This window comes from Humulus lupulus, chromosome 6 (assembly GCF_963169125.1).
Source record: "Humulus lupulus chromosome 6, drHumLupu1.1, whole genome shotgun sequence".
NCBI classification, from domain to species: Eukaryota; Viridiplantae; Streptophyta; class Magnoliopsida; order Rosales; family Cannabaceae; genus Humulus; species Humulus lupulus.
Window position 1 is genome coordinate 172,496,333 of NC_084798.1, and position 72,089 is coordinate 172,568,421.

At 41.7% G+C, this 72,089-nt stretch overlaps 3 protein-coding genes across 10 annotated transcripts; 1 reads left to right on the forward strand and 2 right to left on the reverse strand.

Annotated features, from left to right (window-relative positions):
- The first annotated feature begins 15,976 nt into the window (after positions 1–15,976).
- On the forward strand, positions 15,977–19,070 carry LOC133782720 (uncharacterized). Its single transcript, XM_062222081.1, has 3 exons — positions 15,977–16,135; positions 17,515–17,673; positions 18,604–19,070. Exons 2-3 carry the CDS (start codon positions 17,522–17,524, stop codon positions 18,752–18,754), a joined length of 303 nt encoding a protein of 100 aa, XP_062078065.1. The 5' UTR covers positions 15,977–16,135; positions 17,515–17,521; the 3' UTR covers positions 18,755–19,070.
- A 1,286-nt stretch (positions 19,071–20,356) lies between these two features.
- Positions 20,357–22,038, reverse strand: LOC133782721 (uncharacterized). 8 transcript variants are annotated; one of them, XM_062222084.1, is made up of 3 exons: positions 21,838–22,038; positions 21,596–21,704; positions 20,357–20,925 (listed from the first exon to the last, which is right to left on the reverse strand). In XM_062222084.1, exon 3 carries the CDS (start codon positions 20,919–20,921, stop codon positions 20,526–20,528), a length of 396 nt encoding a protein of 131 aa, XP_062078068.1. In that variant the 5' UTR covers positions 20,922–20,925; positions 21,596–21,704; positions 21,838–22,038; the 3' UTR covers positions 20,357–20,525. The 8 variants fall into 8 exon arrangements, with proteins under 8 accessions (XP_062078068.1, XP_062078066.1, XP_062078067.1 ...); XM_062222082.1 differs by having other exon boundaries at positions 20,357–20,931; positions 21,838–22,027; XM_062222083.1 differs by having other exon boundaries at positions 20,357–20,947; positions 21,838–22,027.
- Positions 22,039–28,536: 6,498 nt separating this feature from the next.
- On the reverse strand, positions 28,537–29,409 carry LOC133785673 (uncharacterized). Its single transcript, XM_062224892.1, has 2 exons — positions 29,041–29,409; positions 28,537–28,962 (listed from the first exon to the last, which is right to left on the reverse strand). Exons 1-2 carry the CDS (start codon positions 29,407–29,409, stop codon positions 28,537–28,539), a joined length of 795 nt encoding a protein of 264 aa, XP_062080876.1.
- Positions 29,410–72,089: the final 42,680 nt, after the last annotated feature.

Genomic DNA, 72,089 nt, shown 5'->3' on the forward strand with positions numbered 1-72,089 from the left:
CACGACCCATTGTTCATAGATGCTCAAATCACCAACAAGTTGGTGTCCCGCGTGTTGGTGGATGACGGGAGCTCCGTCAACCTCTTGTTCAAACTCGATTTCACCTCCATTGGCTTGACTGAAGCGGATCTGGCATCGTGCCCTACCCAGATTTACGGCTTCAACGGAGATGCACTTCTCCCCATGGGAAAGATCCAGCTGCCCGTTACGCTGGGAAGTGAATTGCAGCACTCGTTCAAGTTCTGCACCTTTGTAGTGGTGGACTGTCCCACCGCTTACAACATCATCTTTGGATGGCCCGCATTAGTCGAGTTCGGAGCCATCACCTCCATCCGTCATCTTTGCATGAAGTTCCCATGCGACAACGGAGGGGTAGGGACTGTCCGGGGAGACCAGAAGAGCGCCCGGAAGTGCTACCATGTGTCGGCCAATATATATGGTCCGGGAAGAACCTGTTGAAGACCTCGTCGACCCGATTCCTCCCCTACCTGCTGAGAGGGTGGTCTGGGAAGAGGATGACCTGGACCCGAGGATAGGGGATGACCGCGTCCTAGAGCCAATGGACGAGATAGAGGAGGTATGTATCAGTGACACCGATCCAACCCGGATCATCCAAGTCGGAAAGAGTCTGCCGGCGGATGTTCGGGCCGCCATCATCGCCCAAGTTAAGGAAAACTAGGATATCCTGGCCTGGTCCCACTCAGACATGACGGGGATCGACCGCAACATCATCTACCACGCGTTAAGTATCAACCCAAACGCGACCCCGGTCTGCCAGAAACGCAGGCCTTTGGGGACGGAGAGGGTCGAGGCCCTCAAGTTGGAAGTTGAGAAGCTTTCTTCTATCAACTTCATACGCGAGGCTGTGTACCCCGTGTGGCTGGCCAATCCCGTCTTGGTGCCGAAACCAAACGGGACATGGAGAACGTGCATCGACTTCATGATCTCAACAAAGCCTGTCCGAAGGACTGTTTCCCGCTGCCCCGGATCGACCAAATGGTGGATGCTATGTCCGGGTACGAGATCTTGAGCTTCATGGATGCTTACTCTGGCTACAATCAGATCTCTATGTATGTGGCAGATCAGGAGCACACCAGTTTCCAGACCGATAAGGGGATATACTGCTACATAGTCATGCCCTTCGGACTGAAAAATGCCGGGGTCACCTATCAAAGGCTTGTCAATCGGATGTTTCGGGCTCAGCTGGGGCGAAACATGGAATTCTACATTGATGACATGCTGGTCAAGTCCAAGACTTCCGAAGAGCATGCGGACGACCTGGCTGAAGCCTTCGCAGTCATTCGGAAGTACGGGATGAAGCTGAATCCCAAAAAGTGCACTTTTGGCGTGGCCTCTGGGAAATTCCTGGGCTTCATAGTGAGTTTCCGGGGAATAGAGGCCAATCCAGATAAGATCAAGGCACTGATTGATATGGCTTCCCCCCGGAAGCATAAGGACGTACAAAGCCTGACAGGGCAGATAGCCGCTTTGAGCCGTTTCGTTTCCAAAGCCACAGACAAGTGCATCCCGTTCTTCAACGTCCTTCGGGGAAGCCAGCGTTTTGAATGGTCAGTTGAGTGCGAAGAAGATTTTTGTAAACTGAAAGAACACCTAGCCCAAGCTCCGATCCTAGCGAAACCGATGGATGGGGAGCCTCTGTACCACTATCTGGCAGTGACAGAGCACGCGATCAGCGCAGCATTGATACGGGAAGAGGAGAGGACGCAGCTCCTGGTGTATTATGTAAGTAAGAGATTGTTGGACGCCGAGTCTCGGTATCCATTGATCGAGAAGCTGACCTTTTGCCTACTGATGGCATCCCGGAAGCTCTGACCTTATTTCCAGGCCCACGCCATAAAGGTCCTGACCAACCACCCGCTGCGGCAAGTGTTACAGAAGCCCGAGTCATCGGGAAGACTCCTGAAGTGGGCCATGGAGCTACATCAGTTCGATATATCCTACATCCCTAGAGTGTCCATCAAGGGGCAAGCCCTAGCCGATTTCATCGTTGAGTGTTCCGGGATGTCTCAGGAAGACAATGATCCCGAGGTCCCCACGGCGCCCGTCTGGAAGGTCTTCGTGGACGGGGCCTCGAATGAGAATGGGGCCGGGGCCAGGATCATCCTGGTGTCACCACAAGGACACTAGTTATCAAACACCCTTCGTTTCCAGTTCAAGGCATCAAATAACGAAGCAGAGCATGAAGCTATCCTAGTCGGGCTGCGTTTGGCCCGGGAGGTAGGGGCAGCGAACCTGGAAATCTACAGCGATTCCCAGCTGTTTGTTAGGCAAATCTCAGGGGAATATCAAACTAAAGGAGAGAGAATGGTGGCTTATGTGACCCAGACGAGAGAGATGCTACAGGCGTTCAGGAAGCACTCCATCCGCCAGATCCCCCGAGAGCAAAATGTCTTCGCGGACACATTAGCAAAGCTGGCCACCGACGCCGAAGCAGAACTGGCTGGGCTAGTCCCCGTCAACTACCTCCCCATCCCAAGCATCAGGGCCCCCGCAGTCCACACCGTCGATCACTCCACGTCATGGATGGGATCGCTTATCCGCTACCTGACATCCGGGGAGGTTACAGCCGACAGGGCCACAGCCAGGAAGCTCCAATATCAAGTCCACTGGTACGTCATGATGGACGGGAAACTCTATCGCCGGGGGTTGTCCATGCCCTACCTCAGGTGTGTGTCCGGGACTGAACTAAGCGCCATCATGCATGGAGTGCACGAGGGCTTTTACGGAGATCACACAGCCGGGCCCAGTCTATCCAAGAAGATCCTGCGCCAAGGATACTTCTGGCCGACCATGAAGAAAGATTGTGTCGACTACGTCCGCAAGTGCGAACAGTGCCAAAGGTACGCGAAATTCCCGCAGGCCCCTCGACAAATAACCTTGATGACTAGCCCCTGGCCCTTCGCGGTGTGGGGGGTCAATCTTGTAGGATCGCTCCCAACCGGGAAGGGAGGGGTGAAGTATGCCATCATGGCCGTGGACTACTACACAAAGTGGGTTGAGGCGGAGCCCATGAACACCATCACTTCCAAGAAGGCATTGGATTTCATCATCAACAACATAGTGTGTCGTTACGGCCTCCCCTATAAAATTGTATCTGACAACGGGAAGCAGTTCGACAGTGCCCACTTCACGAATTTTTGCGAAAGACACGGTATCGTCAAGAGCTTCTCTGCGGTCGCCAGGCCCCAAGCCAACAGACAGGCAGAAGCCGTGAACAAAATCCTAAAGGGGACGCTGAAGAAAAAACTCCAGGCCTGCAAGAGAAAATGGCCCGAGGAACTGCCCCGCATACTATGGGCTTACCGGACGACCGAGAGGACATCAACCGGCCACACTCCTTACTCTATGGTCTATGGATGTGAAGCCGTCATCCCCATCGAAATGACCATCCCGTCTCACCGACGAGACACGTATGATCCCGCCCAAAACCATGCCTTACTCCAAGAATCACTAGATCTCATCAAGGAGATCCAGGAGGAATCGCAGGTACAGCTGAAGATGTACCATGGCAAGATCGCGCGACACTTCAACTCGAAAGTCAAGAGCCGAAAGTTCGGAGCCGGCGACTTGGTCTTGCGAAGAGTCTTCCCTGCTACTCAAGATCCGGGAGTGGGGGTTCTGGGCCCGAACTGGGAGGGGCCGTATGAGATCCAACACGAAGTGTGCCCCGGGACATACCGCTTAAAGCGGCTCGATGGCTCGGAAGTCCCGTGAGCCTGGAATGCGGAGCATCTCCGTAAATACTATCAGTAGTCAGGAGAGCGTGTTCCAATTTAGTATTTTCATTGTAAACAATGTACGCCTCAGGGCGACCCTTTTTTTATATATAATAAAAATGGCGTGTACAAAACGTCATAAAAAAATATGATAAAACAATGAGAATCTTTCCCAAGTGACCCCAGACCAGTCTCCGCTCACTTGCGGGGGGTATCCCGGGTATAAGCGAATACCCGACGGGGCGCAAGCTCAGGCTAGTCCTAGTTCGAACCAACGAGGTCCGGTTGATACGAACCCTGTGGGACCGAGCCCAAGGCCAGTCCCACCCCGGACGAACGATGTCCGGGGGTATAAAATTGAAGAGGACCGAGCCCAAGGCCGGTCCCACCCCGGACGAGCGATGTCCGGGGGTATAAAATTGAAGAGGACCGAGCCCAAGGCCGGTCCCACCCCGGACGAACGATGGTCGGGGGTATAAATTAAAGAGGACCGAGCCCAAGGCCGGTCCCACCCCGAACGAACGATGGCCGGGGGTATAAATTAAAGAGGACCGAGCCCAAGGCCGGTCCCACCCCAGACAAACGATGTCTGGGGGTATAAATTAAAGAGGACCGAGCCCAAGGCCGGTCCCACCCCGAACAAGCGATGTCCGGGGGTATAAAATTGAAGAGGACCGAGCCCAAGGCCGGTCCCACCCAGGACGAACAATGTCTGGGGGTATAAATTAAAGAGGACCAAGCCCAAGGTCGGTCCCACCCCGAACGAATGATGTCTGGGGGTATAAATTAAAGAGGACCGAGCCCAAGGCCGGTCCCACCCCGAACGAACAATGTCCGGGGGTATAAATTAAAGAGGACCGAGCCCAAGGCCGGTCCCACCCCAGAAGAACGATGTCTGGGGGAATAAATAAAAGAGGACCGAGCCCAAGGCCGGTCCCACCCCGAACGAAAGATGTCCGAGGGTATAAAATTGAAGAGGACCGAGCCCAAGGCCGGTCCCACCCCAGACGAACGATGTCCGAGCGTATAAATTAAAGAGGACCGAGCCCAAGGCCGGTCCCACCCCGGACGAACGATGTCTGGGGGTATAAATTAAAGAGGACCGAGCCCAATGCGGGTCCTACCCCGGACGAACAATGTCCGGGGGTATAAAATTAAAGAGGACCGAGCCCAAGGCCGGTCCTACCCCGAACGAACGATGTTCGGGAGAGAGAAGCATCCGGTATGCCCCAGGGCAAAGCCGTGGCCTACAACTGAGGAAGAACAAGGTTCCAAAATAAATTCAGCCCCGTTGGCCCTGGTCATTAGAGCCGGGATTAAAACTTGGCAGTTAGGTCTGAAAACTCGGCAAGCTAGTCAGTTGGTCTAGTCCAGGCCGTTGGAACCGGGATCAAACCCTCAGAATCAATTAGGCGCAGCAATAAAATGAAATTTCTACCTGGAGTAACGAAAAGAAATACATATATGAAAACCGGAGAAAATAACAGTGTTTTGAACGTGTACGCGTTCGAACAAGTCAAAATTATAAAGAAAAAGACAAGGCCAAGATCTGGGCCTAGATTTCATCCGCCCGGAGCTCTGCGTCCTCCTTCTCCTTGGCCTCAAACTCGGCCCGCTTTGACTCCGGATCGGGGAAGACCAGGAGGTTCATACTCTTGTCCTTGCACCAGGCCATGCAAATGACCTCCTCGAAGGTGACCTCCAACATGCCCTCCGCCTCCTCCTTCTCGCGGCGGGACGCTTCGTGCGCCGCCTTCTCCCCGAGGAGACAATCGCCCAGTTCGCAGACCTGGGCCTTCAAAGTCTGGATCTCCTCCTTGTCCCTGACTGACTGAGCTGCGGCCGCCTCCAAGAGTGTTGCCCTCTCGTCGGTCTCTTTTCCCTTCTGGGACAGAGCCTCTTCCAGTCCAGCCTTGACGCGGTCGAACCCTTCACGATCCGCCCATAATTGAACAAATTTGTTTATTTACTCAAAATGAAAATGAGTCTAATATAGATATGCAATTTTCTTATTTTATTGATATTCCATTAAAATTGCATATTTCTAATTTTCTTGTAGGTGTGATGTTATCAATTATTATTTATGGCATTTGCACCAAAGTCATAACTCACCCTACTAATGAAATTTTACACCATCGATTGGGTGTAGGTTAAAAGAAAAAAAAATTATAGTCGAGCTAAAGACTATAAACTAAAGCGCTTTGTGGGAGGCAACCCATACTTTAATGTTTCATTTTATATTTCACTTTTTGTTGTGTGTTTTTTGTTTCATGTTTTTCAAAAAGCTTGAAGGAAACTTCTTGCCCAAAAAGAAAAGAAGAGAAGAAAACAAAGGAGCCAAATCAATGAAGCATTCCTCAAAGGGAGTAGTTCTTAATCTTTTCTATTTTATTAAACATTGAGGACAATGTTTCATTTAAGTTTGGGGGTAGTGTGCATGTATTTTTCTTTGTGTTTATGTGTTTTTCTTTGTGTTTATGCATGTTTTTCATTTGTTGTAAAATTCAAAAAAAAATATATTAGTATTTTCTTTTTGTTTTTATGTGATTTTCATTTGTTATATAATGTTAAAAAAAAAAAAATTCTTTGTTTTGTTTGAAAAAAAAATATATTGGTGATTTTCATTTTCTAATTATAAATTGAAATTGTTATTAGTTCTTAGAAAAATATAAATAATTATTAAGCTTTACTTTTAATTTCTAAGTTAGTTTTGTTTAAATATATATATTATTCATAATACGTCACTTTTCTATTCTATTCGAATTTGTGATATTTTGATAAAGTTTATTTAAACATTAAATTATTTAAATCTCTAAAAAAAAAAATTGAAAAATCTTAGAATTTGCTTGATTATCTCTTGAGATTTAATTTATTTTTGTTTGCATAAACTTGTTTAAATGTTCACATGATGATTTGATATTTTTTGTGTTTATATGTTAAATATATATTTTGGAAAACAATTTTAACTTTTCAAATTAATTACATAAGCTTTACTTTTATTTGTGATTTTCTTTGAACTATTTCCATTATGTAATTTTTGAGTTAAACATTTGACATCACCAATTAAAAAAAAAAAAAAAAGTGTGTTTTTAATTTTTCTTTTGCTCGAGGACTAGCAAAGTATTAAGTTTGGGGGTGTGATAACTCTACAAAATAGAGTTATTTTACCACTTTTTATGTGCTACTTGTTGCTTAATTCTTGAGTTTTTAAGTAATTTATTAAGTTTTTGAGTAATTTTGAATTTATTGGTTTATTTTAATTTTATAGATTTTTATGTGTTTTTATAGTTATTTTGTTGTAAATTGTTGTAGTTAATCAATTGAATTATTGTTGTTTAATTTGAGGTAAAAATGTGTTTTATTGAAACTAAATGTTAAATTAAATTGAGTTTTAATTAATATTTTCAATGAATTAATATGATTTATTTTATAAGTGAAAATATTTTATCATGACTTAATTTATATTTATTTTATAGGAATGATGTGATTTTTTAGCTCTTGAAAGCAAGAAAAATGATAGTTTTGAAAAGAAATAAAAGATAAGGAAAAGTTGGCATTTAGCTTCAATTGGGCCCAAGCCCAATTTCTCCTTCCCAGCAAGCAACTCCACGTATCAGCCATGGTTCCTCTTCAATTCAGCATCACCCAAGTCACATATCACACTTCAGTCCACGCCTGCCTCAGCTGAAGCCTTCACCTCAAGCACCAAGCCACCTTCAGCAATTAAACCATCAATGCCCAGCATTTCCCAGGCCCAACGCCTGGCACCATACCCACCAGCCGCCTGAACACAAGCCAAAGCAGCCCCTTCATTTATCTTGAGCCCATAAATTGTCCAAAAGCACATTTGTCCCCTATGACAAAAATACCACTTTTTACCTCACTTTCTACACATTTTACCCCAAAACATCATAATTACACCCTATAATTTATCCCTATTTACCATATTATAATTAATTAAATTAATTTAATCAATTTAATTAATTTAAATTGATTATTTTAATATCTCATTTTGGCTATAAATAGGGAGTTTTGAAGACCATTTAGGGTGTCCAATTTAAGGGGGAGGTTACTATACCATAATTTCTACACATTCAAAACCTCTCAATTCTCTTCTTCTTCTTCTTCTTTTTGGTTATTTTCTATGTATTTTTAGAGGAAATTTTGGGGGTTTCTCCTCCAAATTTTCCTATTTATGTTTGTAATTTTTAGTTTGTATTTGTTATTCTAGTTATGTGTTTCTAATCTTTTTAAGATTATTAAGGTGATGATGAAACATTATGTAACTAGATAGTATCTATTTTGTATGTTGATTTCCCATTTTGTGCAACAAAGTTTATGGAATTTTCTTCTTCAAATATCTTCTTTCATCTTAAATATTATGTATTTTGGATTGTTAGCATATATTTACACTTTGTTCTTCATTAGTGCTAAAACATAATATTCTTTGTGTAAGATGTGTCATTAAATTGTACACATCCATGCTTAGAACAAAAATATTATGTTTTGCCTTATAAATAATGTTCATTGATTTATTTGTTATTTCATTAGATTGATTTATACTAAATGCTTTGAAATTATAATTTTGAAAAGTGAAGAAAAATCCTATCATTTTATAAATAATTTGTGCTTAAAATTATAAATTTATTTAGAAAATGATAGTTTGATTTATTTTAACTATCACTAAAACTTGGGAATCAATATACTTATAAATATTATTGAACTTATATTTTGTGGATTCTAATCCTTAATAATCTTATTTTACCATCTTCATTTCTAATATTAATTTATTTTGATGTATTGTCTTAAATTTCTTTATTATTATCTTTTATTTTATTTTTATTGTTACAAATTCTCATCAATCTTTGGAACTAGGTTAGAATTTATTAATTTTGGTTTAAAATGGTTTTCTTTTCAATTTTAGACAACTCCTTTGGGTTCGACATCCTTGCTTACACGATCGCTATTCTATATGAACGATTCGTGCGCTTGCGATTTATAAATTTTTAAACATACCCATTTTGGGTCCATCAATGGCGGATCGTCAGGGCCCTGTATGTTTCGTCCCTCCAGCCTCGACCGTTTTCCCAGGTCCGGTTGATTAGCCGGGATTGCTTGTCCCGTGCAGCGGACTCCCCCTCCTCGAGAAGAGTGGGACGTACGGGGAGAACAGGCAGGGCGGGAACCTCCTTCGCAGCGAGTCGACTCTCGCCGTGCGACTCGTCAGCCAAGCCAGCTCACCTCACTCGGGGCCTCTTCCTGGGGTTGGCCCCCTCAGCGCCGGCTTCCAGGCCCCTTTTTCAAAAACTTTGGCTAGCCGCTGCACCCACCTCCAAGTCTATCACCGGGTGTTGGGCGGGGCTGGATACGGCAGCCGACTCCATGGCTTGAATAGGGACCGCGGCAAGGGCTCCCCCACCGGGACGAAGCTCTGTCTCGGACGCGTCCTTGTTGAGGCTGGATTCCGGGCCCTTCGCCTCTTTGGCTTTCCTGGCCACCCTGTCCTTGAGGAGCTGCCTTATTTCGCTGGTGGGAGTAGACATGTCGGAGTCTCCTGCAAAAGCACAGAAAAGGGAATTAGTATGGTAATCCAGATAAAAAAGAAAGAAAAATAAATATCCAAGCTAATAATGACCCGGGACGAACCCTCATCTATGCCCTAGGCGCGACTCAACTCCTCTAAAGCAAAGGAATGGACTCGATCCCCCATGTCGTCCGGGTTCAGGAAGTTCCCATACTGAAGGAACCCGGATAAAAACATAAGGACCTCCGAGCCTATGGGGACGGGAGTCGAAGGTCTCGCCTCCCCGTCAGCCCCGAACGCGGGGCCTCGGAGTACTAGCCTATCCCTAGCTAAGTCCCCAACTTGGGGAGCATAAGTCAAGATTAAAGGGGTGTTACCTCGCCTCGACACACTAGCCCCGGGAGTCCCCGTATTCGATAGGGCATCCTCGAAGAGCTCCTCCAGCTCCCCCGAAGAGGCTGCCTCCGTTTGGACTTGGTCTTTCTTTCGCTGGGCCACGTCAGCTCGCGCCACCTTCTCCACCTGTGCAATGTGGTCCAAGGCCAGTTGTTCCCGGACGGTGGCGTTCTTCTCGCAGGTGATGCCCCGAAGGTTCGGGATGACGATGGTTTGGGTGGCCGTGAGCATCCCGACCACTCGGAGGTTGTCCGTGGTAACGTAGCTGCCTACGTCCAGGTCATCCACGCTCAGCCCGGAGTAAAACTTCCTCCTTTCCATGATAAACTTGGTGAGGGGAGTTTAAGCGAAAAGTCCTGCCACCCGGAAGAGCATGATAAGAAGCGGAGAAAAAGAGAATGAAAACAAAGAGAGAATGGATCGGGGAAGCACTTACCCACTCGCTGGAAGTCCAGCAGCAGTGCAGGGTTCTTCTCCACAAGGAACCCGGATGTCATAAACCAATCATGACAGACGTCCGGGGGATGCTTCCAGGAGCTGGTGAGAGCGGGGTAGCTACCTCGCGGCTTCAATCTGTAGAAGTCGTCCAAGGTCTTATCCTTGACGTTGACCTGCGGCTCCATCTTGTAGAAGTACGAGATTTTCGCAGGAGTCGGCTCCGCGATCTCCTGCGCGATGCAGAACACTCGCCACCCCGCGAGTAGCCGGTACGCTTGCGGCAGGAGCTGGAACGGTGCGATTCCCACGTACGTCAGGAACCACACGAAATAGTCGTGAAGCGGGAGCGTGGCTCCCGCGCTGATGTGGTCGGCGCTCCAGGCCCCGAATCCCTCCATGGACGTGTGCGCCCGCTCTTCAATCCTGGGCATGCGGTTGTGAAAAAGTCAGGGAGTGGATTCGATGCCCAGACACTGCTCCAGGAGGTACATCATCTGGTAGTTCCGGAATAGGTTGGGCACCACGTCCATTTCCCACCTGTTGCCCTTGGGTGTCCGGGACCCAGGAATGACGACAGGGGCCCTATTGACTTCTTCCTCAGAGTGGAGTGTGACGCCCATTGTCATAGTTGATGATCTGGGAACAAAGAAAGAGAGCCAAGCAGTCAATACCTAAACCCAAGAAAGTCAGTTAAGGTACGGGGGGGTCTCCTAAGGACTGCTTGGAGCCCCATCGGATCGGGTCCGGGATCACCAAGGAACCACGAGACCTTGATCGGGAACAAAAAAAAAAGGGGCTACTAAGGCTCCGCCATCTATCCGGGAAGCATCCAAACACGGAGCAATCCGAGCCAGGCGGCCTTCCTAACAACTCCTAAACGTAATCAGATTCTAGCAGCCTAAACATGCGAATTAAAAGAACAGCCCAAGTTCGCGTATTCATCAAGAAGATCATAAGGACTTACTGTGAGTTGTTGGTCGTAGAAGATGGTGGTTGTCCGACGATAAGAACGACAGAACTTCGCTTTTGAAGTGGTGAAGCCGGTTCAACAGCTCGTCGATAGGACACTCCCAGGGCGTGCTCTCAGGTGGACGGACGGACGCTGGGGGTGTTGTAAATAGACGACGACGTAGAGTTAACAGATGGCGGTGGATGTCGTCGGCGATATCGGACATGCAAAGCTTGGGAAAAGCTGATCAATTCTTAAGATGGCTCGAGAGTGTAAAAATGTCAAATGAGCGTCTGCGGGGTATTTTTAAAGGCCCAAATCCTGGCCCCTGATCCAACAGACAGGAGTCTCCCCATCGGACGGTCCAGAATTGTGCAAGGGTATTTATGAGCCCTCTCAGGCTGGGTCCTCGCCATCTCAGATCTAACGGCCCAGGAGAGGCGAATGCCAAAGGTTGCCCCATCCTACGGTCCACCTCAACCCAAATGTATTAATGATGGCCCCCCGTGCGGATGGGACGCTTCGTGATCTGTGCTGATACACTAGCCTAGGCCTAGCGACCCTTGAGGTGGCTAGGTGACCTTTCAAGGTCGGGACCCATCCATGCTGCAATCACCTAGTGGCACGTGTTCCCCTGCCACGAAGCAGGAATTAGGTAAACGTACCCAGACACTGGTAAATGGTCCGAGCCATTACACTGCCAGCGTCACTGCCCTGAGTCCCGAACCCACGAGTTCAGGCAGGAACTGGGAAGACGACCGTGGAGCGCCCAGGAGCAAGGCAAGCCTCCGCCTGGCGGCCCCAGGCGAAGGCTTGGGGGGTAAATGTTGTCCCCATTTCCTGACATGGGCCCGGGACGGTGGTCCAGGCCCATGCCCGGCCCAAGCCGCTTGGGCCAGGAATATCCAAGGAGGGCGGCCCTAGTGCGATTCTTGTTTTGGAAGGCGTCCGGGATGGTGATCCAGGACAGTTGTCCGGGAGACGTACAGAGCTCGGATCCCCACTGAAGTACATGTAAAATGGTCCCGGATCTTGGTAAACGGTTCGGGCCTGTGGTAAACGAAGAGGGACAAAGGTAAACGAACCCGGATCAGGTCCTCCCTATTTGCAGGGAAAAGCATCCGTGACCCTGAAGCTGCCCCACGACGCGTGGGGATTGTCCCCACTTTTCACCTGCAGAAAAGGCCACCTCGGGATTGCACGCCGCTGTTTCAGACCTGCACTGCCAAGTACTCTGACTGGTCTTGTCCCCTGAATCTACCTCTTAACTCGAAGTGCCCAGTCCAAAAGCACCATTTTGTCGAGCGAAATATAGTTCTTGGGCCACCCTATTGGGCCTTAATTAGTCTTGAATTTATGTATGTTTTATCTTTTACATTGGGCTTCTACCCGAGAAGCCAAAAGTATCCATATCTCTGATGGGCCCGGGTCATACCCGGCCCAGACCCAGTGTTCCCATGAGCCTATAAATACAGGCAATAGAACACTGGGAAAGGGATCTCTCTTCGACTGATATACATTTACTCTGTCAAAACATAGAGAGAACTCCATTGTAAAAGACTTTCCAAGCTCAAATACAACTGACTCGTGGACTAAGGCTTATTAACGCCCCAACCACGTAAAAACCCTGTGTTAATCTTCTACTCTCCATATCGTTATTCTTAGCTAATATCCATTAGTGTGGTTTCCAAAAATCTCGGTAAACAGATACCAATTTATTTTAATTAATAAATCTGCCATGATTTCTCTTTTCTTCTCAAAATTACATAACTCTGTGAAACTATCCAAAATTGACCTGGTCAACTTTGATAATTCTAATTGATATTTAAATCAATTAATTGAGACTATCTAGATGATTTTATCCAAGGTACAATGGGGACCATGGGCCTATGAAATCAAGCTCCAATAAGTTATCATAAATATAACAAATAAATTTACTAACTTATTAATTCCTCGTGACTCCACTATAGACTCGGAATTGTACTCTTGAATTCATAGAACGCTCAATAACAGATATAGATACGCTATTAATTATCTATTGTTACAACCATAATTGTTACTCAATCCTCTATAGACGGTCTACAATGAGATAGGACTAGAATACCGTTTTACCCCTCATTGTATTTTATCCTTAAAACACTTAGTTCCTTGTAAATGATATTTCAGTAAACTAATATTAATTACTGAAATGAGATCTCTATCATTTAACACATTGAACCAAACTAAAAAGAAACCATCATTTCACTTATCCATCAGAAGCTATAGATGTTCATATCTATGATTAACACTCTTACTCAATTATACTACCGAGTTCCCAAGATGTAAGTATGGGCTAGTCCGTAGGGTAAGCTGGTAACGAACAAGTCAAAGAACTCAAATAATACAATCAGTTAGAATATTAACCACTCAGAATTGATATTGAATTGACCTATAGTCAACTATATGATATGACTAGAATAGATAATAACGATATGTTTACTTATCTTATCAACTGTCAATATCGGTCCTGTCCGATGTAACAAATACATCCGATCTTTTCTACTTTGCTAATGTTCTGGAAAGAGCATAATACTGTAATGTGTAAGTAGATTATATCGTAGATTGGCAAGTCAATGTAAATCCTGTGCACTGACTAATCGTAGGACTAACTTATTTTGAACATATAATCATATTTATATTCCACTGTGATTACGTCACTATAAATAAGATTAGCTATATGCTCGGGATTTAATAGAAGTTTATATTAAACAAATGATCATGAAAATAAAACATGTGAGCAAAGTGATTGACCAAGTCAAAAAATGATTTCTATTCTTTTATTGATAATAAAATGAGATTACAAAGAATTTGAGTTTTAATTAGGGCATAAAACCCCAACATTAAGTTGATTTTAGGTTAGTTTTAGATAGTAATTTAAGATGTTATTTGAATGTTTTCACTTTAATTTGTGCATATTTATGCTTATTTTCTTCTTGTTTCAGGTTTTAATGATCAAGTACATGATATGGGGTGAAATGAGAATAAACACGTAAAATAAGATGAATATGATGAATTTAGCATTTAATATGGAGTTTTAAGATTTTATGGATGGAAAATACTAAGTTCAAGATGCTTAACACGAGTCATTTATGATCGGTAATGCAAGTCTTAAACTTCAAGATGAATTTCCACCATGATCCCGTCACTTTATGGAAATAGAAGTTGTAGATCTCATTCTCATCTTTATAAAATATGTTGAAACATCGCATTTGGAGTTTGGATGAAAACGTTATGCATATTTTACTGAACAAAGTTGAATTAGGAAAAAAACGAGCTCAGAACTCCGTAACTAAAGCTTCAGGTAACACGTCGTTGCATAAGCTGTGATATGTCGCCACTTCCCTACCAAAAAACTTATTTTTTGAGAAATCGTGTGACATATCGCCTAGAAGGGCTGCGACATGTCGCCATATGCTCGTTTTTTTTTACGGATTTTGATATTTTGTACGTGTTTTTACTTCAAATTTGAAAATAAGTGATATTTTGGATGTCCAAAAGGCTAAGGAGGCTATAAATAGATGATTAACCAATTAGAAGGGGAACACAAAGGAGAAACACATTGGAAGCATCTTGGAAGCTCTAGGATTGGATTCGTCTTTGAGTTTTTCCTTTTTCTTCTTCTTTCTTTATGCATTTTTTATTTTATTCAATGATTGTTTTATGATTATGAACAAAATGTATTTTCTAGGGTTTTGACTTGAACCTCTATTATTAGTTATGATGATTTTATGGTTTCTTCTTCTTCTTTATATTGAATTATTTAATTTATGTTGAATGCTTGTGAGTGCTTGATCATTATTTACTTTATTTATGATTTGATTCAAGGTCTGGGAAGTGAGAATTGAATACGCTATAATTAAATAATCATAAATTACATATTGGATGAGAAACCTGTATGGTTTGTGTAGCTTTTAGGGTTTTTATTCTTAATAGAATGATCATAGAGATGTAGAAAATTCACAGATAAATTGAGACCTTATATCTTGAGAAAGAATATGATTCACTTTAGCAAATTATCAAATTGGATGAATCATATTAATATATTAATAGAGTGAATAGTTGATGAAATTAAATGACCTAGGTCTTTAATCCATTGAATTTCATATTTGTGTATTTATTTGCAATTTATTTTGTTCCTTTATTTTGTTTTGTTATTTCAACAATCTCGTGATTTGATTTGCAAATAGAATTGAAATTAAGAAAGTTGGTAATTAATAAATAATCCTTGTGGGAATGATAATTTATTTATCAATTATTTACGATTGTGTGCACTTGCATGCATAATTTTCACAACATAATGCATTATTTTCGGGTCAAGCCTAAAAACTTATGTTCACACCTCAAATGTAACCCTAAACTACTCACCATAAATAAGAGGAGATGAGATCTGAATAAAGAAGGCAACTCGTAGTGCCGTTAGACAGAGAAACTCCATTCTAGGTACAAAATAATCCTTATGTAATCAAAGTGAAAGAAGACGGTAGAACAACCGGCAACGCAAGTTTGTTAGAAACTATGGTTCTTCAAACTTAAATATCAATAAAAATAAAAATGACTAAGTAGATATATGTGGTCTCTTTTTAAACAAACCACTATAAACATGATATTATGTATTTTCTCATATCTTTACTCTTTCAATATAGCTTTTAGGATGGCGAAAAACCATCTCAACATAAATAATTGATTAAACTAACCAAAATTGTTCTAAACAACCGATCAAACTTAAATGCCCAATTATAATTAAATTAGAATGGATCATAAAATTTGAAAATAAAATTGCATCGGGTGATTAGTGGAAAATCCAATTATCATCATCCAATCCAACCTTTATTTATAAAATTAATTTTTTAAAATTTTGATTGGTTATTTCATATTCCTAGTGTGCACCTTCGTACGCCCAATAGTTTAAACATAAACCCTATTGAATACTTCTCTCTCTCCCTCGATATCTCTCTAACCCAACCACCTGTGAGTTCCTCACCGCCAAGCACCGACAATCGCTGCACCTTCTCGCACAGTCGCCGCTACCTATCCCCTCGTCTGCAGATTCAGGTTTTTCTCATTCTTTTATCACTGTTTAACTATTCTTTCAGCAATTGTATTTATATTTATGGAGTTCATGGGGGAAAAAAATTCAGTTTTTAATTTCCTTGAAAGTACAGATTATGTTAATCCTTATGTTTTGGGTTCGCATGGTTTCCTTCGTTGAAGACTTAGTCTATTGTCCTTTAGTAAAATGATGGTGATTTTATTGGTTTAAGACGAACTCTGTATTTACTTAATGATTATATATGAATGCATTATTATATATAATATATGCTGGTATTGAGCTATCTCATATTTCTCTTACTGTTTTGGCGCTGAGAATATATGGGAAATAAGATAAATGTTTCACTTTAGCTATGAAGAATTTTGTTTTCTGGGTTTCACGTATGTTAATATTAGGTCTGAATAATGCCACTTGAGGCTAATTCAATATGTGGGAGGGGGGAGTAGGAGGATTCCTGATCCCCATTGTACAAAATTTTCACATCATCTTGGTCCTAGATGGAGTATTGAATCTACCTTAAGAGTGTTATGTTAGATTAAATATTAATCTAGATGCATAACAATCTTAATGCAGAATAAATAGATTGTTTCATAAAATTAATAGGATCGAATATTGTACCTCCAGCCATTACTATTTATAATTTTGATTTATAAACTTTAAATATTAATCTAAATGCTTAACAATCTTACTGCGGAATAAATAGATTGTTACATAAAATTAATAGGATCGAATATTGTACTTTCAGCCATTGCTATTTATAATCTCGATTTATAAACTTTAAATATTAATTTAGATGTATAACAATCTTAATGCGGAATAAACAGAATGTTAAATAAAATTAATAGGATCGAGTATTGTACCTCCAGTCATTGTTATTTATAATCTCGATCTATAAACTTTAGAACTAGAAAAGAAAAGACAAATTAGAACAAGAACACGGGCTTCCAAGTTTGGGGAAGCACACTATATTTATAGGGTGAGACCTACTAGAGTCTCTACCGCACTTACAGAGGTTGAGATATTTTCTCAACTTAATTGAGATATTAAATTCAAATTGGGTTTAACAGGTAAATGTTGACCATTAATTTTGATATATTAAATGAATAAAAAATTAATTAGTTATAACAAATTGATTTTTAATATATATATGGATATAAAATATTCTAACATGTTATGCCTTTATTAGCATGAATTACTATGGCCCTTTATCTCCTGCTTTCTATTTGTCACAGCAAGGTTTTCTCTGTGATTTGAGTAATTGATCGTGGGATTTTGTGTTTCCAGTCGTATAATAAATTTTGATTTGAGACTGTGATGTGAGTGCTTTTGTGCTCTTACGGGCTTTGTTTCCTGATTGTGTGATTGATGGTTTCTATTACAGAATCAGTATGAAGGTGCGTTCATCGGTGAAGAAAATGTGCGAATTTTGTAGAACAGTCAAACGTCGGGGACGTGTCTATGTGCTTTGCACAGCCAATCCTAAGCACAAGCAACGACAAGGCGTTTCGACCTTTGCTTACCAAGGTCCGTTGCCTCCTATGTATGTCTACTTTTTCATTTGACCCTTCTTTTTTTTTTCTACTTAAACTTTTTGTGGGTTCTGCATCAATTTTGATGTTGTTATTTGGGTTAACATTAGTTTCTCCTTTATTGGAATTGGTTGATTTTTGAACGTATTGCTGTTAAGGAACTAATTCCTTATGTATGTATAATATTTGTATACACTCATATAAAGGTTGCAGTAATTAATAGTTTTAATCTTCTTGGTGCACATCAATTTTATTGTATTTGAAATTAATTTCGATTCAAATAATGTTCTGGTTACATATTGATATGTTTTTTATGTATATACTATTGTCTGATTTGGCCTGCTTTGGTCAATCTTGTTGTTTTTAGAGTATATTTTGTATCTGGGTTAGTGTGCTTTTGTCTCAGCGTTCCAATTCATACCAATTTTATTACTTATTGCATTAGCCATTATAGATTAGAATCTATTAATGTTATAATGAATAATCAATTGTGAAGGATTATATGAACAGGATATATTCTTTTTGAAACAAAGGCCTATGAAAGCTAATTAGAATTTGAGTGGAATTTCTTTCATATTTAGTAATAGGTTAGTCTTAATGATTTAATTACACGAGTTCTACTTGAAGTTGCTCCTTGTAATATTGAGTTTTGAATATTGAATATGGAATGGGCTGCTTAGAGATTTGACATCAATAGTCTCTAGTCATAGTACCACTACCATTATTAGTTTAGCACGGCACATGTGCCAGGGTGCTGCTTCTATCCTCGAATGATTAGAAGAAAAATAATGACAAGTTGTAGTCCTCTGAACTGGAGATTTTACCAATTACAAGTATATTCAACCTTTTTCTTTTCTTAAAGTCTTAAGTAAATAATGTTATCGCATTAGAATCCCATGTTTGCAGATGTATAAGATGATTATTATTTGCAATGATTTCAGGTCCTTAGGAACAAGTTACAAGCAGGAAATGAGCTTCGGTCAAGGCTTGCAGGCAGGTCTGGCATCTCTGGTACAGAAGAAACCTGAGCCCTCGATGACCCCTGGATGGAGGACGGGCTTGGCGTCTCTCCTGTTCAAAAGGAGCAATTAGCATCTGAATATCAAATGGAAAATTTGTGAACTGCTAAATTTATAGAAGTACACCTGTTTTTGTACCTCATCTCATTCTTATATTTATGATGTTCCTTCAGATTTAATGGATTTAACCAACACCCTTCTATTAACCATTCTCCTTGTTAGGGGAAAATAAAAAAAAATTGGTTGAGCTAATACACAAGCATATCAAAATCTGGAGCTTGTACGAGCTTTTTAAAGTAGACTGTTGTCCATTTTGTGAAACAAAGAAGTTGAGGTAGACTAGCTGCATCACATTGAGAATTGACAATAATATCTCTAGATTTTGAAAACTTGCCTTTTGTGGACAGCTTGGAGAAGCATGTTTTGTATATGAAACTAGTGTCGTTTGTTGTGCTTCAGGATAGAAAAGTATATGTTTTCTTCATTATGAAAACATGTCGCAGTTACTATTTGGCAAGGGAGTTGAGACGAGCTCTATTGTATTGGAATACTTTTTCTGAAATTTGCATCCTGAATGGTTTGAAAATAGTATCTTCTTCAACTTAATGTTATCATGAATCATGTGTCATTTAGTGAATCCTTAGATTTTTTTTTTTATTATTTTCCATTAGGGAAGCCACAACTCTTTCTTTTCAACCTGTAACTTTCAGGTAAAAAGAGGATTAGCGCGAGGCTCCTTGTAATTCTAATTCAATTGAAATAGTATCACCCTGTAATATTTCCTTAATTAATTTGCATGTGTTTACGTGCTTTACAAGGAGAAAAGGAATTAGTTAAGCCATTCATAATCAACAAAGAAAATTTTAGTTTAATTAGATTTTTTTTTTCTCTTTCTAAAGACTAGACAGGAATGTCAATTTCACCGTGCAAGCCGGTGATCCAACCTTAATGAGATATTTTTCAGTGCTTTAAGTAGTGTGGGGCACGGGATGAGATTTCTCACTTATATATTAAGCAAGATGGGGCATGATTGGTACTGAGTGCCCTTTCCAACCTCACCCTAATTATATATATTTTTTATATTAATAAAAAAATTGATAATTTAATAATTATTAAGGAATTAGAGTTTTGTAAAAATCAATTACTATTACTAAATTAATGAATTCGGACAACTAATAATTTTTACACTTAAATTTTGTAGTTAAATTATATATACAGTATTTAAAACATATTATTAATTTTTGTTATTAAATGTCAAAAATTGTAGTAGTGTCTTCATTATTTTATTTAGAAAAAAAAAATATTGATGTGGTAAATGATTTAATATTTCAATTACATATTATAATTTCTTTATATATAGTTATTTAAATTTTTATATAATATTTACATTATGCACTTTTGTTGATTTTTTTTAATATAGACGATTCTAAATGGCAACCCATCATTCGGATGGTAGTCGTAAATGAAAACGGCCCTACCCTTCTGTAAAAAGACATCTTTTGAGTAAGCAAATCTTAGTACTTTTTCAATATTCACCCAAACAATCCCAAAATTGACTTTTGTTCGCTAAAATAACTTTCAAAACCATGTCCAACAATTTTAAAACAAACTCTAGCAAACCAACATTGGAAAAATCACCATTTGACTCTGTAGGGCATCCTGGCATTACAGTCGAAAAAAAAAAACATTCCCAAATAACATGAAATTGTGCTATTTTAGTACAGCCCCACTAAACAGCCAAAACAGATATGGATTCATACAATGAATTTACCAGCAGACTTATCATACTGATATTTATACATTACTTTTACCCTCATACTAGAAAGAAATAGAAAGAAAGCTAATCAGTTCTTGGCCTTAATAGAGTTGTTTTCCTTGATCCTTGCTCGGTTGTCCAGCTTAACAAAGCGTTTGAGATCTTCATAAGGGAGAGTCTCAACATTCCTCCTGCGCAATTCACTCAAAGCAGGGCGCTTATCAATCAGATGGAAGAGCCAATCTGGGTAGTCAGAATCTGCCAAGACCTTTGGATCTGCCCCTTCTTTGAGAATATTTGCCCCAACCACAGTTGTAGATTTCACTTCTTTGCTAAGAAGTGATGCTTTCGGTGCATCACCGGCCGCACCACCTTTAGATCCCTTCTTTTTAGCTCCTGCTGCAAATGTTCGCCGGAAAACTGAACTCACTTCGTCATTACCAATTATTCGACTCCTAAACAACCTAGCATGGTTCATTGCCATAACTCTATTCCTGCAACATTGGAAAACTGATCTCAAAGGGTCTAGATAGGAAAAAAGCACTCATGGGCAACCTAGATTTTGGGAAAAAACAAAGTTTGTTTTAGTAATTTGGGTTTACAGCCCCAAAACAATTCTCAACCTAAGATAATAAAGAAAAGACATGAAACGTTTTACTTGAAGAAAATTTCTACATGGTCATGTTTGAGCCTAAAAGTAAACTTCCTCAATGCTTTTCAGAATATAATAATGCAATTTCAATTCATCATCCAGAAGATAAAACAGAATCAGTGCCCTTCATCTTCAAGTTCTTGAGGCCAAACAAGTTTAATCATATTTCTAGGCTCAACATTTTCTTAGGAGCCAAACAAATCAATACGTAAACAGAAGAAAGGGAAGAAAAGTAAAGCAGAACATGAAAATAAGGAAATCCAGAATGCATCAAATAAATAAATGAATTGGAATATGGATACACAGGAGCGAATAATCATAGAAAAACACCTTGCAATTAGCATCTTTTGTTTTATGATATCAATATCTTTCATTTTGGACATTATCAACACTTACCACCAAATTTCAAAATGGTAACAAATTGACTTCTCTATGGGTCAAATACTACTCACAGAAAGCAACCCCAACTGAACAATCTTTTATGATTTAATCTCAATTATGTTTACCTAATCTAGCAACTAAGTCCCAGCTTCACAAGGGGTTTTAACAGAAGCATATGATCACACAGAAGCTTCTTCTTCTTGTTTCTTTCTCTCTTCCTATTGTACAGCTGAACTGGGTACAACAAAACCAAAAACCCATTAATTAAAAACACTGATTTTCCACAAATTCTTCGCTATTTAAAGAAATCAGCAAGACATACATTTGAAAGTATAAAACTGAACCATATTAAGCTAAACCCAAATACCTTTAGCTGGGGTCTGATTCCGTTGCCGGGACTGAGTTGCGGATCACAGAGAGAATCTGAGGGAAAATGAGGTTAGAGATGAGAGGGAAGAAAGAGAAAAACCCTGTGAGGGAATGGAGGCCGCAAGGGTTTTTCCAAAAGACTAATGTGAGAGTTAGGCCTGTTCAGAAATCAACCCAAACCAATGTCGCCACATAGGCCGGCTGAATCTGGGCCTAATTGGGCTGATATAGAAATAATTAGAGAAAATTACGAAATACACTGTAGAAAGCAAAAAAAAAATTGCTACTTTTATACGGTATTTTATATCATATTTCCAGTAATCAAGGCTTATTATTTTAAAAATATTTTAAAATAAATTTATAATAAAATACTCATAGAAATTTCTGGTATCTATTTTATCTCTCTTTCTTTACTTTTTCGGAGCTTTTCTCCTTCATTTTTTTCTATTTTTTTTTATATATATTTGAGTTTTTTTTATCTCTCAACTATGCATCTTCTATTTTCACTTTATAGAGTTTTCATCAGAAAAATTAAACCTAAGTATTCAAGTTTCTATAGTTCTTTGAGTTTCTTCTCTCTTTCAAATTCGTGGGTCATTGATTATCGACAAAATTGTTGTCACTCGTTCGGGGTCTGCATCTCCTGCTGGGAATGGTGGTGCGGTTGCTGGCTCATGTGACTCGAATGAAGCCAAGAATCAAGAGTTAGTTGAGTCTAAGGGGAAAGCATTGAAGAGTAAACCTTCTCCATTGTCTAAAGGCAGATCTGTTTTGAAGGATTCATCGAATTCTTCCATTTCTTATGCAAACGATGGTGATGTTGTTGGTTCAGATGAGTTGAAGGAGGGCGACATGCATGAGAATGCTGAGTTTAAGGGGAAACAATTGAAGAGAAAATATGCTCCATAGTCTAAGAGCAAAGCTAGTGCAAATAAACTAATGATTGGAGGCTCTAGTCGAGTAAAGTGCAAGGCTAACAAATTTTTTTTGAAGAAGAATGTTAGTTCACTGGCTAAACTGAAGGTATTTTTTGTTGTTTTTTTTTTCATGTTATATGTTTTGAAGATGTTGTTATGATTATGTATATAGATGTTATAATATTTTTTTAATTATTTTCCCAAATTTGCTTGTTATTATTATATATAATATATGTACAATGTGTTTCAAAGTTATTTACATGTCTTATTGCTCCAATAAAAGTTGTTTCAATTTTTTTTTTTTAAATTTAATTGCTCAAGTTGGAAGATAATTGTTATGTATATATATACCAAGGTATATTTGTTTAGATGATGTTAATATGTGTTATGTTTATATAACGATATGTTACATGGTTGTTAATGTTGTTACCGATGTTGTAAACATATGTTTGTTTTATGTAAATATATGTTACAGGTCCTAAGTTGGTAGTTTATGGTTTTGCAGAATATAGGTTCTATCTGCTTCAAATATGTTTTCAATTTTGTTAATATTCTGATATGAGTTATGTACATTATGATTGTATACAATATAGGTTTGGTATGTTTCAGAGATTTTTTACATGTTTTATTTGCTCTTTTAATAGATGTTACAATTTTTGTTTATTTAAGTTGCAAGATAATGGTTCTATTCTATACATACCAGGTTATATTTTTGTTTAGATGTTGTTAACTTGTGTTATGTGTTTGTAAAGATAAGTTATAGGGTTGTTAATGTTCTTAATGTCATGATCTGATTTTATGTAGATGTGGATTATATGTTTCAAGTTTGGTGATATATTTTATTATTCTGTAAAATTATGTTACAAGTTTGTTAATGTGGGTTGTCCATTATTCTATGCAACTTATGGAATGTTTTATCAAACATGAAGATCATTATAGAGCGAGAGTCAATTTTCATTGTGGTATTGAGAAGATCAATGTGATCTTTGAAAAATTGACTGAGTCTCAAAAGGATTTGTTTAGTAAGACTTGTTTTGGTCATTTTCTAAAGATTAAATCCTATGCTAATCAAGCTAAACTTGTTCACCATGTGTTGTTGAGGGAAGTTAACCAGCCAAACTTAAATGAAATGTGGTTTAAAGTTTGTAGAAAGCTGATTAGGGTTCTATTGGGTGAATTTGGGTTATTGACTGGGTTAAATGTATTTGGTGACATTGATAGAGGTGTAATTAAGAACAATAATCCTATTGGATTGTATTCTAAATTTTTTGGTGACCATACAAGGGGCATTTCAAGAATTATTGTTGAAGAAAGGTGTAAGGCTGTTAATTTTGATAATGATGATGAGGCTATCAGGATGATTGTACTTTACCCCATCACTAACTTGTTGTATGCTTGGAAAAAAGAGAAGAACATTGAAAAACTAACTTGTATCTTTGTGAAGTGGTGCTTTTAATCATTTTCCATGGGGTAAGGATATTTTTAATGTGACTCTCTCAACATTGAGAGATGCTTTAAGGAAAAATGAAATTGTTATTACTAGAAAAGGTTCTTACCCGACCTATAAGTTGAATGGATTGTCATTTGCTTTCCAAGTTTTCATTTATGAATCAATTCCTAGTTTAGAGGGAACTTATTGTGAGAATGTTAGTTGTGGTCTGCCTAGGATTATAAATTGGTCATCTGTTGCAATTCCATCTCATAAGGAGTTTGCGAGGAATGTGTTTTCATTACATAAGGTAATTTTTATTTTTTTGTTTCTCTTTATTTATGATATTATTTTATGCTTTTATTCTGTAAATTGGTGTTGCAGTTTTGTTATTTGTAGACCGAAATTGTGAAGAGAACAATGCCTTTAAGCTTGAAGGTTTTTTTTCCAGTGCAACAAGGATTTGAATGTTACGACTTTGAAGATGATGATTTTGTTGCTCCTCCAAAGAAACCAACAAGTGAGCCTCCTTCATCATCTTATTTTCCTTGTGTGACATTTGACTTTTCTAATCTGGAAATTATTTTGGATGACTGTCAAAAGAAGTGTAACAATATGTCTAAGGAAATTGCAATATTAAAGTCTGCTAGTGAATCTAGACATGAGGAATTGATGGAGATGTTGGTTAATTTAAAAATGATCAAGATATAAGACACAAGGCTCTCATGGAAATGTTAGGTGAGTTGAGGCAGAAATCATGTGGTATTAATGATGATATTGATCATGTTGATTGTGGTTTTGTGGGAGCTGACTATTCTTTTGGAATAAGTGGCAATGAGGCTGGTGTGAATGGTTTATTTGGGAGGAAGGATGATGTTGGTGGTGTTGTTTTAAAGAAAAATGATAAGTTTTTTGAGAATGAAAGTTTTACCCAAGTTTTTTATGAATGCATTCAAGCAATGCAAGAAGATGTTGTTGGAGATATGATAATTGAAGATGACAAGAATGATGCAGCAAATAAGAATGAGGAGACTACTGGGAATGATATTGAAGAAACAAAGGTATTTCATGCTTATCTGGATATTAATTTAATTGTTTTATTATTTTGTTAATTTTATTTTATATATTTCATAAATGTTTATATTTTGTTAATATATGTAATTAATGCTTTCTTTTTATTAATTTTTATTTTTCCTTTTGGATAAGAATCTGATTTTGTTTCCATTGGAGTATGAGAAGTGGAAGAGAAAGTTTAGAATGCTTGTTTTCGTAAAAATTAAATTTCTAAGTTAGTTTTGTACAAGAGTTTTCCTGAGTTTCAGTAAACTCTGTGATGTTTTTGTAAACTTATGTATTTTAGAATGCTTGTTTGACAATTATTCTTCTTTATTATATCTCTAACTTTTATTTTATAGTTTGTCTTTTTTTATTATGGTGTTTGTAATTGATTAGTTATGTTTATATATATTGTTTAATTTTTAAATTTGGTAAAAATTTTAGGATGTTGCATGTGATGATATTATTAAGAAATATTTTGATGATCAAGATAGCAATGACCAGATTATTTTTGTTTCATCATATGTATTTTTTCAAGTTAATGTATTTATTATTTCTTTATTAACTTTTTAAATTTTGTTTTGCCATTGAATATTGTCAAACTTCATGAAGATGTAGCTGATGTTGTTAAAGATCCAGAAGAAGAGACTGATATGTTTAATAACATGAATGTGGAGGTTTTTGATAAAGTTATTCATGCAACGGTTGGGAATTTGGCAAAAAAAAAAAGCTAAGTAAACAAGACTGATTTTTTTATTTTTTTTTATTTTTGCAATATGAATCCAGTAATTGTTTTATTGATTTTTTTTTTCATATTATTTACTTTTTAGGAAGTTGTTATGGCAACACCTATTGCTGGTTCTTTGATGAATCCAGTAGTTGTCTCCACTCCTGTTGTTGGCAAAAGAAATCCAAAGCCTACTACAATTTCGCCATCTCCTTTTGTGAACCAATTTGGATCATCTTCTTATGAGGATATGAAACATTTGAATGTTGTGAAGACTAAAAGAAAGGTTGTGGGACGATATGCATTTGTAGACAATCTTTTTGATATGCCAAATCAGAATGACCAAGACTCTTTTCACAAGTGGTTTTCTCTGGGGTTGAGAAAAAATAATAAGTACGCTTCTCTTTTTTATTTATTTTGTATTTGAGTTTTTGCTACAACATAATTGACTTTTTATTGTTTTTATTTGTAATAGGTATAAGAAATTTGATGATAATAATAATATCATTAAGGAGCCATTTCAGTTTTGTGTTACTGAGATTGACAGAAAAATATGGTTTTATGATTTAGTTAAAGATGGGAGGGATTTTTTTCCCTAAATAATATTAAGTTGTTTTGTTGTTATAGTTGTACTGTTTTCATTATTCTTATTATGATTTGCTTCTTGTTTTTTCAGCATATTAATGTGGCTTTTTTAACTTTAGAAAAAAGCCAAGTATTGCGAGTCGATAAAGGTTAGAGTTACTACTACAAATAACTCTTTTGATAAAGTTATCGCTGCTATGTATGATGTGTATCTATCAAGTGATTGTGATTGATTTTTTATAACGAAGAACATTGTAGTTTTTGAGTATATTTGTGGGTATAAAATGCTTTGTAACACTCCTTGGTTGCTAGTAGATTTTGTTTTGTTCCCTATTAATATGATTGTTGTCTGTAATCATTGGATTCTTAGTGAGTTTAAAGTGAAGCAGAGACTTTTTAAAGTCTACAACTCAATGAGGGATAGAGTTATGGATAAGAAAGTGTTGAAAGTTGTTAAAGCATATTCTACTTTGCTTCCTTTGTTTCTTTCTTTAAATAATTTTTACGATTCAAGGGAAGATATTAATCTAAATGCACCAGAATTCAAGGTCAGTGATATGTCTCACCCCTTGGACATTGTGTTGATGATGAGGTTCCATAACAGAATAACAAGTAAATGGTTTTTATTTGTTATTGTTATTTTTTTATTGCAGGATTATGTTTATATGCATTTTTGTATTATTGATTTTGAGTTTTTTTTTTTTTTTTTTTTTGCAGCGATTGTGGGATTTTTGTCATAAAGTATGTTGAATTTCTTATGCATGGACTTATTAAAATTATCCCCAAACCTCTGAATGTTAGTTTCCAGATAAACAAAATTACAGTTGAGCTGTATGTCCATGCTAAAAGAAAGGAAGATGAAGGTAATGAATCTAATGGGGAATTCAGAGGAAGAATGAACAAGAAGATTTTGCATATTAATGCAGAGGAAGTATGAGAGGATCAAAGTAGTTGACTTTTGACTTTTATCTTGTAAAGATGATACAAACTTATGGCAAGATAACTTTTGTGACGTTTGTTTTGTAAACTTTTCAGCAAGTATCATGTTTGAATATGTTGCATACTGTGACATATCAATGAATTTTGCTATTAACTCTTTTTTATGTGGAATGTTATTTTTTAAATGTTGTTGTTCATGTTGTTTATTTTTTAGTAAAGAGGTGTCTCAGGTTTGTAACTTGAGTTCACAACTTTATTTTTATATTTATGTGTCAGGTAGCTTCTGTTAAAAGTTTGTAACATAAGTTTATGCGATAACTTTTTGCTTAGACTTACTAAACGTTTATTAATAGTCACGATAACTTAAGTTTCAAATATGTATAAAATCATTACAAACTTTTGAAGTTAATCGTTGTTAATGGACTGAAAACTTACAAATGAAAATCGAATACTTATGTTTCAAAAATGTAACATAAGTTAATAAAATACTTATTTCCTATGTGTTTGTGCCTGGAAATGTCTATTACAAAATTGTAACATAAGTTTATGTGTTTAATTTTAGTCGTTGCATCAAAACTTATAAATAAAAATAGAATACTTATGTTTCAAACCTTTAACATAAGTTAATAAAAGAACTTATTTCCTATGTATTTGTGTTTGGAAATGTCTGTTACAAGCTTGCAACATAAGTTTATGCGTTTAATTTGGTTGTTGCATCACTCAATGTTTATTAATATTTATGATAATTTATGCTTCAATTATGTAACAAATTTTAACAAAAAATGTATGAACAATATTCATTTCAGACAGACCTATAACAAATATGTAACAAAATTTACAAATAACGCCCTGAACATTAATCCCCATTCATGCAAATTTTTTATTAAGTTAAATATAATTCCATAAAGTTTTATCACAAGTAATAGCGACAAGTAGTGTTCCAACCACTATTATGAAACATACAAAGTTTCAAAATTCAAATAATAAATATTTTCAATCTATAAACTCCTCATAAAAAACTCTTTAAGTTTTTTTTTTATTTTTTCAATAGAGGTTGGTTCGTGCAAGTTTTCCGATTGAGCCCAAACTCTCCACACCTTCCATATTCAAGCTGATAAGACCTTCTCTTCCTGAAACAAACCTCTTTTTCCTTGGCCTTCCACTTTTTCTATTTCCCTTTGAAGGTAGTACTTCAATTTCCTCAACATCAGGTGGAACTCTCCACGTTTTTGGATCTCCCAATGGATGTATTGATGCATTATAGGTGTTCAACATGGCTTGTTTTGTGAAGTAATATGAGCAGTATGTTCTATACTGAAGGTTCATCTTTCTAATGACTATCGTGGAATGTTCACAAAGTGATTCATTCAAATCAAACTTGTTACAAGTGCATGATTTCTTGGCAATGTTTACAGTGTTTGTTGTTAAACCACTGTGTACACTGTAAATGAGTGTGCTAGTTGAGTCAACCTGTATTGAAATAATACATAATGAATAAGGAAGTATATTAATATAGTGGTATTTATAAATAAAAATAGTTGTACTTACAGTCACTTTTAGTGATTTGACAAAGTTCTTTCTTAAGTATTCATCTTGTTTCTTTGGCAAGTCTGTAAAGGTTCCTTGTACCTCTTTTTTGTTGTTGTAGCTCCATTTTTGAATGAGGTTTCTAAGACACTCAATTAATGTTGTTACTGGAAGCTCTCTCATTTCTTTTAGTGCCGCATTAATGGATTCAGCTATGTTTGAAGTCATAGCTGCATATCTACAACTTTTGGAGTAGATTCTTACCCACTTTTCATATTTAACCTCATTGACCAGAAAAGGTCGAATTCCTTCATGTAAATTGTCCAAGTCCTTCATGTATTTCTCAAAATCTTCCATGTTATAAGCTTTTGCAGCAACATGAAATGCCATGTTGGTTGCTTTTGCATCTATTCTAAACTTGGTCTTTATGTTGTAGAAAAGATGGTAGGAGCACACTCCACGAGTTACATTTGGATAGACAGTTTTGATAGCATTCTCTATGCTTTCATGTCTATTTGAAACTATACACAACTCTTTTCTTTCTCCATAACCTTCTTTTATTTTTCTGAAAAATCATTCCTATGAATCAATGTTTTCAGAATCTATTATAGCAAATGTCAATGGGAAGATGTGTCTATTTGCATCTTGTATTAAAGTTATGAGAAGTGTACCCCAAAATGCAACTTCTAGGAGTGTTCCATCAACAAAAATTATTGGAATGCAACGTTTCCAACCTAAAATTGACTGTCCCATAGCCATAAAAAGATATTTGAATCTGTTTAGACTATCAATTTCCAAATCTGTTACAGTACCTGGATTTTCCTGCTTCAAAATGTACAAGTATCGTGGAATGTCTAGGTAGGAATATTGACTTGACCGATGTACAAAATTAAATGCTTTTTCCTTAGATCGCCATGTGTGGATGCCAAAAATCCACCCGGAAAAAATTCCCAGTACATGGTGTTGAGACTCAAAATTCCACGCCCTCGAAGGATCAAAAGCACGCACTAAGGTCCCATAAGCACTTAATTACATGACGGGGCCGCGATGCCCTTGGGCTCCCATTGTCACGCACCAACCACGTTCCTAGCGAAGCCACGCCTTAGTTGCACCTGATGGCCTCGCTGGTGGAGTGCCTCGCTGATGGTGGCCTCGCTGATGGTGGTCACGCTGGTGGTGGCCTCGCTGATGGTGGCCACGTTGGTGGTGGCCTCGCTGGTGGTGGCCTTGTTGGTGGTGGTGCCTCGCTGATGGTGGCCTCGCTGATGGTGGTCACGCTGGTGGTGGCCTCGCTGATGGTGGCCACGCTGGTGGTGGCCTCGTTGGTGGTGGCCTCGCTGGTGGTGGCCTCGCTAGTAAGGCACCTCGCGAAATGATGCCCCAACCATGCCTCGGCCGCGCGCATGAGGCCCAACACCAGGTGGCCTCACGAGATGGCGTCACGCACACGCCTATTCTTCGCCCCTAACACTTCAAGGGGACGTCTCCTCTGAGGGTCAACCATGACTTCGATATTTAGAGGGAAAGGCCTAAGAATAATTCAAAAGGATCATGTTGGTACAATCTTGTACGGGGTACGACCGTTAAGATCGTACGCATGATCCTGACATTCATGATAGACGAGTAGTTGGGGCATTAGGAAAGAGGACAGAATCGACACCACTACCTCCTGCGCCACTACACCTGCCACTACTCAACAGACACGGGTACAGACAAGTAGTGGAGACATCCTCCTGACATCTGCTCCTGTACGGGATGTACGACCACAACCTCTGAAGCCACTCCCCTGACACAGTACATATGTACCACTTGGTCTCCTAGACCACCATGTATCTAAGGCCATTAGAGCCTACTATAAAATGAACTCTAAGACCACCTGAAAAGGGGTTGGAAAATTCATTGTATGCAGAGGCTATTGAGAAATATACTAAGGCTTGCTCCATTGTTTATCTGTGTTTACTTTTCCTTAAAGTTTATTCTCAGTTCTTATATAAACTTCGCCCGACTTACCTTTGAGTTTTCCGATCTAATTTCGTTGATGAGATTTCACCGTCAACAGTTTGGCGCTGTCTGTGGGAAGAACAAGCATCAAGCCAGTGTTCTTCCATCATTTCCAGCAAAGAAAGATGCTAAGACGTTCAAAACACCTGTGGCAAATACAAGATGACGAGGTTCTTCGGGATGAAGTAGAGCGGAGGGCTACCCAGAAAGACCCCCCTCCGCCCAAACATGGAGGCAGACCGGAGGAGTCTCTTCCCCCAAGGGAGGAGAAGGAAGCATCATCCCCGGCCATCCGGCCCGACGGAGGTCATTTGGAGCCACCAGTGCATTCACTTCACCGGCCCCCGGTGGCACCACGCTCAGGCCACCAAGACCCAGGTCCATCAACGCATGGGCCAAGCAAGAGTCCCGAGGTACGCTCGGTAAGTTCAAGCTCAAAGACTCGCTTCTACAGGGATGAGATTCAAGAGTTACACAAAAAAACCCGAAGGCTGGAAACCCAGATAGAGAACATGCAAGAGGTTTTAAACGACCTACTGCGAGGAAAGTCAAGCACACCCCCTCCTAGGCGTAAAGGGGAGGAGCATGAAAAAGGGGAAAGCACTGTCCCCGTAGATGATGGGAGAACCCAACTTTCCACTAGTAAAACCCCCCAAACAAAGTATGAGGGGGGACCTAGGCCAACAGAAAGTCCCCAGGAGCAAAGGCGGAGGGAAGGTGGTGGTCGTAGGAACAAGGCCGAAGTCCCCTCAAAAGAAGCACCCCCTGGCCTAAGAAAAGAGCCCCATGGAGAGAGGTCAGAAGTAAGAGATGTACTCCCCGTGGTTCCCCCGAGGGACATAACCAAGACAAGGGATCAGCCCGAGAACCCGCAAAACTCCTTATGCAAAAAGAGGAGGGGACTAGACACCAAAATGCGAAGCCCTCGAGGTAAGATCACCACTGCACTTGGGGGGCACATGGATGATGAAGAATTTGACCGTGATTCACCCTTCACAAGGGAGATTCAGGCTGAGCAAATGCCCACTGGATTCAGAGAGCCTCGCATAACTCCGTACGAGGGTACTACAGACCCAAAATATCACTTAGACTCCTTCAATAACTTGATGAGGTTAAGAGGGGTCAACAACAGGGCAAAGTGTCATTGCTTCGTCGTCACGCTTAAAGGAGTGGCATACAAGTGGTTTAAGAGGTTAAGGCCAGGAACAATCAAATCATGGCAGCAACTCTCTGATGAATTCCTTCGGCAACACCATGCAGCCTGTGACTACATCATGCCAATTACCAGCCTTGCTAACATAAAACAAGGCGGGAATGAAAGTCTGAAGGACTACATCCATAGGTTCAGTATAGAAGTCACAAAGGTGGGGGGTTTAACCAAAGCGGAGCACAAGATGGCTATTGCAGCCGGAGTTCGTCCGGGAAGCAAGTTGTGGGATAGCATGCTCAAAAGAGAAGTTTCAAATTTGGATGACTTCTTCGAGAGAGCACAGAAGTACATACGTGTGGAAGAGGGCCATAAGAACTTCCATGTCGAAGAAAGCGAACCTTCCTCCAGTGGCCATACTACCAATACGTCTGGAGATTTCATATAGAAGGGGGCATCGTGCTAGAGGGGTCGGTGACCATGTTTGAGATCGAACGAAGACCCTATAGCCATGAAAATCCCCACCCGAGGGGAAATCACCTCAAAAGCAGACGCCTCCGAAAAGGGTCTCCAAAGCCGACGCCTCCAAAAAGGGACTCCAAAGTAAATGCCTCCAAAAAGGGTTTCCGAAGTAGACATCTCCAAAAAGGGTCTCCGAAGTAGACACCTCCAAAAAGGATCTCCAAAGTAGACGCCTCCAAAAAGGGTTTCCGAAGTAGACATCTCCAAAAAGGGTCTCCGAAGTAGACACCTCCAAAAAGGGTCTCCAAAGTAGACGCCTCCAAAAAGGGTCTCCAAAGTAGACGCTATCAAAAAGGGTCTCAAAGTAGACGCTTCCGAAAAGGGTCTCGAAGAAGACGCTTGCAAAAAGGGTCTCAAAGAAGACGCTTGCAAAAATAGTACTATGCCTAATGACGAGAAGGACGCTTCTCGCAAGATATAATAAGCGCGCGCAAAAATACATAAAAGAATAACTAGAACCCAAGGGGTCAATATATCCTTATAGGTGTAACCAAGGTGCACAAAAGAGAGACCTATCGAACCCCCTTTCACGTGGGTTCCAAAGGACCTCGAGCATAGAAAAAAAAATATATATATATATACACATAACAAACAATCAAAAGAAAGAGAAGAGTCTACAAGAACGCCTAAAGGCCTCCCTATAGACTGGGGGGCAAGTGTGGATGCCAAAAATCCACCCGGAAAAAATTCCCAGTACATGGTGTTGAGGCTCAAAATTCCACGCTCTCGAAGGATCAAAAGCACGCACTAAGGTCCCATAAGCACTTAATTACATGACGGGGCCGCGATGCCCTCAGGCTCCCATTGTCACGCACCAACCACGTTCCTAGCGAAGCCACGCCTTAGTTGCACCTGATGGCCTCGCTGGTGGAGTGCCTCGCTGATGGTGGCCTCGCTGATGGTGGTCACGCTGGTGGTGGCCTCGCTGGTGGTGGCCACGCTGGTGGTGGCCTCGCTGGTGGTGGCCTCGCTGGTGGTGGTGCCTCGCTGATGGTGGCCTCGCTGATGGTGGTCACGCTGGTGGTGGCCTCGCTGATGGTGGCCTCGCTGGTGGTGGCCACGTTGGTGGTGGCCTCGCTGGTGGTGGCCTCGCTAGTAAGGCACCTCGCGAAATGATGCCCTAACCATGCCTCGGCCGCGCGCATGAGGCCCAGCACCAGGTGGCCTCGCGAGATGGCGTCATGCACACGCCTATTCTTCGCCCCTAACACTTCAAGGGGACGTCTCCTCTGAGGGTCAACCATGACTTCGATATTTAGAGGGAAAGGCCTAAGAATAATTCAAAAGGATCATGTTGGTACAATCTTGTACGGGGTATGACTGTTAAGATCGTACGCATGATCCTGACATTCATGATAGACGAGTAGTTGGAGCATTAGGAAAGAGGACAGAATCGACACCACTACCTCCTGCGCCACTACACCTGCCACTACTCAACATACACGGGTACAGACAAGTAGTGGAGACATTCTCCTGACATCTGCTCCTGTACGGGATGTACGACCACAACCTCTGAAGCCACTCCCTTGACACAGTACATATGTACCACTTGGTCTCCTGGACCACCATGTATCTAAGGCCATTAGAGCCTACTATAAAATGAACTCTAAGACCACCTGAAAAGGGGTTGGAAAATTCATTGTATGCAGAGGCTATTGAGAAATATACTAAGGCTTGCTCCATTGTTTATCTGTGTTTACTTTCCCTTAAAGTTTATTCTCAGTTCTTATATAAACTTCGCCCGACTTACCTTTGAGTTTTCCGATCTAATTTCGTTGACGAGATTTCATCGTCAACACCATGCTTTTTGGTAATTCATGGAAACTTCATATATGTGCAACATGTCTTTAGCTATATCTTTAGGTCTATAATTTGTTTTTGGATCTATGAACTTGGTCTTCACAACATTTCCAACCATACTACTTGAAGCTTGGCGATGATCGCCAAGAATAATGTCCAAGGAACATGTGTGGGCATGATTGAACTTCTTAACTTGGAACATATCTGTCTTTCCAGATCTTGCAGCTCAAAATGACCACATACATTATGAATCAAGGCACTTCAACTGATATTATTTTTTGCAAGATTTGTGGACCTTGAACTAGAAATTATTTTTTATGGCATAAAGACCAATTTTTTTTGTAAGAACTTCTTCATTTTTGTACACCTGTTTTTTTTTTCTTATTCCATCAGAAATCACATGTGCTATAACAGTAGTTTCAGTTATGATGTGTTCAGGAAGTGATTCATGCTATTCCTTCTCCAAGATCAAATCTGTAATTTGATCTACCAATTGAATGAAATTTGGTAGTTCTTGAGGTTTATCTAGAGTGAATGTTGATGTGTCTGAAATATCATTCACTATATTAATGATATTATTACTACTTGAAGCAACATTAAAACTCATCTTTTGAAGTGCTCCACAAGTGATTGTTTGACTGTTCTCTGTTATAGAAACTATCAAAGGGTATTTTGTGAGTGTTTTTTCATTTCTTTTGCACTCCAAATAGAATTGTATAGAGCTATCACTATTGATCTTCAATGGAGGCAATGTTTCAGCAATCCGGTACTCAATGGTACCAATGGTTGCTTTTTCTGTTAACAAAATTGTAGACAACTTAGAGGACATGATATTCATTAGTGTTGTAAATGAGCAATCTAGTGGTATTAACACTCCAAACATTTTGAAATCCTCATACACATTATTTTCATTCCAATGACCATCATAATATACCAAAGAGGTTATTGGATTCATGTCTGCAAATGAATAAAAAAGAAAAATTATATTAATATGAAAAGATTCTTTATATTTTCATTACAAAACCAAATAGGAGCCGCAAAGATTTAGCAAAAACAAATACCTTGTTGCTGTAAAAAAAAATGATCTCAAAGTCAGCAAAAGTTATTCGTTAACACATCCACCAATAAAATGAGAATTTGACACATTAACTCCTCACATTATTTGTTATAAACTACCCAATTCTGCACAAGCAAGAGTAAATTATTATATATTAATAAATTTTGCGAAATTTTCATAATATTGTTACAGTTTTTTTTTTTTATAAAAGGTTTTCCTGTTTTATAATTGTTACCATGTTAAGATTTGTCTATGATTATGTGGAGATTTGTGAAAAAATATATGATTTTTCTAGATTGTCTTAGTGAGTTTCAAAAGTTATAAACTGATTATATATTCTAGTTGCAAGATGTACCAAGGATAAAATAGCAGAACAAGGTAACTTACCACAAAATAGATGTTTTAATATTGTCGTGGAGTTGTTTTTGTAGACACATCATTTCAGAAATTTCACAGAAGGTTGCAGTAGAAAAATTCTAATTTTGCCCAAACTTCACGAATTTTTAAGCTCTTGAATCAATTTTTGATTTTCTTATGGTTTTTAAGATGCTTTTGCAGATACCTGCAATGGAGATGAAGACAACATGTTACGGGAATGGGCTGGGTTGTAATGGGTTAGGTTTGTGGGTTGGGGGTTACCGTATACGTGATATTGGGTTTTGGGCATGTGGCTTCGGGTTTACCGTAAAATTGTAAGGAAATTGAAATACCATTAATTTTGAATTTTTTTTGTTATTTACTATATATATGAAAATTTCCCAAATAATTACACATTGTGATTAGGATTTTATTTACAAAAATAACGTATAAACTTTTTTTTCTTTCACATTCTTCTTTCATCAGTCATGAACATCAACAATGAGCTCAGTGGCAAAGTTTCATTAGCAATTGATGTTGGAGCAAGCCACGCTCTCTAGTGTAGGTCACCAAAGGTGTGATTTTGACTTAATTTTTTGACCAACTTCGACCACTTCAAGGCTAGTGGGTGGTACTATGGAACGAGCATCTCTAAATGATCAAAATCCAAGTACCCTTTTCCCCTACATTGTTGTCGTTCTCCGGTAGATTTGTGGTATATCCACCACTTTTAAGCATTATTTAATGTAATCAATAAGTGTTTGGACTTTGGACTTAATGGTAGTTCCAACGTGACCTGCTATTCGAGGAAGTCATTTTGGTATATGGCAAGCCCAAGTTTTCGTTAGAGAAGATGATTGAAATTGTTATGCTTCTCTTATATTTGGATTACAAAATTGTAACTAAAATTCAAACTTATACACAATTCAAAACCAACTACCCTCATGAGTTACCAAAAAGTATTTTTTTTATTTCATAGTTAAAGTTACTAGATAGTATCCTAAATAAGCCTGTTGACAGTGAGAACTCGTCAACGATATAAGGTCAGAAAACTCAAAGCGTATTGTAAAAACTAAGTAGATAGAACTTATGAAATGCTTGAAAAAGAAGAGTGCAGAATAATAATGGAGAAAAGATGTTGTGCATTGCCCAATTGCTTCTGTGTACAAGGAAATTTTCCAACCCCTTAGTTTGAGGGGTGATGGTCTATTTATAGCTAGCTCTAATAGCCCCTGATACATGGTGGTCCCTGGGGACTAAATAGTACACTAGTGCACTACCAGAGTAGTGGCATAGGCCGTGGTGGAGCAGAGGCTTGTGGTGTCGATTGTTGGTACATGGTCAGAGGTATGCAGATCATGCCACCACTTCTTGTACTAATTCATACCACCACTACTTGTCGGATACAGATGTGAAAATTACTCCTTTGTCTCCCTTAGGGTCGTACACCTCGTACCTAATGGTCCTTCTCACATTTCTAAAATATATCTTCTCTCATAGATTTCTCATATTTTGCTAAGTGTGGGACACCTTTACTAGTGCTCCTCGTATACTCGGGAGGCTTTAGACATTACAATTTTTTTGGAGCCACAATGAGGATATGCCTCACTGGTGGCACCTACTCGAGGGGGATATGTAGGGCCTCTTCAGCAAGGCACTGATAGTACGTGATGAGGCAATGAAGCCTTCGCTAAGCGAGGCTCTCCTCCATGCCCCGAAATCAAGGCAACAAGGCCTTCACATGGTCTTGAAGTGTCCTTGGCACCTGGCCTCGCGTATGGGCAGCGTCACCACATCTCAAGCAATGAGTCCCTCTCTATGCGAGGTCTTCTTTAGGGTATTGCAAAAGAATCCTTCTTATACTCATGTCTAACTTTGTGGTTCGAAGTGGAGTGCTTTGAGGGACGATTTCCCATATTCACACTTTCCCCCGAGTCTATGAGTATACTTATACGCGTTCTTGTAGACTCCTTCTTACATTCCTCGCGTGATGTGTAGAGCACTCATGCTTCACTTTGCTTCAATGGAAATGGAAGGCTCACCTTTGGAGTGATATCTTGTGGTGAATGAAGAAACACAAAATGCAATTTGGTGGTGTGTTTTTTTGTAGTTTATAAAGAAACACAAAAACCAACTAGCTAGGGTGGTGATCCAAGTACATCCTTGAGATTGAATGAGAGCTAACCATTTCCAAGCGCGGATCCCAAAGTCGCCAATGCCTTTGATCCCCGCCATTCACTTTCAATTTGATCTAAGGGTTAGGAAGCGTTGGCTCTTCCTATAAATACCCAAGGCTTGGACTTGTCTCCTCACACAAAAATTACTTAGCCTAGTGGTAATTTGTTGAAGTCACTTCCAAGATCTCCAAGGTTCCATCCCCCATAAAAGCATTTTGTGATGTAATTTTTGCCACTTTGATTTTATTTTATTTTCTCTTTCTCTTTTTTTTTTTGAACCTCCATGCTTGTAATGTAGGGAGTATAAGATACTTTCACTTAGGAGGTCATCCTCGCACATATCCAGGGGCATATTTCCATGCACTCTAGGGCCTTCCCTCGCATACCAAAGGTCTCACTCGTACACATCCAAGTATGCTTCATTTTGTCAATGGTATTTGCACAATTTTCTTATCTTTTATATGAGGGTAGAGGCCATAGGTTAGTATGTACCTTTTCCTTAAGAGTTCCTTGTTTCCATGGCGTGTTAGGTGTGTATACATGGGTCCTCATCTTACTGTAATTACACTCATGTTGCAGACATAGGGTTGTCTTCACACACACACATCGTCGAGTATTAGCTTGCCTATAGCGTCTGGATGGTTCTTTAAAGTCTCGCCTGACGTTGAACCTATCGAGTTGTCATCTTCCGACTCTAAGGCTGATGTCCACAAATCCTTCACAAATGCGGGTGTGTGAATGCTCTACCTATAGAGGTTATCCTACCTTAGGCAGAAGGCATGGAGTCTCAAGAGTGAACTCGAATTCATCACTAGTGGTGGGGGTTCAGGGTTCTCACCATGGCATGAGACATATGTTGGCCAACTAAAATTAGTCCTTCGGGATTGCATAGCTGAAATTTCCCTAGAGGAAAATTTGCCTCTTGAACCTCCATCCCCCTATGGTGCTGGAGCCCCAAATGTTATAGGTTCAAGTAGTATACGGGTAGACGTAGGGAACATAGGGAGCCTCCTAGGGGGTTGATGAAGTCAGTGCTCACAAACTGCATGTTGTTTATGTTCAGGTACCAACCATGCCAAGGAGGATCCTCGACGATGTCGAGATTGCAGAAATCGAATCCACCTTGACCCAAACCAAGCTTTCTACCATGCTAAAGACCCATCAACGGTCACTGAACATCAACTACATCATTCCATCTTGCAATGACCGTGCATCTCAGCCGCCAAAGGGGCTTGTAGCTTTCAGCGACTTGGTGATCAGATCCAGGGGGCCTTGCCACTCCACTTCTTTTTTGTTAAGGTACTTTATTATTGTGAGCTAGCACCCCTTCATCTGTAACCCAACTCTTGGGTTGTGTTGAGATTCCTGTATATACTGTACAAGCAAGTGCACCTACGGGGTCCCTCTACGAGGGAGGTCCACCATTTGTTTACCCTGAGGGCAAACCCATCGCCCCATGGCTTCTATTAGCTCCAAAAGTTGTGGCCCTCAGAGGGTACCCTATCATGGAGGGCTCCATTCCAAACAGGGATTCGTGGTAGAGCGATTTTTTCTTTACCAATAGTGTGTCTACCCAGCATACGCATTTTAACCAATCATGTAAGCTTTTAATAGTCCTTTTTACTTTTGTTTGTATTTATCCATCTTCTCAAGTTTGATTGATTATATCCTTCTCTTTTTCTTGGATTTAGGTTTTGTAGGGGTTGTCAGCCCTGGTTTGAGTCCTGCAGCCCTTGACCGTGTGGCAAAGGACCTGGCTGTGTCGTCTGCGTGCAAATAGGCTAGCAACCTTTTTACCAAGGGCAATATGTACTCATCCAAGTTGTTGTCTTATGATCAGGAAATTTCCTTGTACTCCATCTCATCCAAGTCTTCTAACTTGAAGGACGTAGATGATGACGATGATGATGAAGACTAACACTACTTCGAGGATGATATGATGGACATCAAAGATGAGGTAGAGGTGGAGTACGAAATTAATTCTGTTTAAGATCCTTTTCAAACGGGGCTAAGGAGGTTGCAGATGATGGATGCACTGATGATATCACTTCCCGAATCACATCACCGGCAATAGGCGACGAGTTTGCCTCCCTTGCCCCTCCTCTTTCTTCTTCTATTCTGAGGAGGAATTTCGTCTTGCCTTCCTTCAAAAATGCTCTTTCGCCCCTTGGGGGCACACTTGGGACAGATGTCCTCGGGCACCTTACATCCCAAAGAGGTGACTCCATGCCCCTCTGCTCCCTATGCTTCTATTGATGGATCAGGACCCTCCCGGTCCCCTTCTTTGTCTAGGGACACACCAACAGGTGTACATGTTTCCCCCCCATCGAGTCTATACCTCCACTCCCTAGGGGCATCCTTTGGCGGCCCAGTACGGAGAGGTCGTGAGCCATCCCATGGGGAAGATCTTTGAAGGCAAATGAGGGTCTGTGTACGACATTCTGGATGCCGAGTTGGGTGATGCTTATATGCGAACCTCTATTCAGGTATGTGTTAAAATCCTTAATGTATGTTTTTCAGTTTTAATATAGCCCGATTATTGACGTTTTGTTTCATTTCTTTGTGTTTACTTAGGCCTCCATCTTGGGTCACTATTGTGTCACCTCGAGTTCTTCATCAATGTAACGATTACAATCTGAGCTTAAGGTGGCGATGAAGGACCTCTCCTTGGCCAAGGCAGAGAAAGATGAATTGACCACACAGTCAGCGATTTGGAGGGCCAGCTTGCTCAGGTGGTCTGCGAGAGGGACGCTGCAATAGCCAAAGCCGCATCGACCTGTCAGTCTAACACCAGGCTCGAAGCCATCATTTAGACCCTCAGTGAGAATATTATTGCTCTTGAAGTTGAGTTGGTGAATGCTGAGAATAGCATAGTTGAGCACACGTTGCATGCCATGTGGAGGACTAATCCTGATGTCAACCTGTCTCCCTTTGGAGACTATGCCACTAAGAAGATTGTCGTGTGGAAAGGTCGTGGTGGGAACCCATAGAGCCCTTTTTAAGGCTCACTATTATTTTTTCTTAAGAAGGATGTTGTGTAACCCTCTATTTTTTTTGCATGTAACTTCTTTAAGTCTTTGATTATATGTGGAACTCTTTATGTTTGAGATCCTTTTAAGTTTGCTTTTGTGTGCGGAACTTTTATATATAGGACATTTGCTTATCTTTGTAATGACTGCAAGGATGTATTGACCTTTTGAGCCTTTGTCATCTTCTTTTGGTTATCATGCATAAGAGGCTTTGATAAGCCCCTCTTCTTTGATGAATTCCTTATGTCTTCCTTGGATTGATGATGATAGTCTTTTTGGTGCACCTTGACTATATTTTCTTTTGTAAGGACATGTTAACCCTTTGGGTTTTTGGCATCCTTTTATATTTTTTGCGTGTGTTTGTTATTTTGTGCAAGAATCGTCCTTCTCGTCATTATGCATAGTACTATTTTTACAATGGTCTCTTTTAGGATTCATTTTGGCTAGACGGCTTAATGACTGTTGTAGACTTATTGGGGATACCTTCCTTGAAGCCTTACCCCCTGTGGGGGTGTTAGCCTTTGCTAGGAGGTTATCCTTGTGAAACTTCTTGATTCCTTTGATATTCATAAGGGTAGCTAATCCTTATGAATCCAAGAGATAGATCGCCAAGTTTCTTCATTTTATATATATATATATGCCTCCTATCTTGCCCTCCAAGTGTTTGGTGGGATTCATTCCACTGAGCACTTTGATCATAGACTTTGACAATGAGTGTACATTTGTTATATAAGTGCTTGCATAGGGAAGGAACGTAATATGCGAGATAGAAAACACTTTCATCAATAGCAAGTAGATCACAAAGACATGTAAGGCAATATTGCATCTACTATATTGTGAGGTTATCTGGACTACTTCTTTGATTCTTAACTACTAAAATTAACATAAAACCAACAAACTACAGATATTCTTGCATTGGATGCGAAAGTCTTACTGGTAGTATTTCTTGAGATGTTCTGCATTCCATGCTTGTGGTACGACAGTGTCATCCAGGCATGCTAATTTGTAGGTGTTAGGAGGTATCACCTGGGTGACCTGGTAGGGTTCTTCCCATTTTTCCCCTAGCACACCTGCCCTCGGGTCTCAGGTGTTGGGGAGGACTTTTCTTGGCACTAGGTCTTCTACTCTGAATGCCCTTTCTTGTACCTTGGAGTTATAGTACTTCGCGGCTCGCTTTTGGTATGTTGTTAGTCTCAGTTGTGCCCTCTCTTTTCTTTCTTCCAGCAGGTCTAAATTTTCAGCCATTTCCATATGGCTAGCCTAGTCCTCATAAGCTTGTACCTTGAAAGAATTGATCTTCATCTCCACTGGGAGAATAGCCTCACATCCATACGCCAAGACAAAAGGGGTCTCCTCGGTGGTTGAACGTGGCATGGTTCTGTAGGCCCAAAGTACATTGGGTAGCTCATCAACCCAAGCTCATTTCAACCTCTCTAACTTCGTTTTTAGGTTCTTCTTGAGGACCACTTTCCCATTATATTATGGGTGTACAACGGCAGAAAACTCCTCCTTATGACCTTCTCCTTATAGTAATCCTCAAACAATCCCCCTTTAAACTGAGTGTTGTTGTTATCGGACACAATTTTATGGGGCACTCCATACCTACAGATGATGGACTTATTGACAAAGGTGACAATCTGTTTGATTGTTATATTGACTAGAGATTCTGTCTCATCCCACTTGATGAAGTAATCCACTGCAACAACTGCATACTTTTCTCCTCCCCTGCCTGCGAGTAGCACGCCAATCAGATCTACCCCCCACACAACAAAAGGCCATGGGCTAGCCATGCCAACCAACTCATTCGAGGGCTGTCGGGGAAGTTTGCATGCCTCTGGCACTTGTCGCACCTTCTTGCGAAGTCAATGGCTTCATGGCTTTCTTAGCCATCGACTGCCCACATGTGTGGCTCCCGCACTCTCCTTCGCGTATCTCTTAGAGAACCTTCATGGCTTCCTCCTTGCCAATACATCGCAGAAGCGGGACAGAGAAGCCCCTCTTGTACAAGACTCCATCTACCAGGGTGTATCGAGCGACTTTGTATGCAAGCCTCTGAGCATCTTTTTTGTCTGTTGGTAGAGTTCCATCCCTCAGGATCGCACAATTGGTTCGACCCATGACTCCTTGGAGGTGTCTACCATGCGAACTTCTCCTTCAGTGATACTCGGCTTGGATAAGTATTCCACAGGGACGGACTCAAGCGTATCTCCATCCTTGGTGGAGGCAAGTTTTGCGAGGGAATCAACATTAGTATTCTTCTCCCTCGGAATTTGCTTTATGGTATACCCCTCAAAACGATCCAAATAACCTTTTACCCTCGCCAGGTATGCAGCCATCTTAGGGCCCCTCGCCTGATACTCACCTTTCCCCTGAAACACAACCAATTGTGAGTCGCTAAAAATGTGCAGATGTGTTACCTTCAGTTATTTGGCCAGTCGCAAGCCAGCCAAAAGTGCCTCGTACTCTGCCTCATTATTTTAAGCCTCGAACCTAAACCTTATCGCACAATACATCTTGTGTCCCCTAGGCCCGGTCATCACTATACCAGCCCCAGCTCTTCCTTCGTTGGACGCTCCATCCACGTGGAGACTATTGGTATTAAATGATCAAATAAAAGGTACGCAGCGGAATATATGAACCCATTTTAATAAATATTAATACCAGCCAAGATCATACACATATATAAATATTAAATCACATACAAATAGATCAGGGATTACCTCTTGTAGCCTATCAAGTGTCCATGAATCTTCTTATATAAATCAACAATCTTCCTATCCAGTGTTCTGAGATCTCGCACCCTAATATTCCATACCAATCCTCAAACACACAAGAACGTGTGTGGGCATGTAGGATTCAAATGTTGATTTATGTGTGACTCACTAGATGTACTCAACACATGAGATCTAGAGAGTTTTTGACAGAGAGAAGGTTTAGAATAGTTCTCAGGTTTAGAGAAAACTATCGCTTTAGAGAGAGAGTCTGTATTTTTATTATTCAAAATAATAATAATTCCTTATCCAGAAAGTTACGAACTATTAGACTTATAAAGATATTTAATCTGATTAAATAATCTTTATTTAAGTAAATTATAATTCAAATTAAAAACTGATTAGATATGTTCATTTAATTATTTATTTAAATCATATTTAAAATGAATAATTAAATAACTGATTAAACAAACTTATTTGAAATTCAAAATTCAAATCCATGGGATAAAATCCCTGATGCTAGGCGTCACACACTGTACTGTACAGTATGTGTCGCCTAGCCCTATTAGGGTTGCCCTAATTTTCTCATTTGTTTATTTAATCAACTTTTAAAACAAGATATTTATCCCAACATAAATAACAGTTAATTCAAAATCAATTTTATCTTAAAATATTAGTTTTAAATTAAATAAATAAATATCATATTATAAATAGGATATTTATTATTCTATCTCTTTATATTAATCCAAACAAGATTAATATTAATTTTAACCTATAGTTTTTCAAAATAAAAACTATATAGTTAAATAATTAATTAATTCACAATTAATCAATTATCCATAATTATCAAATAATTATTTCATTGCTCTAGAAAATTAATTCTTTTGCAATTTAGTCATTTCTCTTTACAAATCTTTCTTTTGACATCCTTACCTTTCACAGTGTAGGACAGAGGTGATCTGAGGACCATGGACCTATAATACAAAGCTCCAATAAATCAGATTATTAATTAAACTTTTTAATCTAATAATCTTATTTATTAATTCCATGATTACTCCACTATAAATATGGAATTGTACTCTAAGTATTTGTAGAATTATATTTATAGAGTTTTCTCTAGTAGTTCATTGATATAATCAATATATGTAGTTTTATCCTCCATTATTGGTTCCTTAATTAAAGCTGATCAAAATTATTGTTTTGCCCTTCTAATTACCTCTTGATCCTTAAGTACCATTAATTCACTAGCGAATAATTAATCTATAATCTAATTATAAATTTGAGCTCAATAGCTATTCAGTTTCAGAATCAACCCTTAAGGGAACCAATATTCGATCCATTATGAAAGCAAGGATTCCATTATTGTAATTCATGTTCCCATCCATTTATGATATTGAATCTCCAAAACAAAAGTCATTAGCCTCATTATTCTAAGAGACCTTAGCGAGTAAATCAAAAGATCCAATAAACATAAACAGGAGTTCGTGAATACTCAGGATTTAGACTGATCTACAAATGATCATCTATTATGACAAGAATTAAATCTTTACGTCAAACGACAAGTTTATAAAGACAATTAATTCTCATCAGTCCTGTCATATATAATCTCTATTACATACAACACCTTTACCAAGGTGTCTATCCACATCAGTAATTTGAATCTAGATTACTTGCATCTCGTATGCTTAGCAAACCGTACTAGTAACCATTCATTAAAGATTCCTTACTTTAATATGTTACTGACTATTATATTCATTATATATGATCTTAATTCTCTCGTACTAATACAAGATCATATTCTCATGAATGAATAGGGAATTTTCTTGATATTATTATATAATTAATTCAAACAATAATTATAACATTCAAATATAATAAAATTATACTTTTATTTAAAACCAATAAAATGTCTTTACATGCTTTTAAGGCATTAATCCTAATAGAGACTCCACTCCTTGAGCTTTCTTTCTTCTTCCTTGCATATTGGTTCATTTTCCTCCACATATTTTTCCTCACTAGGTCGATAAGTAACTCGAGTTTGAAGTCTGCGAGTACCTGCCCATTGATGGAAACTCTTGGGGGTATAGATGATGTCGAATTGACTTAACTCAATTGACCACTTCAGCAACCTCCTCGAGGTTTCAAGTTTGTGTAAGACCTGCCTCAAGTGGTTGTTGGTGAGTACCTCAACGACATGGGTGTGGAAGTAGGGCCTCAACTTTCTCGAGGCTATCACTAAGGAATACGCCAACTTCTCTATCTCTGGGTATTGGGTTTTCGCATCTACTAAGCGTTTGTTGATGGAGTATACGAGTTGTCGGTACTTCTACTTTGCTTTGATTAAGGCAACACTCATGGCATGCTCGGACACCGCTAAGTACAGGTATAGCCTCTTGCCCTTTTTGGGTTTAGCTAATAGGGGTGGTTTCCTGAGGTGCTCCTTCAACTTAGCAAAGTTCTCATCGCAGTCTTCATCCTAAGCAAACTTTTTGCTCCCTTTTAAGACATTGAAGAATGGGAGGCACTTGTCCTTGAACCTCAAAATGAACTTGTTGAGCACTGCTACTCTTCCCATTAGACAATTTCACCTTCTTCTTGTTCTTGGGTGGACTCATCTCTACTAGGGCTTTAATTTTTTTAGGGTTAGCCTCAATGCCTCTAGAGTTAATCATGAAACATACAAAATTCCTGACGAGTCCCCGAAGGTGCACTTGAGTGGGTTTAACTTCATCACGTACCTTCGAAGTTTGTCGAACATCTCTCCAAGGTCCCAGGTGAGTTCCTCAACCTTCTTAGTTTTCACCAACATATCATCTACATATACTTCCATATTCCTTCCTATCTGATTATCAAACTTCCTATTCACCAACCTCTGGTAGGTGGCGCCTGCATTCTTCAGCCCAAAGGGCATCACTCCATAGCAATAGAATCCTTTATATGTTATGAATGAAGTATGCTCCTCATCAGTTGGGTTCATAGGTATCTGGTTGTACCCAGAATAAGCATCCATGAAGCTAAGTAACTCATGCCCGGCTATTGCGTCAACCAATTGATCTATCCTTGGAAGTGGGAAGCTATCCTTGGGACAAGCCTTATTGAGGTTAGTGACATCCATGCAAGTCCTCCACTTCCCATTTGGCTTCGGGACTAGCATGGGGATTGATACCCATACCGGTTAGAACGTTTCGCGGATGAATCCATTCATTTTCAATTTGTCAACTTCCTCTTTCAAGGCTGCATATCTTTCTAGATCAAGCACTCGCCTCTTCTGCCTCACAGGTCTTGCCTTGGGGTCGATGTTTAGGTGATGACACATTATGGAAGGGTCTATCCCTACCATGTCTTCATGACTCCAAGCGAATACATCGAGGTTATCCTTCAGAAACTTCACTAGCCTCTCATTTATGTCTTCTCAAAGGTTTCTTCCAACCTTCAACTTTCTTAATGGTTCTTCCATCACAACGATCTCTTCCAACTCGTCCACAGGTTCGGCCCTAGGATCCTCTGTGACTCGGGGGTCTAGTTCCTATGGGTTTGCGCCTCCATTTATCACCATCACCATGGGTTATCATGGCTTTGCAGCTGTGTGGATAGATGTATTATAACATTCTCTCACTTCTTTTGGTTCCCCTTTCATGTTTGTTATTCTCCCAGGAGTTAGGAATTTAACAGACAGGTGGTATATCGAGGTTATTGCTTTCAATTCTCTTAGGGAGGGTCTCCCAAATACCGCATTGAAAGTCGAAGCGCAATCTACTACAACAAATTTTTCCATGACAGTGGTTTTTCTGGGTTGCTCCACCATGGTTAGAGCCAACTCGATTATTCCTAAGGGTTGTATCTAGTCCCCAGTGAATTTGTATAAGGAGGTATGACAAGGTTTCTAATTCCTGAAGCCCAAGCCCATCTTCTCCAATGTGGGGCGATAGAAGATGTCTATAGAACTACCATTGTCCATAAAGACTCGATGCACTCTCATATTGGCCAATTGGACGGTCAGCACAAGGGGGTTGTTGTGGGGGAAATGCACCCTTCACGCATCTTCCTCCGTGAAGGTTATTGAATCATTCTCCCCCTTAAAGCTCTTTGGGGGTCGCTGCTCTAGGCTCATGGTGCACAGGGATGGACTTCGTCTAGCTTCCTTGGCATACCTATCTCTTCCCTTCCTTAACTCTCCTCTAAATATTGGGCCTTCGAAGATCGTTCTTACTTCACCCTACACTTTCGAGGCTCGTTCTCGGGCTAACAGTGAGGCCGACCCATCCTCTGTTCTTGGGTTCTTCCTTTTGACATACCTCCTTAGGTGCCTCTGCATATGAGTTCCTCGATTTCCACTTTCAAATGAGTACACTTTGTCGTGGTATGCTTGTGGTATTGGAAATACTTACTGGGATCCTTTTTACACCGGTCTCTTTCCTCGACGAAGGTCTCTTGAAGGGGACCCAATTTTCATTTGTGATGAAGATATTGTAACGCCCTACTAATCCAGGACCGTTACAACGTGTGTTTAAAATAGTGTTGTACTCGCTAAATGAGTCATTTGGACTTAAACGTGTGATTAAAGTAAATAATGGTTCGGGTATTAAAAGTTTTGGTCAAAGAAGTAAACACTTTCATTGAAAGTTTCAGTCTGTACATGGGATCCCAAAATATAAGTTTAAAAGTTAATTACAACTCAAAAGATTACAAAATAAGCCGACCTAAGCGGCAAAAAATGGTCCAATCCTAGTTCCTCTATGATACCTCGGTCGTGGTGGTCGAACAGGTTGCATATGTACATGCCACCCCTAAAACTCTCCAAATCATAGCTGACCTAGCTTCTCCTTACCCTTACCGGCACCACATAACACCCGTGAGCTAGAACTCAGCAAGAAACTTAATTAAAAAAATTCAGATAGACAACAAAACATAAACAACAAGCTTAGCAGTAATAACTACTCAAGTAGACACATTATCCAGGTATGCAACTATAGAGTCACACAAGTGCATATCACATTTTTATTTATTCAAGTGGCATCCGAGTCGGACAAGTGCATACCGCACTCCCAGGGTGTTCTAGCCATAGCGGCCTGCAATCTGCATGCATAATACTGACCACGGCTCATAAGCCAAGCTTTCCAATTAGTAGCAATCAAACATATAATTCATTTATCTTATAATCAGATACATCACATTCATGTATGATTAAATAGATATTCATAGGCATAATTATAATCATGCTCGTTAATAGGGCCGGTATCGGGGCCCATGCAACCCCGGCAGCCTCTGCACCCCCGGTGCCTCCGATGGCCCCAACGGCCCCTGCAGCCCTGGCAGCTGCACCACTAGTCCACCCCTTGAGACCAGTGGTGTCTGTCGAGGTCATTGACCTAGAGGGATCCTCTGCACGCGATGCGGGGCCTTCTCATAAAGGAAAGAAAATCCCTTCTTTCGAGGTGTCTGACGGTCTTCCAGCTAGAACACCTTGCCTCATTATCTTCCCCAAACACTTTTAAGAGGAAGAGCTAGAGAAGCATAAGTGGGTGGTTGAATACTCCAATGCTCGTATCGACGAGGGGAGAGAGAAATTCAAATTCTTGGCTGAGTACCTTTGCGAAGACAGGCTACACACCTCACTGCCTCCTCTTAGCCGCAATGAGCTGGAGCCCCTTCTAGTGAGGAGGATCAGTGCTCAGACGACCCTGCTGGCAGTGGAGCTTCTCCAGGGACTGGCAGGGTCCCTTTGCGAGATGCCATTTCACAGCTTTTCCTGCTGTGATAACGAAATATCAGTCCCCGCCACCTGTCGTTTCGTCGCTCTACAAGTAAGCTACCTTCAATTTTTCAAAGTTATCTATTTTAGCCATGTCTTCCCTTTTAACTAACTGCTTTTATTGTGCAGACCGCAACATTCTGTCAGGGATACCTCAGTTCCCCTAGAGGAGCATTCACGAATTCAGAAGGCCATGGAGGACGAGAAGAGTCGCGCCTCCGAGCTAGAGACCCAATTGGACATGGAGTGGTCCAAGTTGCAGACACTCAAGGATACTTCCTCGAAGTTGTTGGAGGATGCGATGGATCACACCCACGCCATGGAGGAGGCTGCTCGTAAGATGGCAGAAGATCTCGCGACCACTCGAGAGGAAATTCGCATCGCCCAAAAAGAGTCCTCCAAGAAGTCGGCGGAGACCAACAAGGCTCGAGAAGAGGTTGTGCAGGCGGATTCAAGAGCTGAGGCAGCTACCATGAACATCGAGGGTTTGAAACTTCAAGCCGAGGATCTGAAGCATCAAACTGATGATTTGAAGAATAAAAATGAGGAGCTGACCAAGGAACTTGACATTATGGTCAAGGACACCATCTACGTTGCGTGGCAAAGCAACATGGATGTGGATCTGACCTTCACAAGGGAGTCCAACATAAGGATGTTGCTTGCGGAGCATCTTCAAGCTGACGAGGCCAGGAAGGCTAGGGTGCAATAGACCGCGGTAGCAGGTAGGATTCCTAAAGCCAATTGCGTGATCGAACTCATGGCAGAGGTTCCTTTGAATGAGTAGGCCCTTGTAATATTTTATTTTCTTCTAATAGGATTGTGTGCCATTCACTTTTGGGGTACAAACAAGTTTATCGCTCGAGCCCCCGAGTACAATTGTAAATAATTTGCCTTTATTTCTTTGTGAATAAGTTTTCTTGCACTATTCTTATGCCTTCATTGCTTTATCACTCAACACATTTTTAGCGTTTAGTAATTGTGAAATTTGGTCTTACAAATTTGGCAAGGTTTATCTAACTTAGCATAACCTAACGCCATGAGAAGTTTATACCTTTATACGTCCACTACTCGTGGGCCTTAGCCTTCGAGATTTAGGACTTTACTGCCCTAGTTGGTTCAACTAAGGACTTGTGCTCGAGTCTTAGCAACTCTAGTCTCGTCAACTCACCTAGTATTATGACGCTTTTAGGTACTTAGTGTTGTTCCCCAGGCTCAATGTCCTCATGAATAACTTTAGTGCGTTGTCGAGTAGAAGCACTCGACATGTCCTTATACCCGTTTCAACAACTCAGGTCTTAGAAGTTCAATCTTACTTAGGGCTCGAAGTCATAGTGTTACTCCTTAGGCGCGTAATCCTTAGGTAGGTACACTAGGTTCTTTTCACAGCTGCGCCCTCGAGTAAAGATTATTCAGTTTTTTGGAAATCGAGAACCCGTAGCTAGTCTTGGGGCTCATATTCCCCAAGATGTAGGTCGAGTTCTCCGCCCTTCTAGGACAAACCTTGCGGTCAAGTTTTTGACAACTTGACGCTCGTACCCAAGCACGGGGGACTCGGGGCTAGAGAATTAGTTACTACTCCTTGAGCACGCAGTCCTCAGGAGGTAACCCCAATTCACCCATTAAGTGGGTTTTCTTAGGTTTTACTAACACTAGATCTTACTAGGCCACCATTTTCTCGCCAGCCTTGATGCTAAGCTTACTCCACTCACGATAAACTTAGTTTCCTAGGTCCTGCTTTGCGATTACGGGTGCTTAAGATTTTGGTAACTTGAAGCATACACCCGAGCACTGCCAGCTCGGGTTTTTGTTCACTTTTTGAGATTTAGGAATTTTTTAGTGCTCCTTCGGTGCATGGTCCTCGGGAGATAACCTCGAATTCATTCTTGTGTTACTTGTATTTTTTCAGCGCCAGGGTTTATTCCCTAGGTTGTGACTCTAGGCCTGCTCTGCTCATGATGAGCTTAGCTTCCTAGGCTGCTCAGTGTTACTCTGGGCTCGTGGTCCCTAAGAGATTACACTGGACAGAGTTGCCCCACAAGTATAAATGACTGGGGGGTCTGTTCTCCCATAGAAGTCGGGAACCTGTAGTTGGTCCTTGAGATACAACTCAAGTTCTCTGCTCGTAGGTTACTTAATTTCTTACCCTCCTTATGCTGGCCTTGACACTAGGCTTGCTCCGCTCATGATAAGCTTAGGTTCCTAGGTCATGCTCCATGAGCGTCTATCTAGCGAGGAGACCCAGCTATGCCCCCCAAGTGATCAGAAACTTGTCTGTGTTCACTTGTCCAGGCCAGCGAGCAGGTACACCTTGGAAAGTTAAATTACTAAATTAAAATTTAAAATATAAGCAGTTTCTCTTAATTTCATCTATCGTGTTTCGCACACACAATTTCCATTAATTGCGCTCGTAGGCTTCAAAATTACTACAAAATTTAGAAAATACATTGCTTATATTACTGGTAATATCGGCGAAGGAGCTCAGCATTCCAAGCATGGGGCACCAACTCCCCACTTAGTCGGGCCAATTTGTATGTCCCTCGACACATGATGCTTTCGACATGATACGAGCCAGTTAGGGCCAATTACTCCAGCACCAGGATCTTGGGTGGCTAAGAAGACTATTCGCAACATCAAATCCCCAACCCCGAACTTCCTATCCTTCACTTTAGAGTTGAAATATCTGGCCACCTTTTGCTGGTAAGACACTACTCAAAGTTGTGAAGCTTTGTGGAGCTCCTCCATAAGGTTCAGAGACTCTCAGAGTAAAGCATGGTTCGTGGTTGGATCATACGTATCTTGTTAGTGCGTGGAGATTGCTGCCTCGACTGGGAGCATGGCTTCATATCCGTAGGCCATGTAGAAAGGTGAATGGCCAATAGAGGTCCTAGCAGTGGTGCGATAGCTCCATAATGCTTTAGGCAGCTCCTCGGATTAGGCGCCTTTCGCCTATTCCAGCCTTTTCTTCAGGGTGGCCTTAAGTGTCTTGTTGATAGCTTCCACCTGTCCATTTGCTTGTGGGTGGGCTATGGAGGAAAAGCTCTGCATAACTCCCTGCCTCTAATAGAAGTCTACGAACAATTCGCTGTCAAACTGCAGGATGTTTTCGGAGACTATCTGTCTTGGGAGCCCGTAGCTACAGATGATGTTCTTAATGACAAAGTCTAGTGCCTTCTTGGAAGTGACTGTAGCGAGAGTTTCGGTTTTGACCCACTTTTTGTAGTAGTCGACCGCCACAATAGCGTACTTCACTCCCCCCTTCCCAGTGGGCAAGGACTTGATAATGTCAATCCCCCAGCTGCGAAAGGCCAAGGAATTGCCATCTGGGTTAGTTCATTTGGAGGAATTTGAGGTATGATGGAAAATCGTTGGCACTTGTCACACTTCCTGACATAGTCCATTGTATCACCATTCATAGTGGGCTAGAAGTACCCTTGTCTCAAGATTTTCTTGGCGAAGCTCTGCCCCCTGGCGTTGTCCCCGCAAAATCCTTCATGTACTTCCCGGAGTATAAGGCAAGATTCTTGCTTGGACACACACACCAGAGAAGGGGTAATGAATATCCTTGCTTGTACAACTTGCTTTCCATGATCACGTGCCGAGGTGCTTGGTAAAGCAGCTTCCGAACTACTTTTTTGTTATGCGGTAACTCTCTAGAGATTAGGTACTTCACAATAGGCTCCATCCAATCGTCTTGAGGCTAGACTGCTTCTACCTCCTCGAAAGATGAGATAATTGGGGTGGCCAAGTAGTCAATCGAGACCACCCTGCTTAACTTAGTATCCTTGGTGGTAGCAAGCTTGGCCAGGGCATCAGCGTTAGAGTTTTGCTCCCTCGTCACTTGTCAGATGGAAAATCTCTTGAAGTTCTGCAGCATCTCTTAGGATTTTGCTAAATATGCGGTCATATTTGTTCCCCGGGCCTAGTATTCCCTCAGGACCTTATTCACTACAAGATGGTCTCTCAACCTTAAGCTCTAGGGCCACTCAGAGTCCAGCAATAAGGGCCTCGTACTCAGCCTCATTGTTATAGGCGTCAAACCCAAACCTTAGGGCACTGTGGACCCTGTACCTTTCAAGGGATACTAATATTAGACCTGATTCGGCCCCATTCTCATTGGAGGACCCGTCTACATACAACTTCCACGTGGGCCCGACAACCAGGGCATCCCTAGGTCACTCATGCGTCTCGTATATTCGGCTATGAATTTCGCCAGTGTTTGTCCCTTAATGGCAGTCCTCGTATGATAAGTGATGTCAAACTGACTTAGTTTGGCGGCCCACTTGAGGAGTCTCCCTGAGGACTCTAGCTTTTGGAGGACTTGCTGCAAGGGCTGGTTGGTGAGGACCTTGATGGGATGCGCCTGGAAGTAGGGCCTTAGCTTCCGAGAAGCAACCATTTGGCAAAAAGTTATATTTTCCATAAGTGGATACCTGGACTCCACTCTGAGGAGTCTCTTACTCACATGATAGACCGAGTGTTGAACATGGCCTTCTTCGCGAAGTAAGGCTGCATCGATGGCATTCTCTAAGATAGCCATGTAGAGGAGAAGGGTTTCTCCTTCCACGGGCTTTGACAGGATCAAAGGATTAGCAATATGCACCTTCAGTTGTTGGAATTTCTGCTTGCACCCCTCCGTCCATTCAAATCTTTGGCCTCCTTGGAGGATGTTGAAGAATGGAATGCACTCATCTGTTGCGTTGGAGACAAATAGACTAAGTGCTGCTATCCCCCCGGTGAGGCTTTTGTACGTCTTTATGCTTTCGGGGGGATGGCATTTCAGCCAAGGCCTTGATTGTAATGCCCCAAATTTCCTAATAAGGTTTAGGACCTTGATTAGGAGGCCGGGAGGGCCATAATTAATTTATTACGATATTTAATGGTTATATGCATGTTTATGTGAATTATATTATTATATGATGGTGAATGCATGCATATGGGCTCATATTCTAAATGCAATGGCATTTTGGTAATTTGGCCGTTGGGGGCGTGATTGTGTAATTTTATGCATATGGGTGAATTATAATTGTACCACATTATATGTGGATTGGTTCAAGCTTTTCGACGTGAGACGATCATGGGAAAAACAAGTTTTCGGTCTAGTCATAACGGGATTAAGTTCGGGGCTCGGGGTGATTCTCGGGATGATATTGATGATTATAGCGTTACCGGGGATTTTAGGGTAACGGGATATGAATTATTGGTGTTTGAAGATATTGAGATTAGCGGGATTTGGGAAGCGTTAATTATGATTAACGTGATAAGCGGAAGTACCAATTTTACCCTTGAAATGGTTTTAGAGGCTTTTGATGGCTTAAGGGTATTTTGGTCATTTAGGGTTTTGGATATATATGACATGAAGGCTGTAGAAAATACAGAGATAAAACAGAGCATCTTTATCCTCATCCCTCTCCCTCACCGTGCACCATTTCTCTTCCTTTCCCCTTTGGAATTTTGAGAGCCAACTTGAGGGAACAAGCTAGGAAATCAAGGTTTGGGCTTAGGGACTTGATTCAGCCATTGAAGGGGGTTGAAAACCAAGCTTGAGGTAAGGAAACTCAGCCATGAAAGTATGGTTATATTCTGTTTTGGTGTTAAATTTCAGCTTGTGATTTCTTGGTGGTTAGTTGGAATTAATGAGAGTTTTGACTAGGGTTTATTTTGGGTCTTGCTAAGGGAGTGTTATAGATCAAGTTTAGGGGTTGTATTGAAGGTTTGAGTGGTGTTTAAACTTGGTTTGAAGGGTTGGTTCCAAGAGAAAATGCGAGGGAAGAAAAAACAGGGGTTTTGGCTGAACTGGGGGTTGCGCCGCGACATGGTCAGGGAGAGCCGCGACCCTTGGAGTAAGCTGGGTTTGGGCGCCACTGTTTGAGGGGCGGGCCGCGGCATGGCCAAAGAGGGTCGCGGCCCTTAAGGACATTTTTGCCAAGGAAGGGGTTTTTAGCTTGGGAATTCAAGCCTTAAGCCTCGGGGTTGTACCTAGTACCCGGTTAAGTGGGGATTGATGTCCCGGAGGCTAGATATTGATTTGGGAACTTAAGTTGATCATTTTTATTGATGTTACCTTATGTTTGGTTATGACTAGGTGACCGCTAAAGGACTAAAAGCTGATCGTTCTCAAAGGTCGTTTCTTTTATTAATTCTCGCTCGAACCCAAGGTAAGAAAACTGCACCCTGTGTATATGTGACATGCATGGCTATTATGGATGCACGTTGGTTGATTATTGAGCATGACATGCATGGCTGGTATGACGCATGTTGGTTGGCTAATGAGTATGACATGTATTGATATGATTGATGCATGTTGGATGTTTAAATGTAAACATTGATAGCATAGTGAATGCTTGGCAAGTTTTCCCATTTGCATATGGTTATTATTGAGGCATGCTGGATGATTAAGTGTGATGCACGAGAAACATGTGATTAGGGCATGCCATGAATGATGAATATGAGATTGGCCAGAGCTTGAGTCTCTGAGTTTGTGCATGATCATGATTATGCTAGCAACTGTTTAGTAAGCATGTTGAATGCCCTATTCTTGGATAATTGGCATATGATACATATTGATAGCATTGCTTACTTGTGCATGGCACTGACTAATTAGTCAGATTTGGCAAAGGTGCTAGTATCAACTGTGAAGCTGTGACTCACTAGTCAGGTTTGGCAGTGGTACTGGGCACTAGTCACGGTGCACTGACTCGTCAGTCAAAATTGGCAAAGGTGTTAGTATCAGCTGTGAAGCTGTGACTTACTAGTCAAGTTCGGCAGTGATACTGGACACTGGTCACATAGCGCTGATTTATTAGTCAGAATGGTCTTAGCGTGGTTCACGCAAGCCAACGGAGATTAGATCTAATCGACCATTAGCATTGAATGACTCAAGGAGCATTAATGCTAGACCGACCTCGAGGGTCGATGAATGAAATAAGTGCTTGGAGGCTAGTGGCTTACCTAGCATCCACTCTCCCTCTTGAACCATGTGGTGTTCACTCATTGGTTTGAAGATTTTACGCTTAGGGTGATTATAATGATAATCATTTGATAATGTTTATATAAAGTGTTATGTTTTCTTGCTAAGCTTCGGCTCACGGGTGCTATGTGGTGCAGGTAGAGGCAAGAGGAAGCTAGACCATCCTTGAGTTGGAGGGCTTAGGTGATGACGTGTACATATGCAGCTGCTCGTCCGTCACGGCTGAGGTTTAAAGTGGAACTAGGGTTGAACCCTGTTTTGCCGCTTAGAACGGCCTGTTGTAAATATTTTCTGTAATAAACTCTGAAATTTATATTTTCGGGATCCCAGTGTATATATTAAACGTTCTAGTGAAACGTTACATCCTAACCAAAATGTTTAATCCCTAAATCGCTAATCACACTTAGTTCACGATTTTGGCCAAATGACTTGATTAGCGAGTTTTGCACTGTTTACAAGGCACACCGTAACGGTCCCAGGAGTTGGGGCGTTACATTGATCTTCTTGGTATTTGTCTCTATCCCACGGGTGCTAACTATGAAGCCAAAGAACTTTCTGGAGGCGACTCCAAAAGTGCACCTCTGACGATTCAACTTCATCCCGAGCTTGAGGAGGATGGAGAACACTTCCACCAGATCTCTCACATGATTGAAAGTTGTCCTAGATTTTACCAGCATGTTGTCTACATAAATCTCCATTTTCTAACTCAACTGGTTCTTCAACATTCGGTTTACCAAACTCTAATAGGTGGCGCCAGCATTCTTGAGCCCAAAGGGCATTGCCTTGTAGCAATATACCCCTTTGTCCGTCCAGAAGTTGGTATGCTCCTAATCTGCAACATGCATGGAAATCTAGTCAAACCCCGAGTATGCATCCATAAAGGACAAGAGCTCGTACCCTGAGGTTGCGTCGACCATCTGATTGATCTTGGGCAAAAGAAAGCAATCATTTGGGCATGCTTTGTTGTGGTCAGAGAATTCTATACAAGTCATTTAAGTGTATTCGGCTTGGACACCAGGACTGGGTTAGACACCCACTTTGAATACTGAGCTTCTTAGCTGAACCCGTTTGCGAGGAGCATGTCCATCTCCACCTTGAAAGCCAAACCTCAGGTCAGGTTGATCGTTCAAGGCTTTAGCTGTACAGGAGCAATATTAGGATCGATATTCAAGGTGTGTCATATGATGTTTGGATCAATGCATGTCATGTCAGAGTGAGACCAGGAAAACACGCCTTGATTATCCTTGAGAAAACTCATTAAGGTCGCTCGGACATCCACCTAGAGATCTTTCCTAACTTTTATTTTTCTATCTGGGACGGAGGCATCAAAGATTATCTCCTCCCTCTTTTCCATGGGCTCGATAGCTCTCTCTTTTTGGACTATGGGGAACTCATCGGACTCCATTTCCTCTTGGACAGCCTGGACCTCCATCTCCTCGGGAAGGGGCTGTTTGGGGGCTGCCTCAATCACCATCACAGGATGCTTGAGGGACACATTGTAGCATTGCTTGGCCTTGTTATGGTCTTTGCAGACTGTGCCTATGTCCGCCTCAGTAGGGAATTTCATGCATAGATGGTGGATAGAGCTAACTGCTCCAAACTCCACTAGGGTTGGGCGCCCCAGGATACTGTTGTATGCGCAGGAGCAGTCCACGACCATTAAAGTACAGTATTTGAAGGCATGGAAAGGTTCTTCTCTAAGTGTCACTGAAAATTTAATTTGCCCCATTGGACTGAGACCTTCCTCTGAGAATCCATAAAGAGTGGAGGTGCACTAGGACAAGTCCCAACAGTCAACCCAGTCTTCTCGAAGGTTGACTTAAATAGGATGTTCATTGAACTCCTGTTGTCCATCAAGACCCGGGCCACAATCTTGTTGGAAATCTGGCTCTCGACTACCAAAGGATCGTGGTGGGGAAAATGCACCCTTTGAGCATCGTCCTCGGAGAGGGTGATCACTTGGTCAGTCATTCGGGGCCTTTGTGCTGGTAACTAGATTAATGCCAGCACCTCATCATCATGGTTAAGGGCCCACACATACCAATTTTGTGAGCTCTTGGAGGTGCCCCCAGGTGGGGTCCTCCGGTGATAATCCATACTCTTCCGTTCACCGGGGGAGGTCCGAAGGCTATCTGCTACTGCTGGGTCGCAGGCACTTGGACCAGGGGCCGAGGAACCACCTACTGAGGCAACCCTACAGTCGAAGCCTGGGCTGGATGGGCATCGGTCCTAGCATACTAGTGAACTTGCCCCAACTTGATGAGACTTTCAATCTCATCTCTAAGTTGCCTCCACTCGTTGGTGTGGTGCCCCACATCATTGTGGAACCTACAGAACTTGGTGGAATATTTCTTCTCCTGATCCCTCTACATTGGCGCTGGTTTTCAATAGTGGACTTACTGCTCACTGGCCAGGAAAATGTTCTCCCGAGTATCTACCAGGTCCGTGTACTCGGATTACTATGGAGCGTACTTCTTATTGGAAGTTGCTCTAGTTCTCTTGGGCTTTTTTCCCTTGCCTTTTCCCCCGCTTTTGCTCCCGCTGGTGGTCTCATTGGGTATCGTGGACTGGTCTGGAGCCTCATTACCTACACTTAATGCAGGCTGAAAGGCACTGTATCCATTGGGAGCTGCTCTGTAGCCTGCCGGGGCAACACCAAATCCGACACTCGGCATTGTGCTGAAATTGACTAGTTTGACAGCAGGGCCGAACTATGGAACACTTAATACAGTCGTTTGAGTTGGAGTGTATTGCAAATATTAGGTTCTTGGGGCCATGATGTTTAGGAACAAAGGAGCATGGAAAGGGACTGACACTTCGAACGCTCTCATCTGAGCCTCCTCCTAGTTGATGTACTCTTGGGCTCAACGTATGAAGTCGTCGAGCTTCTGGCATCCTCTTCATCGGAGGTCATCCCATAGTGGGAAACATATTCGGATGCCAGCTTGTAGGGCCATAAGTTGTTGGCCACCATCAACCTTCTTGGTCTGGGCCGCCTCCTCCTTAAAGCTTTTGATGTACGCTTTAAAGGTTTCAAGTGGTCCCTGCTTTATGTTGGCCAAAGAATTCACCTTTTGTGCAGCTATGAATTGTCTTCGGAAGGAGGAGGAGAGTTGGTGCCATGAGTGAATGGATCCAGGATTATGCTTCTTGAACCATTCATCAATTGTACCCATCAAGTTCAATGGGAAAACGCGGCATTTGGCGTCCTCGGAGACACGGTGAACTGACATCAATCTATTAAACTTTGAGAGATGGTCGGTGGGGTACGTACCTCCATTGTACGAATCAATGTTTAGCATTTTAAAGCCTTGAAGTAGTAGAGCCACCACAATGTGGGGAGCACAAGGCCTCCGTCCTCTTCCCCGGAGTCTAACTCGTGACCTTGTCTTCGGGACATCTTCAGCATTATCCATTTCAGACACTCTAATTCTGCACGAAGGGGGTCGCGATTTTGATTGTCACTCTGTGTCGGGTATTCTTTCCTCTGAGCATTAAGGTCATCTCCGCGGTCCGGTTGTTGTCTCCCAGGATAGTCCTTGGGAGTTATCCTACCCTTGCGAGCATTCAAGTCATCTTGTAGGTTCGGTTGTGCTTGGTGGCGACCACTGGGGTATCCTACTTTTGTTTCCCCCTCGGAATCAACATATTCATTATTGACCGAGGCATTGATCCCTTGTCCTCAGTTAGTGGAGACATTTCACCTGTTGGCCCTCTGACCAAGGTCTCTATGATTCTGGCGAGGTTCCGGCAGGACACCACCTCCAAGCCGAACATGATTTGTCGCATCGCGCTTGGGCGGAACACTCTGGGCTCTGTGAACGCTCATGACCTGGCAGTGTCCTTGGGCCCTACACCCTAGGTTATTATTGGCCTTCTTTGGGGGCTGAATGGGCTCGGAAGGCCGACAAGTTCTCTTATGTCCCTGAACATGATCTTCTTCTACTTTGCCTTTGCCATGTCTTGCAGCACAGGTGAGGCTCCAACTCCAGCCGGGTGCGCAGGTGGCACACCAGCTAGAGAATATTGCACCATGTCAGCGGAGTGCTCGGGAGGCATACCCGCTGAATTGACAGGTTCATTATTGACCAAGACATTGATCCCTTGTCCTCGGTTAGTGGAGACATTTCTTCTGTCGGCCCTCTAGCCAGGGTCTCTGGGATTCTGGCGAGGTTCTGACTAGACACCACCTCCAGGCCTAACGCGATCTATCACATCATACTTGGGCAGAGTGCCCTGGGCTCCACGATCGCTCGTGACTTGGCGGTGTCCTTGGGTGTAACGCCCCAACTCCAGGGACCGTTACGGTGCATATTGCAAACAGTGCTAAACTCGCTAATCGAGTCATTTGGCCATAAACGTGTAACTAAGTATGATTAGCGGTTTAGGGATTAAAATTTTTGGTTAAGATGTAACGTTTCATTATAACATTTATTATATACATTGGGATCCCAAAAATATAATTTCAGAGTCTATTACAAGAAAGTATTACAACATGCCGATCTAAGCGGCAAAACAGGGTTTAACCCTAGTTCCTCTTTCAAACCTCGGCCAGGTATTGGTTGAGCAGCTGCATATGTACACATCATCACCTAAGCTCTCCAACTCAAGGATGGTCTAGCTTTCTTTTTCCTTTACCTGCACCACAAAGCACCCGTGAGCCGAAGCCCAGCAAGAAAACATGAATATGCTCATGAAAATAATATCAGAAGATGTCATTACATCACACAGAGCTTATAGCTCTAAAAAGATGAGTGACTGATGATTAAGTCACTAGCCATCAGGTGAAGAGGTGACTAATGAGTCACAGTCTGGACAGGTGACTAATGAATCATGCTCTGGTTAGGTGACTAATGAGCCACACTCGGGATAGGTGACTAATGAGCCACGCTTAGGATAGGCGACTAATGAGCCACGCTCTGGATAGGTGACTAATGAGCCACGCTCTGGAGGTCCCATACCCTCCTAGCCATGTGACCTGTGGGTCACCTTAGCCTTTTCCAGCTCTGGCTCTAGATTTCTAGCCTTGGGCTAGACAAGCGCTTTTAATATTCATCGAACTTGAGGTCGGTCCGGCATTAATGCTCATTTGAGTCATTCAATGTAGATGTCGATTAGATCTAATCTTTGTTGGCTTGCGTTGAACACGCTAAGGCCGTCCTGACTTATGAGTCAGCATCGTGTGACCAGTGCCCAGTACCACCGCCGAACCTGACTAATGAGTCACAGCTTCACAGTTGATACTAACACCTTTGCCAATTCTGACTAATGAGTTAGTACCATGCATAAGTAAGCATTGCTACCAAACATATGTCATATGTCGAATATTCAAACGTAGGTGTTGACGCGGTTCTTCGGCAACAGATATGTTGACCCTTGTTTTGGTCAACTGACATGGAGTCAAAATGTTTGATGTGGATAGATATGTTGGAATGAATATAATGACAAAAACAGTAAAGCACACAAGAATTTATAGTGGTTCGGCCCCAGAAACTGGTAATAACCTACGTCCACTTGAGTTGTTATTGATATGAGATCTCAAAGGAGTGATCAAAGAACTAGGGTTCTCCGAGTTTCATAAACCTGAGAGAGATAAAGAGTACAATCGTTAATCTAATAGCCAAAAGTCCCTTCCTTGAGCTATCTTTTTCTATTTATAGGCTCAAGGAGGATTACATGAATTTGTTACAGATATTCTCTCCTAATTAATCAGATAATCAAGAATCATAGGAGATAATCTCGGGATTTACTTTGACTCACTCAAGATCATATTGAAATATGCGGAGTGCACGACCATGTTGGTCATAAGAAAAACTCAACCGCTGCGCCTGTAATGTCTTATTGGTCGATACTCTAACAGAACTCTGCCAGGTGTTAGCTACGTGTTCAGAAATTGCCTGCCATGTCATCCGTGCCTGTTTTTTGGATAACATTTTCCCCCCAAGTTTATTTATATCGACCAACAATAAATAAACTTTAAGGAAACAAACCTTCGATTACCCCACCAGATCTGTCAGAGGAGTTCATGCATCCTTGGGAAAAGTAACCTACCCCTGTCCACTCATGGCTTTTCGGTTCCCAAGTAACCTATTGACGGCTATCACCCTTCCCCATGCTTCAAAAAGAGGAAACTGATGATTACTTCCTCTCTCATGCCACGGACAAAAAAAATATATATAGCCTTCTCATAGTTTTCTTTTCCTTTTTACGCAAGTTATTTCTTCTTCAAGAAACCCTAAAACCAGAACCTTCAATCTCTCTGAAAGCCATCTTTCAGCATTTCAAGAACCAGCCGTCCGTTCGTCTTTGCTTGAAGCTCTTCCAAATCTCCACGACCTTTGCTTTGGTAAGTTTCAGAACCTTTATGTTCTTTTATCTTTGCCGTGCATGCTTTTGTGTTTCTGGGTTGAGATGCATGAAGGTAGGGGATTTACTGGGTGATAGTAGATAGGATGATGTTTCTCTGCTATTTAGAAGTTACGAGTTAGTTTGATAGTTGAGATCACACATTTAGGACGTAAAACCGAAGTAAAGATTCGATTTTTATGCTAGTTGAAAAACTGAGTTTTTCCCGCCCTTAAAGGAGTTGAAAAAGCTTTTTCAAAAAACTTTTTACTTTCACTTTTTGATCTGCCTTTCAAATTGTTCGTGTGAATTTTTTTTTTTTTTTTGTTAGAATGCTGTTGTATAAAAGTTTGACTTTTATACACGACCAACGTTATTCTAAAAAACTTTCTAAATTCTTCATCCTCACCTCCCCATTCTTCTGTTCGCAGACTATAATGCCAGATTTGTGGGGAGGTGAGCGGCCAATCGACGACGATCTTCTTGCACAACTGCTTGAAGGCGAAGAATAGCCGGCCCATCGCGTTCAAAAGATTCCATTTTCCAGAGTTTCTTCTTCTAGACCTCAACCATCTCCACCTCAAATGGCCCGCTCTAAATCTCCAGGCAAGAAGAAAACAAACCCTGAAAACAATCCAAATCCACCTGCCCGGCCTGATTCGCAGGCTAGGGTTCCCTCGACCAGTGGTTGAGAAAACATTGCCCCTGACCCTCGCATTCAGGTCAGGGCTCGCTCCCGGCATTCAAACCTTCCTGATGTCAAGTGGTATCTTTCTCCCACCAGCCAGGTGACTCCCCGGATGCTTGCCAATTACCTTAGGAAGTATCCTCTTACCAGGGGCAATCTTAAGATCCCAGCTACTGACCAGAGAGCTAATCTGCCTGGGGGCGTCTACAACACTTGGTCAAGGTACCGCATAGAGGCGGGGGCTACCCTTCCTCTACATCCATTTTATCAGGGGGTGGCAAACTACTTCGGTGTTGCCCCCTTTCAAATTACCCCAAACGGATATAGAATGCTGGCCGCACTCTACATCCTTTATAAACTCAAAAAATGGCCAGAGCGCACCCCTCACGAGGTCAACTTCCTTTTTGACCTTAAGTCCAACCCTCAACAATACGAGACGAGCTTTTTTCATCTTTGTCACCAGGAAACAAACTGCACGTTCCTGAGTGACACTACCCATATATCCAATGTGGGGAAATACAACCAGGAGTATTTCCTCACGCCACACATGACTGCGAACAACTTGGCCTTCGCTCGAGGAGGTAAATGTCCCTTTTCACTGGTCGCTACTTTTCCTTAGAAAATTCTTTTGCACTTCTCTAAAGTATCTTGTGCCTTTCAGGACCATGTTTACGCCCGAACCCAACACCAGACATGGTTTTGAGGTCCAACGCACTGGCCAGGATGGCAGACACTGAAAAAAGCGTTAAGTCCCTGGTCACTGATGAGAACCTGAGGCTATCTGGCCTCTTGGCTCCTCGTCGGGAAATGAGGGAACCCGTGGTGGCAGACGCCACTGCCGAGGGGCATCCCGAGTAGCAACCCCCAGCGTCTCCTCCACGAAGGAGGCCAACGGGGGTTACGATCAGGGAACCCACTGGCGGCCCTTCAGCAGAGAGGCCTTCTACGCCCCAAGGGAAGGGGAAACAAAAGGCAACAGAGTCCGTCATAGACTTGGATGAGTCTTCAGATGAAAATGGTACTGGTACTCTGATTTTAAATAGCTTGCCAATTCCTTGTCACTTGTTTGACGGGGACGGCAATTTTACGTATACTCCAAATCTAGGGCCAGACTTCTTCGTGCCAGAGAGTGAGTGTATGACTAATAGAGTCAGTAGTGTAGCGACAAGTAGTTGTAGCTCGGGTATTGAACTTTGTGATTTCCTTTACCTCCTTTCTGATATGCCATGATTTTTTATCTATTTTTGTCTTACTGTCTGCATGCTTATCTTTTTCTGCAGAGATGGCTTCCCCCAATGTTTTCAATTTATACCAGACTCAGGAGGAAGAGGAGGTCCCCCTGGTCCAACAGAAGAAATCGGCTAGGAGACACGATGGCGAATCTAGCCAAGCACCCTCGGCCAAGAAGGGTCGAGCAGCTGATCCTCCTAAGGATGGGCCCTCTGGCCAACCGTCTGCTCAAACACCCGCCTCTGCAGAGAAGGAGGCAGCACCTGCCACCACCAACCCTCCGCCTGCGGCTCAAAAAGATTAGGCCCAACAAGATGAACTTCCTGGGTCCCGACTCTCGAGCCGTTCCCTGCGATCAGCTAAAGATCGCCTTGCTCACATCCTGAAGCATGACCGTTGCAGGGAAGCAATGGCTAAAGCTGAGAGCATGGAGGTCGATCAGACCCTTAACAAGGCTCTTAACGAAGTGGCCAGTGTAAGTATTATTTCTCTTGGCCTTTATCTTTCCTTCTTGTAATATAGCCTAACTTTTATCCTTTGACTGCAGGCCATGCTGACAATGACCGCTGCTCGTACTCGTGCTAGCGCTAGCATCGAGTAGTCTCAGGCGAAGGTCATCAAGGAGCTTCGGGCCGCAGAGGCTAGGCATGCTGGGGAGTTGGAGGTGGTCACCCAGCAGAAGGATGCTTTGGTGGCAGAACTGGCTGAGAAGCAAGCTCTCAGGAAACACTGAGGAAGCAGAGGGATGACTACCTGGAGTCCAGCCGAATCCAATGGTGTGAGGTTAAGAAACTTAGGGAGGAGCATCTCGCTAAGGACGTGACCATTGCTTTCTCAAAAGCCAGGTGGAACACCTCAAGCTCACTAACACCAAGGACCTAGAGAGGTACAAGAACGCGACACTTCGGTGTTTCTATGATTTTTGGAAACACAACCAAGGTCCTGACTTCAGTTACCTCCCAGAAGACGCTAGGAACACTGAGTTAGCCCGCTGTACTGCTTGGTTGACTGCCGAAGAGAGAGCTAGAGTTCCTGCTTCCCCAAGCATTCAGCCAGTTGCCGGAGCGGAAGGAGGAGAAGCTGCCGGGGACGTAGTCGACCAGAGTGCTGAACAAGATCCTCCTGCTCCTAATTCACCTTGAAGTTTTTATTCTTTTATTTTTCTTTAATTACACGACCCACGGGTCGTGATGTAAAGACTAAAATTTATTTTTAATTTTGCTGCATGGGCAGCATATTTTCCTTTTACTTTGAACAATTACATCCAAGCAGTACTGCTTGTGGTGTAAGAGAATTCCTTTTGATATTATAATATTTTTGCTTATTATAACATCTGTTCGCATGACCAAACTTAGCATAGTACTTTGGCTTGATTTAACAAAATATAAATTTTGAAAAATACTCTAAGTATCGTAGCATGCTTTCACTCATTTTGTTCATGTGTTTACATACCTCTTGGTATGCTTTGCTATCGATGTACCATATATGCCCCCCAAGTGACTGAGGAGCTTTAGGTCCTTGGTCACTTGCCTTGACCATGACCTGTACGAACATTACTACTCGGTAGGAAATACAACACTTATAATACCGCAAAACAACACATGTAATGAACAAATACTTGTAAAAAATTTACAAAGGTTGGCAAGAATGACTGGCTGCGCACAGTCCCTTATAATTCTCGTATTAAAATGGACTAAACATGTCTTTACGAGTGATCTTAAAAAGATCTTACACTTATAAGCGATCAGCCATACAACATGGCTAACCCTTTTTCAAAACTTGTAAAAAGTAAAAATTAATACAAGCCAGTCCTTTAAAAAGAGTTGTTTATTGATAATACTTGCGCAGGTGTTCTCCGTTCCAATAGCATGGAACGAGATCTCCATTTAAGCGTGCAAGCTTGTAGGTGCCTGGATGAAGGACTTCTTCAATCTGGTAAGGTCCTTCCCAGTTTGGTCCGAGTACTCCAGCAGTTGGATCACAAGTGTTTAAGAAAACTCGTCGAAGTACTAGGTCTTCGACGTTGAACTTTCTTTCTTTCACTTTTGAGTTAAAATACCGAGCGGATTTTTGCTGGTACGCAGCTACTCGGAGTTGGGCTTTTTCTCTTTTTTTCCTCAAGCGGGTCTAGGGATTCCATCATCAGTTGGCTATTCTGGTCTTGGTCGTATGTGATTCTTCAATGTGAGGGCGGATCTAACTCGACAGGCAACATAGCTTCATACCCATATGCTAAGGAAAACGGGGTATGACCTGTCGCTGTTCGATGAGAAGTTCTATACGACCAGAGTACTTCAGGCAGTTGTTCTGGCCATGCTCCTTTAGCGTCTTCGAGTCTTTTCTTCTTGGTATCTTTAAGTGTTTTATTCACTGCTTCGACTTGCTCATTTTCTTGTGGATGCGCAACAGAAGAAAAGCTTTTGACGATTCCATGCCTTTTGCAGAAGTCTGTGAATAGGTCACTATCAAACCGGGTGCCGTTGTCTGAGACAATTTTTCGAGGCAAACCATATTGGCAAACAATGTTCTTGATGACAAAGTCAAGAACTTTCTTGGTCGTTATGGTAGTGAGCGGCTCAGCTTCGGCCCATTTGGTGAAGTAGTCGACTGCTACGACTGCGTATTTTACTCCACCATTTCCCGTTGGCAAGGATCCAATCAAATCTATACCCCATACTGCGAAAGGCCAAGGAATCTGCATCTGCTTTAACTCGTTGGGAGCTACGCGTGGGATCTTGGAAAATCTCTGACACTTATTGCGTTTTCGCACAAACTCCATTGAGTCCTCGTTCATGGTTGGCTAGAAATAACCCTGCCTCAGAATCTTTTTCGATAAACTCTGCCCCCTAGCATGATCCCCACAGAAGCCTTCATGTACTTCCCTCATTAGTTCTTTAGCCTTTTTTGTTGACACATCTGAGGAGTGGCATGGAGTATCCTCTTCGGTAAAGAACACCATTGACCAGTATATACCTAGCAGCCTGTCTCTGAAGAGTCCTGGCTTTGTTTCTATCGGCCGGTAGTACACCATTCGTGAGATACACCAAGTACGGTGACATCCATGTATCTTCCATCCGGATTTCCATATTGGTCTCATCCGCTCATATGCTCGGCTCGCACAATCTCTCCACTGGCACTATATTTAAAGTGTCAGCGTCTTTTGCACTTGCGAGTTTGGCTAAGGCATCTGCGTTTGAATTCTGATCTCGGGGAATTTGCTGGAGGGTATACTTCTCGAATTGTGCCAACAAATCTTTAGTTTTGTTTAAGTAGGCCATCATTTTGAGGCCCCGTGCTTGATACTCCCCTAAGACCTGATTCACTACCTGCTGTGAATCACTGTAAATATCAAGCACTTTTATACTCATGTCTTTGGCCAACCTTAGTCCAGTGAGTAGTGCTTCATATTCAGCCTCATTGTTTGACGCGCTGAAATCCAACCTAATAGCGCAGTGGAATCGATGCCCTTCTGGTGTTATCAATATCACTCCTGCTCCTGCGTGAGATTCGTTGGACGATCCGTCCGTGAATAACTTCCACGAAGGAACTTCGATTTGGGGCTCAGGCGCACTAGGTTTTTCGCACTACTCGTCGTTTGGGAGCTCAGTGGATTCAGCGATAAGGTCAGCCAAGACTTGTCCTTTTACTACTGCTCGCAGTGAATATGTGATATCGAACTGTCCGAGTTCGACTGCCCATTTTAATAAGCGCCCAGTCGCCTCTGGCTTTTGCAGAACTTACTGAAGGGGCTGGTCAGTTAAGACTGTGATGGGATGGGCTTGGAAGTAAGGATGTAACTTCCTTGAGGCCAAGATTAAGCAATAGGCTAATCTTTCGATGGGAGGATACCTCAATTCGGCCCCGATTAACCTCTTGCTTACATAGTAAACCGCCTTTTGTATGCCTTCTTCTTCTCGTACTAGTACCGCACTAGCAGCAAATTTGGTGATCGCCAGGTAAATGAATAAAGTTTCCCCATCTATGGGTTTTGATAAAACAGGAGGCTGTGCCATGTGGGCCTTTAAGGCCTGGAAAGCCTGCTCGCAGTCTCCGGTCCATTCGAACTTTTTGTTGCCTCTAAGTAGATTAAAGAAAGGGACGCATTTATCCGTCGACTTGGAAATGAATCTACTTAGTGCGGTAATTCTTCCAGTTAAACTTTGCACATCCTTGATCTTCACCGGCGATTTCATGTCGATCAGGGCTTTGATCTTTTCAGGGTTGGCCTCGATTCCTCTTGAATTAACAATGAACCCCAAAAATTTTCCTGATCTTACTCTGAAGGAACATTTGAGAGGATTTAACTTCATCTAATATTTGTTCAGAACATTGAAACACTCTTGTAAATCCTTTACATGCCCTTCTACCTTTTTTGACTTCACCAGCATGTCGTCCACGTACACCTCCATGTTTACTCCGATTAACTCCTTGAACATGTGGTTAACCAATTGCTGGTAAGTCGCACCAGCGTTTTTCAGTCCGAAGGGCATTACTTTATAACAATATAACCTTGTATCGGTCCGAAAGCTAGTGTGATCCTCGTCAGGGGGATGCATACTAATCTGATTGTATCCTGAGTATGCATCCATGAAAGAGAGGATCTCATGTCCTGCAGTTGCGTCGACCAGCTGGTCGATCCTTGGGAGTGGGAAGCAATCTTTTGGGCAGGCTTTGTTAAGGTCTATGAAATCCACATAGGTTCGCCATTTGCCGTTAGGTTTGGGAACCAGTACTGGATTAGAGACCCACGATGGATAAAAAGCCACCCTGATGAACCCATTCTCCTTTAATCTCTCAACTTCCTCTTTTAAGGCTTTCGATCTATCCTTATCGAGCAGCCTTCTTGTCAATGTTTAGGACATGGCTGATAACTGCAGGATCTATCCCAGCCATGTCTTTGTGTGACCAGGCAAAAACTTCCTGGTTCTTTCTCAAAAATTCCACCAGTGCATGCTTCGTTGTTGCTTCTAAACTTTTCCCGACCTTTACAACTCTGGTCGAGTCTTTTTCGTCAAGTTGGACCTCTTCCAGGTCCTCAACAAGTCTAACATCTTCTTCAAAATCCCCAAAGCAAGGATCTAAATCCCTATCCTCACTTTGGGCAACACCCTATTTGGTGACTCCATCACTGGATTGGGCTTGTGTATCAATGGCCATCTGCAACCTTTCTGGGGGAGTGCTCTTCACCGTTCCTTTCTTTGCCTTCGTGACCCAGGCATTGTAGCACTCCCTTGCTTCTCTCTGATTCCCCAACACGCGTCCTACCCCTGCGTCTGTTGGGAATTTCATGGCCAGATGCCATATTGAGGTGACGGCCCGAAGGTCAACCAGTATGGGCCTTCCGATTATAGCATTGTACGCTGAAGGACAATCGACTACTATGAAAGTAACGAGTAATGTCCTGGTAGCAGGCACTATACCTGCTGTTACCAGAAGTCTAATTGACCCCGTTGGGGCGAGTTCCTCACCAGAGAAGTTGTAAATCGTTTGATTGCAGGGCTCCAAGTCCTTGACAGACAACTTCATGCGTTCCAGCGAGGATTTTTACAGGATGTTTACCGAACTTCCTGTATCAACTAGTACTCTCTTCACCATCATGTTGGCGATTTGAACATCCACGACCAGCGGATCGGAATGTGGGAACCGGACATGCTGGGCGTCTCTATCAGAGAAGGTTATTTCACCATCCTCTGATCGAACCTTCTTTGATGCCCTGTCCTCCACAGTCATCATCTCGATGTCCTGGTTGTGACATAGGGTCCGAGCATATCATTCCCTCGCCTTTCCACTGCTTCCCATGAGGTGCGGGCCTCCACAGATGGTGAGTAAAGTGCTAGCTACGGGGTCAGGCTGCAAAGGTGGCGAGAGTTGGCGTGTGGACGCATGCTCGTTGCCACCTGGAGCCTCTCGTTGGGAATTTCCCGAGGCCCGTACGTATCTTCTCAAGTGTCCTTGTCTGATAAAGAACTCAATTTCATCCTTCAGCTGGTTGCATTCATTTGTATCATGTCCGTAGTTGTTATGATAACGACACAACTTGGTAGTATCTCTCTTTGAAATATCTTTTCGAATGGGAGCGGGTTTTTATAAGGCACACTAGAACTCGTGGCCTGATACACCTCTCCTCGAGACTCGATAAGGGCAGTGTAGTTAGTGAACTGTGGTTCATAACGATTTCCCTTGGTGCATTTATTCTCAGAGGTGGAAGGCTCATTATGCGGCCGTTTCCCCCCATTCTTGCCATTTCCATTGTCGTTCCCATTGCCTTCGCCATTTCCATTGGGTTTTGACCCATTGGCGGCTTTGGCGGGATCGGCAGTCCCCTTTTCCTTGCCTGGGGGTTTTCCTTCACTGGCGATGGCATCTTCGAGCTTGATGTATCGATCAGCTCTATCCAAAAATTCTTGAGTAGTCTTAACTCCATGCTTTCTGAGGCTACTCCACAAAGGCGTGCGGCGCCTAACTCCCACAGGTAGGGCCATCATCTTGCCTTCATCACCCACTGTTTTGGCTCCAGCCGCTGCTCGCATGAAGCGCTGGACATAATCCTTCAATGGCTCTCCTTCTTGCTGGCGTATCTCCACCAGCTGATTCACCTCAGTTGGGTGCACACAACCCGCATAGAATTGTCCGTAAAATTCTTTTACGAACATCTCCCAAGAAACAATACTTGCAAGAGGGAATTTGAAAAACCACTCTTGTGCAGCATTAGAAAGTGTTGTAGGAAAGATCCTGCACCGAGCATCTTCAAACACTTTATGAATGTCCATCTGTATCTCAAACTTCTTGACGTGAGATATCGGGTCACCATACCCGTCAAAGTTCGGAAGCGTGGGCATCTTAAACTTGCTAGGAGTTTCTGCTACAGCTATCCTCTAAACGAAAGGAGTGCCCCTTCTCCTGTCGTACTCGATATGAGACGTTCTTCCCCCGACCAGCTGTTGTACTGCTTGGTTCAGGGTATCTTTTTGGGCTTGCACGGCGTTGGGAATTTTCAGGGCCTCTGGTGCTGGGGGAATGTACTCGTCGTGCCGTTCACGGTGATCGTTGAGTACATCTCTCAAATCCTCGTCTCTTCGCCGCTGCTCGCTTGCTTCGAGCCGGTTAAAGACGTTATTTTGCCTGGGTTGCCCCCCAGCGTCACGTCTCTCGGGTTGGTCTTCTCTAGGTGGCGGGCTTCTGCCCCCACCTCTCTCTCCATTTCTCCGACCGACATTTCCTCTGCCTGAGTCGGCCTCATTGTAGCCATGGCCATCTCTGAACCTCAATTGGCTATGGTGGGATCAA

Bases quoted from the DNA above. Each gene is read 5' to 3' on its own strand.
- LOC133782720 (XM_062222081.1), top strand. From the start codon at position 17,522: ATGAAGGTGCGTTCATCGGTGAAGAAAATGTGCGAATTTTGTAGAACA. The intron at 17,674-18,603 runs GTATGTCTACTT...CAATGATTTCAG, and splicing joins CAAGGTCCGTTGCCTCCTAT to GTCCTTAGGAACAAGTTACA.
- LOC133782721 (XM_062222084.1), bottom strand. From the start codon at position 20,921: ATGGCAATGAACCATGCTAGGTTGTTTAGGAGTCGAATAATTGGTAAT.
- LOC133785673 (XM_062224892.1), bottom strand. From the start codon at position 29,409: ATGGCATTTCATGTTGCTGCAAAAGCTTATAACATGGAAGATTTTGAG. The intron at 28,963-29,040 runs GTAAGTACAACT...ATTTCAATACAG, and splicing joins TCAAATCACTAAAAGTGACT to GTTGACTCAACTAGCACACT.